The 72,089-nt window shown below is 39.0% G+C and overlaps 6 protein-coding genes and 1 pseudogene across 7 annotated transcripts; 2 read left to right on the forward strand and 5 right to left on the reverse strand.

Moving 5' to 3' along the window:
* The first annotated feature begins 3,587 nt into the window (after positions 1-3,587).
* LOC122639075 lies at positions 3,588-4,343 on the forward strand. Its single transcript, XM_043831912.1, has one exon. It carries the CDS (start codon positions 3,588-3,590, stop codon positions 4,341-4,343), a length of 756 nt encoding a protein of 251 aa, XP_043687847.1.
* A 3,328-nt stretch (positions 4,344-7,671) lies between these two features.
* On the forward strand, positions 7,672-10,519 carry LOC122640103 (pentatricopeptide repeat-containing protein At4g39620, chloroplastic). 2 transcript variants are annotated; one of them, XM_043833232.1, is made up of 3 exons: positions 7,672-8,155; positions 9,174-10,317; positions 10,371-10,519. In XM_043833232.1, exons 1-2 carry the CDS (start codon positions 7,805-7,807, stop codon positions 10,287-10,289), a joined length of 1,467 nt encoding a protein of 488 aa, XP_043689167.1. In that variant the 5' UTR covers positions 7,672-7,804; the 3' UTR covers positions 10,290-10,317; positions 10,371-10,519. The 2 variants fall into 2 exon arrangements, with proteins under 2 accessions (XP_043689167.1, XP_043689166.1); XM_043833231.1 differs by having other exon boundaries at positions 9,174-10,519.
* Positions 10,520-32,745: 22,226 nt separating this feature from the next.
* LOC122639400 lies at positions 32,746-33,424 on the reverse strand (annotated as a pseudogene).
* Positions 33,425-34,679: 1,255 nt separating this feature from the next.
* LOC122639401 (calcium-transporting ATPase 4, endoplasmic reticulum-type-like) lies at positions 34,680-35,579 on the reverse strand. The gene is made up of 2 exons (XM_043832251.1): positions 35,290-35,579; positions 34,680-34,828 (listed from the first exon to the last, which is right to left on the reverse strand). The coding sequence occupies exons 1-2, from the start codon at positions 35,520-35,522 to the stop codon at positions 34,708-34,710; spliced, it is 354 nt and encodes a 117-aa protein (XP_043688186.1). The 5' UTR covers positions 35,523-35,579; the 3' UTR covers positions 34,680-34,707.
* A 3,490-nt stretch (positions 35,580-39,069) lies between these two features.
* LOC122639076 (RING-H2 finger protein ATL57-like) lies at positions 39,070-39,753 on the reverse strand. Its single transcript, XM_043831913.1, has one exon. The coding sequence runs from the start codon at positions 39,751-39,753 to the stop codon at positions 39,070-39,072; it is 684 nt and encodes a 227-aa protein (XP_043687848.1).
* Positions 39,754-42,718: 2,965 nt separating this feature from the next.
* On the reverse strand, positions 42,719-43,336 carry LOC122639077 (21 kDa protein-like). The gene has a single exon (XM_043831914.1). It carries the CDS (start codon positions 43,334-43,336, stop codon positions 42,719-42,721), a length of 618 nt encoding a protein of 205 aa, XP_043687849.1.
* Positions 43,337-52,858: 9,522 nt separating this feature from the next.
* LOC122639079 lies at positions 52,859-53,188 on the reverse strand. The gene has a single exon (XM_043831915.1). The coding sequence runs from the start codon at positions 53,186-53,188 to the stop codon at positions 52,859-52,861; it is 330 nt and encodes a 109-aa protein (XP_043687850.1).
* Positions 53,189-72,089: the final 18,901 nt, after the last annotated feature.

Below are 72,089 nucleotides of genomic sequence, written 5' to 3' on the forward strand. Positions count from 1 at the left end.
CTGACCCAAACCACAAACCTTCACCCTCCACTAAGCCCTCCACGAAGTCCCAACCACAAACCAAAAGAAGGAAACAACGAGATTCTAGAGGTGAAACCCCTGTAGCAGAGGAGACAATGAAGACTGATGAGCATTTTTTAATGTTTGGCCCCTTGGCGGCTGGGGGATATTAGCCCCAAGAGGGATTATGAAATGCTTCAGCTGGAATTGTCAGGGGGTAGGGAGACCCTTGACAATCCAAGCTCTTGTTCACCTCTCTCAACATATTAGGCCGGAGTTGATCTTTCTTATGGAAGTAAGGTGTAATCGGTCTAAGTTAGAAAAGATTTGTAGGAAACTTAAAGCTCATATTTTTTGTTTCATTCCCCCTCAAGGAATTGCTGGGGGCCTGGCTCTTTTGGGTAACCATTTCCTGCAGGTTCAGGTGCTCTATGCAGATAAGCGCATTGTACATGTGGAAATTTCAGGCATCCATTCAGGGTCCTTCTTCACAGGGGTCTATGGTGATCCAGTTACGGCTAGAAGGGCAGCGGTTTGGACCAAATTGACTGAAATTGGTGCTAATAGATCTGTTCCTTGGCTTTACGCATGAGATTTTAATTCCCATTTGTCGTGACACGAGAAGTCTGGAGGTAATATGCAGCAATCCAGAGATGTGCAGTCGTTCAGGGATATGCTCAATTTGTGTAATTTACTGGACTTGGGAAGTCTTGGGCCAAGATTCACATGGAGTAACAATAGAAGGCCGAACCAATATTCGTATCAAACTTGATAGGGCTTTCTTTAACCTAGCCTGGAGGACCAGTCATGCTGATGCTGCGGTGTTTGTTAAGTCTGCTCTTGGTTCAGATCATAGCCCATTGCTCATTGATTCAGATGGTGGCCTCTCCTATGGGGTACGGCCATTTTGTTTTGAAGCCACATGGCTTCGGCACCCGGAGTGCCAGAATGTGGCGACCAAGGCATGGTCCATATCAGGAGGAGGGACACCTACTACTATGCTCCAACAAAGGATTAGCAATTGTCAGCCTGTATTTACACACTGGAATCATACTGTATTTGGTAATGTCCAGAAGAAAATTTAAAGTTATATGAAAGAGCTGGAACAATTGCAGGATAGGTGCTGTAATGAGGCCAATTATAAAAGAGAGCAAGAGGTGGAGGCACTGCTGGAGGAAGAGCTGTTAAGACAAGAAATTCTATGGCACAAAAAATCTTGGGTAGCTTGGCTACAAGAGGGAGATAGGAACTCGACCTTTTTTCATGCTACGACTATCCAACGCAGACAGGTGAATAGGATCCTTCACCTTCGTCTATCCTCAGGTGAATGGTCACAGAATGACAAGGAAGTCCTATCTGAGATTGAACATCACTACCAACAGACATTTCAAGCCCAAACCGTCGATCACGATGCTCTCAATGATGTTCTCAGCTCTGTGCAAGCCTTGATTAGTGATGAAGCAAATGAAGGATTGTGTGCTGTTCCAACCAGTGAGGAAATTAAACAATCCCTATTCGCCATGGGACCTCTTAAGGCCCCAGGTCCTGATGGCCTACCGGCGCTGTTCTTTCAAAAGTTCTAGGACATTGTGCACTGCGAGGTGATTGATTTTGTACAAGATTTCTTTAAAAGAGGCTTATTGGTGGAAGGGATGAATGATTCATACATTTGCCTGATTCCTAAAGTGAATGGCCCTGAAATGATAGACCAATATAGGCCAATTAGCCTCTGCTCTGTTACTATGAAGATCATCACTCGCCTTATGGCTATTCGATTGCAAGGTTATTTGGACACTGTGATCTCTCCTTACCAATCGGCCTTTGTGCCAAATAGATCCATCTCAGATAATGTCTATGTCGCACATGAACTATATCATTACATTCGGTAAAGGAAAAAGGGGAAGACAAAATTAATGGCCATCAAGCTGGATATGCGGAAAGCATATGACAGACTCGATTGGGTGTTTGTGGAAAGGATGCTTCAAGCTCTAGGTTTTTCGACGAAGTGGATATCCCTGGTTATGGTATGCATTAAGTCGGTGAAGTACAAGATACTTGTTTATGGGGTGCCTCGGATTGATATCACTCCACAGAGAGGGATCAGACAGGGGGATCCCCTGTCTCCAGCTATCTTCATTCTCTGAGTGTAAGCTCTTAGTTGTAAACTACAGGCAGCAAGCAATAGTGGTCTTATTACTGGTATCAAGGTTCGTGGTCGAAGCTCACCCATTTCTCACCTCCTTTTTGTAGACAACTGCTTATTGTTCTCTAAAGCTAAGTTGCAGGAGCTGTTTGAGTTAAAATGCTGCCTTGATTCATATTGCCAGGCTAGTGGCCAGTCCCTTAATCATGCCAAATCCATTATTACCTTTAGCCCCAACACCCCTCCTAAATTTAGGAGATGGTTTTCCCGGATTCTTAAGATCAAATATGGGAGTAGTCCCAAGAAATATTTGGGTCTACCGGTTGAGCTTAGGGGCTCTAAGGTTCAGGTGTTTAAGGAGATACAAGAGAAGACAGATAAGAGGTTACAAGGCTGGAAGAATTTGTTGCTGTCTTGGGCTGGCAAAGAAACCCTGATCAAATCCGTAGCCTCCTCCATGAATTCTTATGTCTGTTCACACTTCCTCCTCCCATCAGCTCACCACAAGCAGTTACAAAGAAGCATTGGTGATTTTTTCTGGGGAGCGCAGGAAAATAAGCATAAAATTAGATGGATTTCATGGACAAGGTTGTGCCAATCCAAAGAAAGGGGTGGGCTTGGATTCAGGGATTCCAAAATTCAAAATCAGGCACTGCTTGCAAAGGTGGCTTGGCATCTGTGGAGCTGTCCTCATACCAACTGGAGTCAATTCATGAAGAGCATATATTACCCTTCCTCGAATTTCCTGCAGGCTACTCTGGGAGCCAATCCTTCATGGGCATGGCACAGTATTCTAGCTGGCCGAGAAGCTTTAGTGCATGGCTTATGCTGGGTGGTGGGGGATGGGAAAGATATAGACATTTGGGAAGATAACTGGTTGGTGAGCACCAAGGGGTTCAAGATTACTCAGCCTAAACCTGATCAGTGCTAACTAAAGTGGGTCTCAGAACTGATTAATGAGGACAATGGGACTTGGAAGATGGATCTGTTGCAACTGTACTTCTCTCCTCTCTTGATCAAAGAAATTCTCAAAGTCCAGCTCCCTCTAATGCCACGAAAGGACAAGCTTATTTGGGGAACCTCTAAGAATGGAGTTTTCTCTACAAAGTCGGCCTATCATGTGCTTAACAATCTAAGTAAGGAAAAATCTGCTGCAAGAGCATCTACTTCCCACTCTACCTAGCTGTCTGTTCCACAAGGTATTTAGAAGACTATTTGGAACATTCACTCCCTGCCAAAGATTAAGCTATTTCTATGGAAAGCCTGCGCTGGAGGATTACCAACTAGGGCTGGATTATGGCGTCGCCAAGTTCTGATAGATCCGGCGTGTAATAGATGAGGGGCTCCACAAGAAACAGTTGAGCACATCCTCATACAGTGTCCCTATCCCCAAGCAGTTTGGTTCTCATCGCCTCTTTCGGTTAATTTCAGTACTGCTCCCACAATGAGTCTCGTCGAGTGGATTATGAAGTGGAAGTTGTTGTTACAGACAAACAAGAAAGAAATGAGGTCAGTGGTTTGTCTAAGCTCCTTTATCTGCTGGCACATTTGGCTAGCGCGCAACAATTGGTTTTTTAGCCAAGATCAGCCTTCCCCAATCGACACGACCAGTCTTGCAGTTAGAGCCTTCAACGAATTTTGGAATGCAACAGGGGTTCCCTCCACAATCAGTCTGCCGGCATTATCTATGCAGTCGTGCCCTCGCTGGTGCCCCCTTGGTGAAGGCAGAGTTAAACTGAAAACTGATGCTTCGTTGGGCTCTGAAGGTCACCGCAGTGGAATTGGTTTCATAATTCGATCCTTGGAGGGCCAATGCTTGCTCGCAGCTTCTGCCCCAATAATGTTTTCCTCCATTATTCAAGGAGAGGCCCTAGCCATTCGCTCTGTTCTGCTTCACGCCATTGGAGAGAGTTTTGACAACATCATAGTAGAAACTGACAATCAAGCGCTGACCCACTGTCTTCAGCGAACTACCAAGCACCCTCCAACAGAAATTGTGCCTATATTGGAGGATATACAGCACCTGAGCACTTACTTTCTGCATGTCTCATTTCAGTTTATTCCTAGGAGTATCAACCATGTTGCTGATACACTAGCCCGGAAGGCCTTATCACTTGAGGAGGTGATGTTATGGCCTATTTCCACTCCATGGATTGTTCAACTTTGTAATTTGGACTCCATGAGTTCCTCTTCTCAATAGATTTCCATTTACCAAAAAAAAAAAAAAAAAAAAAACTCTTGTCATGGGGTGAAACTCAACATGTGACCAGTTGGGCACTGTCTGGATTGTCTATTGTTTAAAATTTTTTTACTCCAATTGATTTGCCATGTGGTAGATATTCAAAGTCATACAAAGATCCTTTCTCACGTGAGACCGTACAAAAAGCAAGTCTTGAAATCCGTACCTTTCAATTGAAGTTCCCCCCCCTCTTTTTTAAGGCAAACAATTGACAAAGAAACTTAACAAACATGGAAGGTGAATCACCAACTCTTGCAAAACATACAAGCGAGAAGCTCCCTTAGCAAACATATGGGCTTCTCTATTAAAAGAGTGAGGAGCACAAGCTACAATAACGATAAAATATCATCACAACAATCCTAGCTGCCTAATCTAAGGTCCGAGGACCATCATTAATAGCATTTACACTAGTCAAACAATCATAAAAGAAATGTCACCCTAGACTTTGCCCTAGAGAGAAAGTTCTCCGTCCGGGAGTGTGGCCTATGCCAACACTTCCATGAGTCTGTCTCTCTCCTCCCCATTCGAAAAGACACTTTTGCCCCCTTATTTTGAGAAGGAGAGAGATAGACGCATGGGAGTGCTGGCGTAGGCCACACTACCGGACAGAAAACTACTTCCCTTAAACTCAAAGCCAATAGAAGGACATCACGAACCGTCTTTGCCTCCATGCCACATGGTTATGTCACTAACTCCAAACATTCTACAAATCATGAGATTTAACTGCCACAATTTCACCCTGTACGGATCATGAGATTTAGAAGCATTACTACTCGTATTAAGAGCACTATAGTATGCTAATTTACTAAAAATTTAACAAAATTAGCTAGCACCCAGATCCAACTGTCTTTCTACAATGTGGTAAAGGGAGGAATTTGAAAAATAGCCTTGGTTTTAGGAAATAAAAAAGAGATTTAATCAGAGAGACATTCCATTGATGAGAAAGTTGGAGAATTAGATAGCTTACCTTTGAAACGCTAGGGTTAAGAGGAACTCACAATTTTGCCCCCCAAAAAGTTGGTACCCAGAAATGAAAGTTTTAAGGTAATCACCAATTCTTTTCGTTAAACCCCTTAGCAAGATGGATATTCCTTTCAAAAGACTTTTCCGAGATCAAGACCCCAATGTTCTATCAGCAAGAAAAGAACTAATAAAGGAATTTTTGTAATCATTATTCCACATGGTTATGTCACTAACTTCAAACTATTCCATATTTGGTTATTAAATGTCACATTGCTTTGCAACTAAATCCTTGGAATTTAAAAAGTAAAATCAAAATTATATCTAAAAAGTACCATTACTAAAAATGATAAGAAATTTATGTACTTTATGCAATCATAATGGATAATGATTACAAAGAATTCTTTTTTAGCATTGAAAAATTTCACTTTTCTTTTTTTCAAATTCTCTTGCAACCAAATGGGAGCCATAATGCATCTACATTGTGTCAAATTCTCCAAAATTGTCTAGGTAGAAGAGCCAAATTAAAGCTAATCAAGCCCTTTTGCTTTGATACAACTGATCCCAATTAAACTAGAAAAAACCTTTACCTACTTATAAAATTCAAACCAATCCAAGTTTATATATATATGGATAAAAAATTAAAAACAAGTAAAAATTCAGTTAATAAATAAAAAAATAAGAACCAAAATTATGTGAAAAAATTGGAACCAAAATTATGAATTATCTAAAATACATAGGCCAAAAAAAAAAAGAGGTTTGAACATATGATTAATTTTTGGGTTTTTTACAATTACCACCTCATAAACTTTGATATTTACTATTACTCCCCTAAAAACTTTCAAACAACTATTACCTTCCCCTATTACATACTAATAACTAACTGACCCCGTCGTTACATACCCGTAACGGAGAGGGTTAATCGTGAGAGTGTGCCGTTGTCACGAATTTTCTAAGATCAAAATGCCCTTTTGGGGTGGCAATTGTAAAAAAAACCCCCACCCCATCACCATCCCATTTACTTCTCCTTCTTCTTCTTCCTCCTCTGCAACCCCAACCGCTCCAATCTCTCTCTAGCTCTCTAGCTCTCTTTCCAAGACCTCCTTCTCTATACCCAAAATACGAAAGAGAGGTTTCTGCATTAATCTATTGAGCAGCAACCGATTAGAGAAGAAATGACTCCATGCCTGTTCTTTACCTTGAACCTTCTCGTCCATTCACCGGAACAAAATTTTAGCAATCCAAAACATAATCCAGTCCACCGGAAATGCTTAAAAAGGTATCCAATACGAGGAATGGAGAAGCTCAAGAGAAAAAAAATCACCAAACTTACAATCGAAGAACAAAAGGTTTCCTCCTTTTTTTTAACCTCCCTTTCCAAACCAAAAATCACCGGACAACAGACACCACTGACGGGCCAGGAAATTTTTAAATGAAAAGAAAATGCAGAGAAATAAATTAGGGAAACGCAATTCAAGGAGAAGTAAAGAGTAAAGAATTGATCATACCTTAAAGCTAAAAGAGACAAGGAAAGTAACAGAGTGAATCTGGAGAGCAAAAGAAGTGGAATTTCAGGCTTGCATTGGAAGAAAAGCTCTCGGATACTCAACCATCAATGGAGCAGAGCAATTAAGGTATTTGTTTTCTTTCTATATTTTCCCTCGCTTTTCACTTTTCCTATTTAGTTCTCTCTTCAGTAGTCGTCTTCTTCAGTTGCAGAGAGAGCAAGAAAGAGAGAATGGAGGGAAAGTGAGAATGATGGAAGCAGGGGAGAAGAGAGTGTAGGAGTGAAAGAGGTGGAGATGGTGGGCGTTGGGTGGGTTAAAAACTATACGTGTTAGGTGACATTTTAAAAAGTAAAGACGCTGGGAAAAGCAGAAACCTCTCTTTCGTTTTTTGGGTATAGAGAAGGAGGTCTTAGAAAGAGAGAAAGAGAGAGATTGGGGCAGTTGGGGTTGCAGAAGAAGAAGAAGAAGAAGAAGAAGAAGAAGAAGAGTGAGAAGGGACTGTGATGGGGTGGGGTTTTTTTTTTTATAATTACCACTCCAAAAGAGCATTTTGGTCCCAGAAAACTTGTGACATCGGCACATTCTCACGATTAACCCTTTCCGTTACGGGTATGTAACGGTAGGGACCAATTAGTTATTAGTATGCAACAGGGGAGGATAATAGTTGGTTGAAAGTTTATAGGAGGATAATAATAGATATCAAAGTTATTGGGGTGGTAATTGTAAAAAACCCTTAATTTTTTCGTGAAATCTTTCCTTTTTCAATTTTTCCCTTCTCCCTTGCCCGTTCTAAGAAACTTCTCTCTCTCTCTACCGGACACAGAAGTCGCCCTCCAAATTCATGCCCTCACGTCCGTCTAAATCCCATTTTTTAGTATGGAATTCCATAAAGCAATTGCATTATCCAAAATTCATAACTCAATTCGTCTGTGAATTCAGCGGAAGCCTTTAAAAATGCCTCTGACTTTGTCGACCCAATTTCTGCAACTCTACGCTAAAACATCATTTTCTTCCAAGCCCTCCACTTCCGAACTTAAGCCAAAGCAGAGATGTGTTACATTGAGATTTTCGCAGAAACCCTTTGACCGAATTGAATGCGTTTCAACCCGGCCGAAGAAAAAAACTGCTTCGAAGAACGACAAGTCTGAAGAAAACGAACTCGTTCGTACTCTTCTGAGGAATTTTAACGACGAGAAGCCGTTGGTCTCGACGCTGAATAAGTATGTGAAGCTCATTAGAACTGAGCATTGTTTCCTTCTCTTTGAGGAGCTCGGAAAGAAAGATAGATGGCTTCAATGTATTGAGGTTGGTTTTCTTCGTCGCCCAACTTCTTCTTTTATGTAAACTTAGGTTTATTTCAGTTCTTTAGACACGTATTTGTCTGGTGGGTTTCTTCCAATGTCTGTGTGGAAAGCTAGTGGTTGGTTCTTATTTAAGAATCCCATCCTATCGTCACTGAAAATTGAGACCATATATTTAAGACTTCATAAAAAATGGATTTGCATCTTAGTAGAAAGTTGTAATTTTCATTTTCCCCTTTTTTCTCTTCTGCTGGTTCGTTGTCAGTGGATATATACACTAATAGAAATATGCTTCACAAATTATAGTCCATTATTGTGGTAGGATTGTAGCAATAATCTTTTAATACTTTAGTAAAACGGTTTAGTTCTTCAATCATGAGGGGAGGATCGGAAATTGATTCCAGTTGTGGCCCATGTCTTCTTTTAGTTCAATATATCAAATGATGGGTATAAAGCTACCTAATGCGTCAGAAGTTCAGGATACATTAATTTATGCTGTCCACAATTTCAAATGAAGTAATTTTCTCCATGCTTATCCTGGGAAAAAAGGAGGGGGGGAGGGGGAGAGAAAAAAAACCTTCTTCTCTATGTATGTCGTGCAGAACCTTTAAAGATCTTTTGAATCCCATAGCCTGTCTGAACAAAATCCAAGCTGTAAAATTTTGGCCAAGTTTGTCTAACTCAGCTAGTTCATCCATGCCTTGTATGTTATGAATATGGTTTGCCTAAGATAGACTGAGCAAAGTCCTATTAAACTTCACATAGGGTGAGTTGAAACTTTATCATGTTGGTTCCATAGTCAGTTCCTTCTTTCTATTATAGCATTTTGCTGATTTGCGCATTTTAATCGTGATCTGATTCATCCACAATGTGGTTCTGAGTCCTAGCAATGATTTATCAATGACATAACTACACAACCAACCCTGCCAACCTGATTAATTAACATTGGAACAAACATTGGTTTTGATCATCATTTTAACGGTAACTTGGCTGATTCTTTGTTTCATATCCGCTGGATTTAGGTTTTCAGATGGATGCAGAAACAACGTTGGTACATTGCAGATAATGGTGTTTATTCAAAATTAATATCTGTAATGGGAAAAAAGGGGCAGACACGAATGGCAATGTGGCTGTTCTCTGAGATGCGTAATAGCGGGTGCCGACCAGATACTTCAGTGTACAATGCACTCATCACGGCTCATCTGCATTCTCGAGATAAATCCAAGGCTTTAGACAAAGCCCTTGGGTACTTTGAGAAAATGAAGGTCATTGAACGATGCAAACCCAGTATTGTGACATACAACATTCTCTTGAGAGCTTTTGCTCAGGCACGAAATGTGGATCAGGTCAATGCTTTGTTCAAAGATCTTGAGGTGAGCATTATCTCACCTGACATCTATACCTATAATGGTGTGATGGATGCATATGGGAAGAATGGGATGATTAGAGAAATGGAATCTGTGCTTTCTCGCATGAGGAGCAATCAGTGTAAGCCTAATATCATCACATTCAATTTGCTGATTGATGCGTATGGTAAACGTCAAGCTTTTGACAAGATGGAGCAAGTTTTCAAGAGCTTATTGCGCTCCAAGGAGAAGCCGACACTGCCTACATTCAATTCAATGATTTTGAACTATGGGAAGGCCAGGCTTAGAGAGAAGGCAGAGAATGTTTTCACGAAGTTGACAGAAATGGGATATACCCCAAGCTACATCACATATGAGAGTCTTATTACAACTTTTGGGCTTTGTGACTGTGTTTCAAGGGCCAGAGAAATTTTTGACGAGATGATAGAATCTGGGAAGGAGATGCAGGTGTCGACTCTGAATGCTATGCTTGGTGTATACTGCATGAATGGCCTACCTGCTGAAGCGGATCTGCTTTTTGAGTATGCATGTGATAATGGGTTGCTTCCAGATGCATCAACGTACAAACTTCTTTATAATGCCTACACTAAAGCCAACATGAAGGAGCTTCTTCAGAAGTTGCTTAAGCATATGGACAAAGATGGTATTGTCCCCAACAAGAAGTTCTTTTTGGAGGCTTTAAGTGCATTTGGAACTTCACAGGGTAGACTTGAGTCCAATGATAGCTCAGCTGGTTCAAGCACTCTGCAGATTGGTAGTGCAAAAGCATAGGTTGTAGTTGTGGCCGGTTGGTTTATTTGTATGTTACCATATTGTTATTCAACTTGAGATTCTGACATGGTTGTGGGTCAGATTGGATGCTGCTTGGAGTCGCACAACAGTGAGAGAGTCAATTCAACCTATGCCCTCCTTATCTTCTCAGTGCAGCATTCACCATTCGCTTGATTACTTAAATTGTTCCATCTAGGTGAGTTTACAATTAATACTTTTAAACGCTTGTTCATTTTAACCCAAGGTGTGGCAAGTCCCTCACTAGATATGTTATTGTTTCTGCTGCTGATTATTGCTTTACTCATTTAACCATGTGGTTAGGTTAAGTTGATATTTACTCATGTTTGACTTGGTTATAAAACTGAGACACAAGTATAGGCATTCAAAACATTATTCCATTTGATTAACTTGCAGATGAGCTGGTGAAGTAAGAATCTGATAGGGATCTCATGTATGTAGGACCATATCCTGTTAACTTGTATTATATAATCCAAATACTTGAAACCTGTCTTCCGTTGGGGGTTGGTTAGCTTTCCTTTTCTCAATGAAATGTCATGGCTTCTTATGAAAAAAAAAAGGCTAAGTTTTGTAGCCATTGTATGATTCAGAGATGAGATGTGATCTTTGTATCCATTGTATGATTCAACCTATTAAATCAAAATGGCTGAGTTTTCACTCTTGCTATATTTAATAATACTAGCTTTGGTAGATTCCCTACAAACTAGCATCTAGCATTTCTGTTCAGTATATTGCAATGCATATGAAGTCGAGGATTAAAAGTTCATACACCCTTGAGGGCTGTTTTATGCGCATTCCCAAAGAGACAAAATGACAATCCCTGATAGGTACAAAGGGGTTAATTCTGATGGGAAGAGCTTAAGAAGCCCATTTACCAGTGCAAACTGTCGAGAATTGTTATACTAGCACATTCTCTGTATTTTTTCTTTATTGTTTAAGAGTTGTTAACTTGTTATTCCTTTATTTAAATGATGGCAGATTAGAAAAATCTAATAGTGATTGAGATGTGTGGGAACAGCTATTACATAGGCATATAGCAAGGATTCAATTCAATCAAGGCACCTTTTAGTCTTCAAACACGGTTGTCACTGCCTTATCTTTGATAGAGGAACTAATGGCTAAAATATAAAATATCATCATCATAGTTGTCAAGGGATCTCCTGGGTGCCTTATCTGTCCAAGCACCCAGACCTGCCTTACTCCAAAAATGGGAAAATAAACAAGGGGTTTTTTTTTTTTTGGGGGGGGGGGGGGGAGGTGTGTGTAGTAGAAGGAAGGGAAAGAAGGGGAAAAGAAGGAAAAGAATACGAAAACATATCTTGGAACAAGAATCAGCACACACAGTGGGGGTACATTTTCCTTAAATAAGGCGCCTTAGTTTTGCATAGTTGTCACCTAGGTGCCTAGCAACTGCATGGCTTGCCTTGGTGCCACGACAGCTATGATCATTATGTATAAGGGTTTATGGTTGATCAAACAAATTTTGTTTCGAGACACCAAAATAATGTAAGGTATATTGCAAAAGGTGAACTGGACTTTTATGCTATATCTGTACTATTATCAATTCTGCTTTTCACCCGCACAAATCAATGCACTGTACTCAACATAAACACAGCTCAAAAATGATCGAAACTTAAATGTAACATTATATTATTCATAGGTTTTCAGTTATCTTCTGTTATGTTCCCCAGAGTATCTAAATTTGATATCAATTTTCTACCATATTATTTAGTTTTAGTAGAAAATTATTTCAATGCAGAAATTTTACTTCACTTTTCAATTAATTACTAAATGTACCTATTTTCTGTTATGCTATTAGCATTTTCTGCTTAAAGTACTGTACAGTACTTTTCATCATATTATATCCAACTAGATAGTCCCTTTTGGTAAGGATTGATACAGATAGTCGCACCACAGCCAAGAACGCAAGCACTGTACTGTAATAAAATATTTCTTATGGTGCTGTTCTTTCAATACCCAGTCATATAGATTCCAAGCAGAGGTTTCTGCTTGGAGGCCACTCTACTATGGTCTGACCCTGGGTTTATTTTGTCATGTTAATGTCATATATTGGATGGGGTTTACTATGTAAAGATAAGACTCAAATTTCAATTTTAGCCTTGATATTTAGTCTCAATCAAATTTAAAATATTTTTGGTGATCTTGCAAAAGGGAGAGGGTTGGGTATGCTGCCGACTTTCGGGAAGCTAGCGGCATGCACCAATCACAGGGCTGGATACAGGAGGGTAAGAGAGTCTTTTCCAAAGGGGGAGGAGAGGAGGTGACACATGCTGGGGCACCCTGGCGGTGTGCCCAGCCTTTTCCCCTTGAATTTTTTTTTTTTTTAAAATCTTAAAAATCTGCTAACTATTTATGTGGTTTTATTTTTCATGCCAGCCAAGATTTTGATATTATCAAATTGTAATTTGAAATCATGCATGGAAGAGGTTTTCACAGAACGCAGTAGCTCACTCTACAGTGTCTATAGCTTCCCCATGCAAGATGGAAGAGGTTTTCACAGGTCAGAATCAGACCTGTTGCTTAGGTGGCACCATAACTCCGTAGGGGTTTAACCTACTCCCGCTTCTCGCATCATCACCATAGCTGATGATAGCTCCCAAAAGGGTTACATGAAACAAGAGGATGCTTTAGGGAACATCAGGCACCTGAAAGGTTTCTGTTAAGAAGTACCGCATGGGTATACTTGGAATATCTTTGCTTGTTAGGGTGTTTTATGCGTAATGTGTGTGTTAGATTAGTAGTGAGGCCATACTTGTAATTCTGTTACAGTATCAGTCATAAATACACTCTACTACTACTACGACTACTACTACTACTGAGTGTTGGTTAATTCATTTTCTCCAATCAGTAGCATTGTTCTTTGCTATCTTTCTCTTCTCGGTTCTTTCTTCTTTTCTTCTGCTTCTGATTATTATCGTTGGTTGTTCTAGATCTGGCACTGTCACATGGAATCAGAGCTTTTAGCAGCAGTAGTTTCGATCCTTCTTCTTGGTTTGAGAGTCCCATACTCCCATTAGGGTTTTCTTTTGTTGTGGTTTGCAGCAACCTATGCTGTTTTAGTTTCTGCGAAGCCTTAGTTGATAGAATATGAAAAACTAGGGTTTCTTATGATGATGAAGACTCATTTTTACATGGAGCATACTTGATCTACCTTGCGGTTACTGTCTACATCAAGTTTTTTATTCAAAACATGCTTGCAGCTCCCCTGTTTTTGACTCCTCTTACTGCAACATAGGTTTGGATATATCTCCATATCTAACTGTTAGTTGCTTGAAATATTTAGGGTTTATCTCTATCTATAAGTCTCCTCCATTGACCCAAGTTTGGTTTTGATCAGACAATTGTTTTGGTTTCTTCTTTATAGTTACTAAATTCTGGAATTTTAAGTTTCTATTTTTCATCATATATTGAAGCCACCCATCCAGCCGTTGGATTGCCCCAATTTTTGGGCTCTGGTTCTTCTATACCCACCCTATACTCGACCCAATTTTGGGCTTGATTTGATGTATTGATTGGCTAGTATTTTGTTTCTCCTATTTCTGGTTGAATCTATTACCTGCGGTTTTGCTTATTGGAGTTTTTTGTCACCTGCGGTTAGATCTGTGACTTCTTAGTTCCTACACAAATTACTGGTTGATTCTATTAACTTATTGCTGCTGTTTGCTTACTTTTTACCTATTGTGCTGTTGTTTTGTACTCAATGGGTTATTTCAAATCTTCTGTGGACTCTGTGAATGTTATTCACTGCTATTAAGCTTAATGGTGCTTCCAACTATTTTTAATGGGCACAGGCTGGAAAGGTATATATCAGTGCAAAAGGAAAATTGAAATACTTAATGTTAGAACCCCCTTCTACTAACTCTAAAGATTATGAGGAGCGGATGTGTGAGAATAATACACTGCTTGTGTGATTGTGGGATCATAGTTGTTAAGGCGTCGTTTATGTGCCACCTAGGCCTCCAGGCAGATTTCTTGGGGTCTAGGCAGCTGTCGTCTTAGTGGTATCGAACGCCTTGGCTCTTATTTATGCCAAATATCATTTAAGTAAATGTAAAAAGTTTTTACATTTACTTAAGAAGCAACAACAACAACAAACTCAACCTTATCTCAACTTAATGGGATCGGCTACATGGATCCAAACAAAACACGGTAAGGGACTGAGTTCTAATAAACAAAGGGGAAAGAAAGATTGGAAAAGAGGGATGGGGAAAGAGAAGAGAAATGAAAAATTGAAAATTCCAAAAGGATAAAAAGTCAAACCCCCAGTTCAAGAACAAAAACTGGATATTCGGCGGCTGGTGAAATTTTCAACTTTCTAATGTTAGGGTTTTTTTTAAATGTAAAAATTCCGTAAATCTTATAGGAAAGTTCTTTATAGGACTGTTGTTCGTCTGACGGATGTATGGGACAGAATGTTGGGCAGTTAAGAAGTTTCATATTGAGAAGCTTTGTGTAGCAGAGATGAGGATGTTAAGATGGATGTGTGGAAAAACAAGGAACGACAAAGTACGGAATGAACATATAAGAGCGGACTTGGGAGTTGCCCCGATTAATGACAAGTTCCGAGAGAGTCGTTTAAGGTGGTATGAGCATATCTAAAATTCCTTTCTTGCCATACATGCTGAATAGTAGAACAAAAAGCCAGCTTACCAATTATTTGAATGGGGTCATCTCCTCTTGGTGTACAACAAGAGGATTTAACAGTCATTGTGTTGTATACTTGTATTTCCCTAACCTAATGTGTGTTTTGATTGTTTTAATTGTATATTTACATTTCCAGTAGCTAAATTATATGTAGTCAATGTTTATAATAGGGCTAGTGTACAACAGGCAGCAGCATTCAATTTACACTAGCAAACCGAGGTCCAAACCACAAGTATTATTTTAAGTGCTTTCTTTGTGAAACTAATTCATGGAATAGGTGTAACATGGTAAACATAGGCAACACAAAAAAAAGGGGAGGGCGGTTTCAAAAAACCATTTTCTAGGCTCAAATCCTAGGTTTCGATTTTTGCCTAGAAAAATCCCATGTTTCGGTTTTGGCCAGGGTCGAAACCTGAAACCTCGAACCTTGGTCATAACTGAGCCTAGGTGTTTCAAGGATTACACCTAACCTTGCAACTCACTTAAGAGTTCTTTAAGTTTTTGGCAAGCTCAATTACAATGCCTCTTAATTGGCGGATACTTAAATCAAAAGCTTCACACAAATGAAACAGACAAAACCTCTCTAAAGGAAAATATACAATTTGAAGAACAACAACTTGAATTTATCCATTGAAGCTCAGAGTAGAAGATTTTTTACTTTCCTAAGATAACAAGTTTCCTTGGCCTCTTGAGAATCCCCTAGGGTCTGCTAATGTATGGAACACGTTTGAGATGTGTAGAACATCTCTATTTATAGCCCATTGTCCAACAACTCTAAATCTGTCCCTTTTTTTCCCCGTTTTTTGACTGTTGGGCGCTTGGCGGTCAATGTCGAAATACTCGCAGCCGAGAGATGTGTAGAACATCTCTATTTATAGCCCATTGTCCAACAACTCTAAATCTGTCTGTTTTTTCCCCCGTTTTTTGACTGTTGCGTGCTTCGCGGTGGACCTCGGTATTTGAAGGTTGACCTTGAGTTCCTGAAGCCCACCCCTGGTTAGTAATTAGGCCATAACTCTCTTTTGAGCTCATATTGACCTGATTCTTGAACCATCTGAAAGATGACTCGGAGAGCTTCAATTTTCATGTTTTGAGCTTTTGGAACAATTACAAATGTACGACCTCTTAAATTTTCCTTGAAGTTACTGGTTGTGCAGGAACAGGTTTCTGAACATCTTTTGTCACTTTAGATTTTGGGGCCAAATTTCCTGGTTTGGATTTTTCATTTAAGTGATTCCAATTTTCATTTGAATCTAACTTGAACACCATCAACTTTCATGTTGATAACTTTGGGAGGATTTGATAAAGTTTGGTCTGATTTTTGGCTTCCTTCTGGCATGCTTCCAAGTCTTGAATTCTTTGACCATTGGATTGCATAGGACTAGAGAAGTTCTAATTCATTGCTTCAAGTTTCCATCTCTATGGCATGATATCCTAAGGATTCTCCTTTGCTTGATCAATTTATGCATGCTTGATTTGCTCTTAGCTTTTTTCTTCACCTTGTGAGATGCTTTATGAACTGTAATTGTCTTCTGGTGTGCTGCATAGGTTTCTTAGATCTTCATCAGAACATTAGCACCTGCTAAAATGAGCTGAATTTCAGACCTATCTGATTATTCGGATTGAAATCATATTGTTTTCTTTCTCTGAACTACAATCTCTCTAGTTCTCTGTTTCTTTGTTCTGGAAATTCCTGCTCTAGTCTCTTTCCAGCTCTAGTCAGATACTGGTATTGTGTTATTGACTTCAGTTACCTGGAAAAAGAACATGGGCTAGATAATAAAACATATCAAGAAACCTCTTGCCTCTATGATGACATGCTAATTTGCTAATAATACTGCATCAATAGAAACTAGCAATTAAAGAAAAAGAATCTGAAATTTAACACTACATAGAAATTAAAGACTGATACTGCTATATAAAGGAAGCGAATATTCCTGCTGTTGTTCCACATATTGCCCATGCCATGATATTAATTTGTTTAATGTAATGTATGCATTGCATAATTCGGACTTCCTTGCTAGGCAATTCTCTAAGCTTTTTTGTATCTTGTCCACAATGAGGCAATATGCTACATTGTGTTACAAGATCATGTGGCCTTCAATAAAAAAGGGATGGAGCATCGGTTCATTGTTATGAGAGTGTGGTGCTCGTCAGCTGCACCGTACTGGTTGGTCCACTTGTTTTCCTAGTTGCATCTCTCTCTCTCTCTCTCTTCCCCCCTTCCTGAAATGCGTGTATTTCTCTACTGGGTGTTCTTCCTCAATTCTATCCTTCGACACTCTTCGGATTTTGAACTTCCCTTTTCTTGATATTAGTGAGGTATATTGCAAATGCAGTACTTCACGGACTTTAATTCGCTGCTGTACTCATCGTGCGGCGCTGCTGGTGCCATGTGTGCACAGCGGGCCCCACATGACACACATGGCACATGCAGTGCCGCATGATGAGTACAGCAGCGGATAAAAATCCACTACTTCACACATGTTCCTGCAGTATTTATTGGAATTTCTTTCAGCCTTTTCTCATATTGATGTTTTCTGTTATTCTCAGAGTTGATATAAATGAAAGCTACTGCTCCATTGGTGTTAACATTGAGAATCATTCTCTAATGAGCTATAGATTGCTATTGTTCTGATCAAAAGAGGAGATTGCTTTTATCAGATTATGTCGTATCATCCAGTGTATTTGGAGTTAAATCCCCCAGTGGGTATGTTTAGTTGTTTTAGAGAGCAGTAATATCTTATGACTTTAAATTGTCATTGTACTCAATTTTGTGAGAGTGTGAACTATTATAATGTTGCTTGAGTACATCTTTACACATCCAATGTGCTTAAAATAATAATAAAGACAAATGAATATTCGGTTTGCGCATAGGTTCGTGCTTCATATATCATTCATTCATATATGGATAATCATTTCATCACCCATTTGTGACGTACCCAACCAATTCAATGAACAGAAAAGTACACTAGGATATTTTTGTAATTGAACTCTGTGTATTTAAATAAATACCCCTGATTACCTTTTTCCGCCATTTGGAATAAGAGAAACAACTATATCTTTGCCTTTTCTCGTTCCTGAATCAAGCAGATGATCAGCAAAGCAAAATATTCTCTTGTTGGACTGAATTTATTTTTTACCTACCCTTACTGTTATGCATGATGAGTGATGCATAGGATAAATAGCCAGTTACAAGGGAGGGAAACAGTTTGGCTTACTCCCTTGCCAGGAGAGCTCGGTCTGTGATGTGTAGGACTGTTTGGCCAATTTCCACTACATGGTTTCTTCAAACATGTGATTCGGAAACCATGTGTATTACATGTCCCTCTCAATAAAGGTTCCTATCAATAAAGCTTTGTTTACCCAAAAAAAAGGTGTGGTGGGAAGAGAGCCCTTGCTATTAGGGGTTCTTAGTTTATAGGTCGTTATTGGAGTTGTGGAGTCTAAGGTATCATATTTGTATTGGATCAGTTACTCATCATATGTATTTATTGAATAAAATCTCAATGAATGGAGAACTCAACCCTATCTACAAAATGTTTTCCTCTTGAAGGATCAGAAAACCTGGTCACTCTGGCCATTGAAGGCGGTTCGTTCCCCTCAAAGTGGACCATTGCTTTTTTTTTTTCCGCTTCCTTTCTTAGAATTCTAAGAAATTTATATATCTGAGGTAAAAAAAACAAGGTGTCCATTGGGGAGGGGGTGTTTATATTCTCCAGATGCTTTTATTCATTTTTTGCTGTACTGTCTATTTTTAGTTTTTCCATTTCATATAATTCGTTCACTGTGTCTAAAAGAAGGGTCCTATTTAATCTCTAGTTTTATTGAATTCTTTTTCTCTGTTTAGTTCCGAAAGCTGGTCCTATTTAATCTCTAGTTTGATTGAATTCTGAAAGCTGTTCCATTTACAGTGAAGACAGTTAAAATGGAGAAGATGAAGGTATGTATGTTGATGTGTCCAAGCAGACAGATGAAGTTTCCCATGTATGAGCAGCAGCAGATGCAGTTGGAAAGACATCTAACACAAGTTCTGGAACAATCTTCCAAGGCATAACCGATGGTCTTAGGAGGGAGCTTGACTTGGACCATTATGATGAAGACGATGATGTTGGAATTAGCTAATGAGGGTAATCTTTTGCATTAGACATGTAAAATGTACATGTACGACAATAACGTCACTTACAAGAATGGTATATAGAGGAGAGGGAGTTTTTTTTTGGTAAGAACAAATTCATTCAGCATCAAAAAAGGAAACAGGAACATAAGGATTCTCCCTTAGAAGAACAGAGTTAAGCCATGGGTCATTACAGGGCAAGTCAATTACAATAGAAGAAGAAAGGGTCCTGTATGAGGATGGGAGTTGATGACTGCTCAACTTACAACCTCATTTTCTTAGTATTTTTCTCTTCTTCCCTTGCCCTCTTCCCTTGCCCTGTTCTCTGCTGTGCGTCTAATCACAGCAGTTTGAGCTTGGTATCAAAGCTCCTTTACTGTTTAGATATTTGGGTAAAGCTCTCAATGCTTTTTTTTTTTTTTGGTTTGATAAAAAAGGCTTTCACAACTCCTCTATAGGTAAGGAACCTGACAGAGAAGAGGGGTTTCTATATACACAGAGCATGCAAGGGTTGCAATTTTGGACCATTGGAAGTGACAATATATCGCAGATTGAAACCATTCAACATGACTTGCATAATCTTGAATTTTAACAGTTCCGGTACGTATACCAAATGATACAATGCGAGTGAAAGTTATTAGATTCACGGAAATATAAAACAACATATAAGTTATTATGCTTGCAGATCCATCATTTGAGTCTTCAACAATTATTCCAATAATTACATATTCAATTTGACCTATGGATGAATATGCAATGATATGTATCATGCTATGGATTGATTTGATATCACCTTACAATTTGACATATTTGGTCAAATACTTAGCGACACCTATGTTCTTTTCATTATGGTATTTTTTTGAATAAGTTCTTTGGTGAAACCCTAGATGTTGTTATATTGATGATAGTGATGATCTTTTTTCTATTTTTATTGATGATATTGATATTGATTTGTAGAGGAAACGTTGATTCCAAAGTTTCTATTTCTTCAATTTTGAGCTGTACATACATACATACATGATGTACATACGCATTTCATATAATTATATACTGCTTTATTTCAAATCAGCAGCACATAGCATTCATGTAGATCATTGTTGTCATGGCGTCATACTGGAGAAGTGGGTATATTGACCGATATGGATGATGTAAGAATATCGACCGATATGGCCTTTATGTTGTTGCCATGGCGCTGCCATCGCGCCATACCACGACATGGCCATATCGGGCAATGGTTGTTTAATATTATAAACGTAATTTTTAACAATAATTTTTTAACCATATTTTATTTTGATGTTTTCTTTAACTAAAAAAAAAAAAAACATCAACGAAATCACTAATACACCACTGACTAATACACAATCACATATTCACATCATCAAATTTTTTTAATTTAGATGGGTTGTTTATTAGCTTTATTCACCCAATATAAATTGTGTTCTTGTAATTGTTTTTTTGTTTTGTTACTTTTGTAGTCACTTTCATATGAATCATATTTCAACTCTCATGATTTTTCAACTTTATTATCAACAAGACTATTGCTATCAATTATTTGATAATCCATGATTTCATATATACTAATGGATATTACATTTTCATGAATCAAACCATAGTAGACTAGTACACTTTCATGTTAATTTTGATGTTATAGGGTATATATTATAGCATACTAAATGACATTAAAAATAGAAAAAAATAAAAATAAAACATGGTCGATATGATTGCCATAGCATCGCCATGGCGGCGAATGTCGATATATCCACATGACCCTCCACCGACTTGATTGCCGTGACGACAGACAACTATGGCTCGATCAATGGTTCAAAAATAACCTTCAAAAATTATGATATGGGTTGGGGGGGGGACGGAACAGGATCGTCTCTAGGGAGGCGTGCACCCAGGATGCTGCCGGGGGCATCCAGTGGCTGAGTTGTGCCGCACGCATCTTGGTGCACACCTAGGGATGTGTGTGGCACAGCTCAACAGTTGGTAGTGCCTTGGGCATCTTGGGCTCCCTAGAGACGAGCGCTAAATTCGCGGGTGGGGTGGAGGGGGACTAACTAGCGAACCCCAACCCATCATTAGAACACCATATATAACGTCTAAATTAAGAATGAAACGTACAATCCCATCAGAAATCTTTTACCTTGATCAATACGTATCAAGTAGTGGCGATTAGAACCGCATTGTCACAGGCAACTAATTTAGGATTCACACATCTTCTAGTCGAGTTTGATTGTAAAGAGATCATTTATTTGCTTCACAGCGTTAGCGGTTCCCACCATTAGGGGCGCCGGCAATAACCAATGACATTAGGCATCAATGTGCTTCTCTTGCATCAATTTCATTCTCTTATATTCCACAGGCTCTGAATGGTATTGCAAATGCCTTGACAAGGAAGATCCTATCTATCATGTGTTTGACAAATTGGCCAAATTTTATTCCTTGGCTTTAGAGACTATGTGTATCTAAAGCTAATGGTTATACACATGGTTATCAATTTCAGTAAGTCTATTTTTCACTGAAAAAAAGAAAAAGGTATCAAAAGTAGTGGTGCATATAGTGCTAATATATATAGATATATTTTATCAATGTCTAATAATGATAAGGGGCGTTATTCTCTATACCACAACGCAGCCTGCGTCTAGGCACATGGGGGTGGGCACAATGATCACCTTACCCCTTGCACAGTCTGCCCATGTGTCTGGGCATAGGCTGCGCTGCGGCACAGAAAACATTCTCCTCAATAATAATAAAAAAAAGATTCCCATATCATTACCAAGATAGGCTAAACATGTAAAAAAAATAATAATTAATTTTTGCTGTTACACTTATTAATGCTCCAAGACTTGCTCGGGCAGCCAAGAAAATGAAATAATTCACTTCCCCTACTATAGAATTTATGGGCGGTCAGAATCCGCCACCAAAGGTGCAACTTCTGTGGACCACTTATTCATCAGGCCAAGTGCAATGCTTGTGAATTTCTTTCCTGTCACCGCCAGATTATATGCATCCAACGTCAGAGGGCCATTAGGTAGGTTGCCCAACAGGTTTGCACACTTTTCCTCGTTTGTAAATACGGTGCTCAACAACGTCTTCATCTCTTTAATCTGGAACTCCAAAGACGGCTTTGAGAATCCCCTTAGGTTGTCCATTACCCACTGCGAGCGTTGCGTGTCAAGAATGGCCAGATCGAAGCTGCTCGCGCAGATCCTTAGAACCTCTGCCATTCGGGATTTGGATGGGATTTGGTGAACCTTAATGTAATCGGCAGCGTCACGAGTAGTATTGAAGCTGTATTGAACGGCAACGCGAGTGAGCTTTGATATGCTTCCTTCCACCTCACTGGTGTGGGCAGTAAGGGTTTCGTAGCAGAGATCCGGGTACAAAGTTGCCTTGCATTTGTCACGGATAAAACTACTGTCTATGTGGTTTTTCGCGGCCGCCGAGATCGCCGGTAGAACAAAAAGGAGTAAGGAGGCTATGGAGATTGTAATTGCTGTGCCGGCCATTTTCAGTGACTCTTGAGGTAGGTTGGGGAAGCTTTGGAGATTTTCCTGAATCTGAAGCTGATCAGATGAGTTTGTTTGGACATATGAGAGGGATTTATTTATATAAATTTTTTTTAATTTGGAGGGAAAATATAGGGACCCCCCCTCAATAATGGCCTGTTTTCACGTACAACCCCTAATCTTTAAAACCTTTTTTGAGTCAGTAAACTCACAGTTGTTTTCTAATTAACAGAAAATGTAAAATTACTAAAATACCTTCTATACTATAATACAACCTGATTTAGAGAAATGTCAAATAACTTATTCAAGAGATAGTATAGGTCTGCAAAACATGATCCAGATCTGACGGCTGGATCTCAAGTTATAGGGCATTCCTACTCTAAATAGGAAATTAGGAAACAACTCAAAAAATTCAGAATCAATGCATGCCTTCAAGGTTTAGCACAACAATCTATTAACAGTCTATCTTGATGATTGAACAGAACACTAAAATTAAGTTCAGCATATATCTCAAAGTTATAAAACAGAAACTGAGAAGGCATGAGTTGAATTTACCCCTAAAGGGTATTTTCATCTTCAGACTTTTAATTTGGGCACTCTGATCCTTAAAAAAATGGTTGGATGAGTATTGACGTTTAAAATTAAACGGCAGTTAGTTTGATGGACTAATTTACATGCTTTCAATAGATGAGGGCATGTACATGAAAACAGGCCATAGTTTAGGAGGGTGTCCCTATATTTTCTCTTTTTTTTTTTGGGTAATAGAGGGATTTACTTAATAGACTCATCTCTTGGTTTGCCTTTCAGGTAGGAAAGAAGGATATCAAATTGACAAAAATGCTCTTATCCTTTCGAATTTAGGGGGTGAAACTGGTTATTTCTGCTTCTCTGTTGTTCTTAAATGACTTGAATAATGACTTTTTTTGTATTGTTTTTTGTCCCATGGATTCAGCCATTCAGGGGAGGTGAATAAGTCAAATATATATTTGTTCTGAAAGAATTGAATATAATATGTTGGCTTTGTAGGTGATCATTGTGATTCAGGGGAGGTGAACAATTTTTTTTGCTTCCAATTTGTGATTAGCAGACACTATCGTCTAAAACTCCCAACATTTCTACATTTCAGAGAGGTGATGTTAGAAGACAAATTTGGCTGTGCAGGGTTGGGGTGGGTAAATTTAGAAATATCATTAATTTGGAGTAGAACTAATCCAACAAGCTATCCCAAATGTCCCATTCGAAAAAATAGGTATCTTAAAAGTCTTTTTAACAAAGAATGGGCACCTCAGGTGTATTGTACCCCTCCCCCCAAAAAAAAATAAAGAAACAAAGAAAAAGTGTTGTGGGAAGAGAGCCCTTGCTATTAGGGGGTCTTAGTTTAGGGATTATTATCCTCTTCAATTCCTACAGCTCGACAGTGCGGCAGTGCTAGGTGAAGATGCCGACACATGGTAGCTCGGACATCTAGCGGTTCGAGTTTAACATAGTCAATGAGCTTGGACCATTGGATGTCTGAGCTGCCACATGTCGACATCTCCACCTAACACTGCCACACTGCTGAGCTTTAAGGAATTGGAGAGGATAATTTTAGGTTATAGGTAGTTATTGGAGTTGTGGAGTCTAAGGTGTCATATTTGTATGGGATCAGTTATTCATCATATGTATCTATTGAATAAGATCTCAATGAATGGAGAACGTACTGAGCCCTGGAGAACGTACTGAACCCTATCGATCAACAGAATGTTTTCCTCTTGAAGGATCAGGAAACCTGGTCATTCTGACCATCGAAGGCGGTTAGTTTCCCTCAAAGTGGACCATTGCTTTGGTTTTCGCTTCCTTTCTTAGAATTCTAAGAAATTTATATATCAGAGGCCAAAAAAAAAAAAAGGTGTCCATTGGGGAAGGGTTGATTACATTCTTCAGATGCTTTTACTCATTTTAAGACAGTTAAAATGAAGAAGATGAAGATATGGATGTTGATGTGTGTTAGAGACTTGAATCTCATCTTCAAAAGCTATCATTTAAAGAGAGGGTGTCCAAGTACCTATTAACCTACTCACCCACATCCCCTTTCATATCCGATGTAGGACTATTCTTTTTGCCTTATGTGTGGACACCCCAACAGATGTGTTCAAGTAGACAGATGAAGTTTCCCATGTATTAGCAACAGTAGATGCAGTTGGAAAGACATCTAACACAAGTTCTGGGACAATCTTCCAAGACATAACTGATGGTCTCAAGAGGGAGCTTCACATGGACCATTATGATGAAGACGATGATGTTGGAATTAGCTAATGAGGGTAATCTTTCACATTAGACATGTAAAATGTACATGTGGGACAATAACATATTGTAAGTTTTCTGTTTTTATAAGAATGGTATATAGAGAAGAGGATTGTTTTTTTTTTGGTAACAGCAGATTCATTCATCATCAAAAAAGGAAATAGGAACATAAGAATAATCCCTTAGCAGAACAGAGTTAAGGCAGGGGTCATTGCAGGGGAAGTCAATTACAATAGAAGAAGAAAGGGCCCTGCATGAGGAGAGGGAGTTGATGACTGCTCAACTGGCTACCTCCTTTTCTTAGTATTATTCTCTTCTTCTTTCTCCATTTGTCCCTGGTTCTCATCTTCCCTTGCCTTATTCTTTGCTGTGCAGCTAATCACAGCAGTTTGAGCTTGGTATCAAAGCTTCTTTATTAATTAGAGATTTGAGTTTTTTGGCTTTCACAACTCCTGTAAGGAACCTGACAGAGTAAAGGGGTTTCTATATACCCAGAGCATGCAAGGGTTACAATTTTTGGACCATTGAAAGTGACAATATAGGGCAGTTTATAACCATCCAACATGAACTGCATAATCTTGAATTTTATCAGTCCTGCTACGTATACCAAATGATACAATTCGAGCAAAAATTATTAGATTCACGGAGATATAAAACAACATATAAGTTATCATGCTTGCATATCCATCATTTGAGTCTCCAATAATTATTCTAATAATTATATATTCAATTTGACCTATGGACAAATATGCAAGGATATGTTTCATGTTATGGACCGATTTGATATCACCTTTCAATTCGACATATTTGGTTAAATATTTAGCGACCTATGTTCTTTTCATTACGGTATATTCCGAACAAGTTCTTAGGTGACAAGCATAAAGTTTATCTTATTGATGATATTGATATTTATGATAGCGACGATATTGATGACGATCTTTGTTTTTTCATTGATGAAATCGATATTGGTTTCGAGAGAAAATGGGGATTCCAAAGTTTCTATTTTGTCAATATTGAGCTATACATATATACATGGTGTACATAATATATTTGTTATTTCTTGCAATACATATTTCATAAAATTATATATTGATTTATTCCAAATCAGCAGCACTTAACATTCATGTGCTCAGATCCAATGGTCCAAAAGATAACCCTCAAAAAGATTATTATATGGGGGGACAGACCAGCGAACCCCAAGCCATCATTAGAACACCATAATGTTTAAATTAAGAATGAAGGCTGTGCTTGGCGCGTTGGTCAAGTGCTCACTTGTTGAACACTTGGTTATGGGATCAAGTCCTGGAAACAACCTCTCTGGAAATAGGGGTAAGGCTGCGTAGATTTGACCTTCTCCAGACCCTGCTAAACGCGAGAGCCTTGGACGTTGGGTACGACCTTTAATGTCTAAATTAAAAATGAAACGTATGTGGCCATCGAAAATCTTTTACCTTGATTTTTTTTGCTAAGATATCAGGACTATTTTTCTTCAACAGAGACCAGAGAGCGTCCTGGTTGTAGTCTTCTTGAAGCCTCTAATATTCCAAAAGAGAATTGAATCTTCATAGAATAACGGTAGATTTTTTAAGCCAAGCGATCAGACCGCTTGAGGCCGGTCTGATCTCCACTTTGATTTTTTTTTTTTCCGTTGTTGTATGACTGGAGCTTGCATCCCATCCTTCTTTGCTACTAGAGCTGCTTGATCAATGGCAGAGTCAATGGCAGATATATCCACTCATGTACTATCGTTGTACCAGCCCGAAGGGTTGTAGGAGCTATTGGGTCCACTGTTGTCCCACCATAATTTTCACTAACATTTAGCACCACCCAATCAACTGACCCTCCGGTCCACCTTGAAGCTGCCTCATAGAAGACCCACCCACATCACATTGGATTGAATGTGAATCATGACCCATTGAACCAGCCATACCCGAACCATGACCCAGGGCCTGAGGAGACCCACTCACGTACAAGTTTGAGGTATTCCGTCTTAGAGGCATCCTCGTTTGAGGATTCTGATGAGGCATCTTGTAACGAACCTAGATCTGGGAAGGAAAGAAATTAAGTTGAAGAAGGAGAAGGGAAAGGGAAAAATACCACTTCGAGGGTGGTGACCTCTTAGAACAGAAATAAGAGAAGAGATTTTGATTAATTCTTGGATACCTCTACATGACCTTCATTCCTCCATTTATAACAACCATTTATCCTCTAATTACCTAACTGCCCCTAGCAAACTAACCCAATACAAATTACCCATCTACCCCTAAATGATTAACCCAACATAGTAATCCATCTATCTATGACTATCTATGATCATAACATTGCCAACCCCTTCAGAGAACCTTGTCCTCAAGGTTCAGCTGCAGATAACTGGCGCACCGCAAGCATGCCTCCCTAACACCAAACCAACCATAACCAAGAAGAGCAGCCCAAACAAAGCTGGATCGACACCGAAAAAGCGTGCCATCGTCAGCCAATCTGAGCATGCAGGAGTCCAGGCCCAACTCACAAGTCTCCCAACTACTGTACAGCTGAGCCAATTAAAGGAATTCCAAGGTTTTGGAGCTCCAAGTTGCAGCGGTCTGGTTTTGCGGATCCAAGGTGCAGTGGACTTGTTGAGCTACAGACAAGACTCTCGCAGCAAAGGAACCGGTATTCCTGCTCCGACAGAAGCCCGAATGAGGTGGTGGCTCCGGTGGTGGCCGAAGTAGCCGGTTCTTGAGGTCTCGGTCGCCAGGATCCCACGATCTACGCACAAGAGCAAGATCTCGCTGGCCTCCAAGATCTTGATCACCAAGGCTCCATGACTGAACCAGAACGGGGGGAAAAACAGAGGTGATGGAACACCAACTTGTCCCTGTTGTTCCGCGATCGATCACCAGTGTGGTAGCTGCGCTCTGTCGTCGACAAACGCATGCCACCTTCGCCCTGGCTTCCATTTTTCCTCGATCGAACACCATACTGGCCCTAATCGGTGGAGTGGTTGCAGCTTCAAGGACTCCGTAATAAAATACCGCAAGTAAACCAAGGATGGAAAAAATCTCATCAAGCTTCAACGAAGAAGAGGAATTTGATATGTCTGACCTTGAATGTGTTGAGAGCTTACGCCTTCTCCACCAGAGTATGCTTAGGACTAGAATTGTAATCAACAAAATGAACCTTGTTGAAGGTAAGAACAGAGCAACCATTGGGAAACCTGAACTCTGATTTGCAGATTGGGTACCATATGTGACCACCAACGATGACCTGACCATCATCTTAATGTATTCCAATAGATCGCTACTGGTCGTGTGGCTTGAGTTTATGAAACCCAATTGATTTTCAAGCAGATAACACAAAATAGCCCCAAACTTCTCCCAAATTTCAGGTAGCTGGCCTCCAAGTGGGTTCCCACTCAACACTTCCCTCAGGTTTGGCACCTCTGCTAAAAATAGCGGAATTCCAAGGATACCAAAATGGTTGTAGCCCTAGTCCAAGAACTCCAGTTCCTGCAAACCCACTATGCTCTCTAGGATTTCTCCATCAAAGCTATTCGAACCCAACCCGAGCTGCACTAGCTTTGTCCTCTTCCTGATTGATTTTGAGATATTCCCTTCTGACCCATGGAAACGATTTCTGCAGATTGTAATCGGATCAAGCTCAAGTAAACCACCAATTGCATTTGGGATTTCTCCAGAAACACTTATCCCACTGATAAAGATCAGTCCAAATGCAAGTGCCAAATCTTCAAAACAAAATAAGTCAGCGCTTCCAGAGAATGGCAACAACACCCTAACTATTTTTCTCACTGAAAAATCGTCTAACAGTTGGAGGTCTTGCTCGATTACGAGCGCAATTTTATCAAACACCGAATGGGCAGAAACTCGTACCAGAAACCCTCTACAATCAATCTCTGAATGCCATGATTGGAGCCTCCTTTCCAGCGCCGTGAAACAATGAGGCAGAGCTGCACCAGTGGAGATGTTCAGATTGCCGTTGTGTATGACGGACGACACAATGGCAGGAAGGAGCTCTGTTCCGGTTGGATTCTGACCGACAAAGGAAGGGATGAGCACTGCTGCCACGATCGTTGAAGCAACCAGATTCTGCTCCATGGCTACACCGTTGAAGGTCTGGTCTCCATGATCGACGTCGACATCAATCCCAGATTCCAACTCCAACTTCCACAATGCCAATTGGAACACGACCAAAGTGGTCGATGGTGGCCATGGCGTGATTTGATTGCCCTCTTTGTCCGGATCCGATTCCGTTCGTCGAGGTGCGCGAAACAGAGCACGAATAGGGGACATTGGTTTCACTGGGGATTCTTTTGTAATGATCTCCGACGACTCGTTCGTATCAGCTGGCGGAGAGGGTGGATGTCGACCTGGATCAAAGGGTTGTGTGGCATCAGCAGGCAACATCGGATCTGTTAGGTGGATCTGTTCAGTCGGGGTAGCCTTCGTCGATGTCCTCGCGCCAACTGGCTGAGAGAATGGGTATCCTCCAGGAAAGAAAAACGTCGGGCCTTTAGGTGGGAAACAGATTCCAGTCTCGATGCCAGCCAAATTGGGTGGTGGCGCTGCAACATTGAAACCTGACATTTTGTCTTGCTTCGTTGAGGCGATGTAGTCGTTCAGCGGCGAAGGGTGCTGTGGCGCAACGAAAGTTGAAGCGATCGGATACTGGTCATCATTCACGATGTCGGAATCTCGATCTGAAGCCACGATCGTTGAAACCATTGGGGTTTGGCTCAGGGCAGTGGGAATCGAAGTCGTTGAGTCGTCAAGCTCATCGTCGTCGGACTCCCTGGGAATCACAGCATCTCCCACAGTGCCAAGATCCAAATAGTATATACGTTCGAGCTCGTTGGCGATTGCAGTTTCAAGAAAATTGAGGAACGGCGATGTCGGATCGTGTTGTTCCCAGTAAAGAAAAGAACGGACCAAACTGTTGTAATGAGAGAAGAGACCCATGGGGATTAAGGGAATGAAAGAGGAAGGGCAAAGAAATGGTAATGGAATGGTAGGGGGAGGTTCAATGAAAGCACCAATGTAACGAACCTAGATCTGGGAAGGAAAGAAATTAAGTTGAAGAAGGAGAAGGGAAAGGGAAAAATACCACTTCGAGGGTGGTGACCTCTTAGAACAGAAATAAGAGAAGAGATTTTGATTAATTCTTGGATACCTCTACATGACCTTCATTCCTCCATTTATAACAACCATTTATCCTCTAATTACCTAACTGCCCCTAGCAAACTAACCCAATACAAATTACCCATCTACCTCTAAATGATTAACCCAACATAGTAATCCATCTATCTATGACTATCTATGATCATAACACATCTGCAATCTTCCATCTTTATTGGACTCCATCAAATTAGGAACAGAATCAGAGTCTGTAAGATAGAAGTATCCTGATTAAGCAAGTCCTCTTTAGGAAAATTATGTGTCGATTTCTCCCCGCCTTCCATAACAGACTCACCCACAAATTCTCTCACAACACCATCACTGTAGACCTGAGTTCCGGCACCATGACCAGCGACGACACCAAAGCATGTCTGGGATCCATTGAAGAGACATTCCCACTAATCGAACCCGCAATCCTCTTATCTTCAGACCTTGGAGAGGTTGGAGAACGATTACCATCCACCCTGGTAGCAACATGGTTCACACCAAAAGCTTGTGCTTGATTTCGTTCACATTTTTTTATTTTTTTTTTGTCTCTCCTTCTAATCTCCCCTTGCATCCGTTTCTCGAATAGCCAACACAAAGACGGAATACGCACTACACCATGTCATCCTCATAAAAAATTGGTTGTTTAAATCAAAACATATCCGAGAAACCCAACTGTTGCCTTTCCACCAAGATCTCATCAAGTCTTGACTCCAAAATCTCCATTTCCACCAGCACCCTAGTATAATGCCCTATAGAAGCCATCTAGAGCCACAGGAGTACCCAATGCTTTCGCTAGAGACAGTAGGATATCTGGATGCCAATATTCATATGGGAGATCTGACAATCTCACGCAAACCAATTTGCGATCAATGTGATTTCCGTTAACATTGAAATGTGGACTCCAACATTTGAACGTAAATGTCTAGCTTCCCACCCTAATGGGATTCCAGAGTGAATCTAAAATTAATAAAACCCTTCCCAATGGGAATAGCGTCGATCTCACCCTCCAACTTCTATAGATTCTTGATCGACTTTCTCAAATTGGCAAAAGACACCAGGCGAAGATTCAGCCTTCCAATCAAAGCATATCGAAACCTATGAATTTGATATTCATAAGCATTTTGGGGGATTTTGACACAGGTGATACCCCATTCGAGAGTTGGATTTGGGAGGGCTGCTACATCAAGGATATCGCCACTACAAGAAATTGGTGCAACGGCGGCACTTTGGGTTGAGCTATTGCGGCATTTTTTTACAAATGTTGTCATATATGAAGATATACCGATATTTTATTAAAAATGCCGTCATATAGAAAGGTATAACGACGTATAGGGACAAATGTCGTCATATATGAATATATAACGGCGTTTGTGCACAATTGCCGTTAAACAAATTAGTTTCGTGCCACTGTAGCTTACCGTTTAATGATGATTTAATATTTTTATTAACGGCATTTTCAAAGAAATGCCGTTGTATGTGGCAACACAACAGCGTTTATATGTGAACGCTGTAGAAAATAATAGATTTCCAAAACAAAAAAACCCAAAATTGTTTTCACTTCCCCGCGCTTTTCATCTCTCTCTCAAAAACCTTTTCGTTTCCCCCGCTCTTTCCATCTTTCTCTCAAAGTTTTTTCAAAAAGCTTTTCAAACTCCAGAGTAGCGCTCTTTTTCCTCTCTCTCAGCCGTCAAATCTCTATGAAATCTCTTTCAAGCGACAAAGCAACGGTGAATCAACGACTGTTGCTAGTTGGATTGGTGATTTCGGAGATTCTCATCAGTCATACCAATTCTCGCAAGTGCCACAAGGTTCGATCCCATTCAACCCTTCTCTTCTTTTTTCTTACATGCTTTGATTTGTCGGAAAGGATTAGTTCTTACATACCTGTTGATCAGCTCCTCTTTTGTTTAGGGTTTCTATAGTTAAGTTTTCTTGTTTTAATTTTTTTTTTTTTTTAATCTTAAAATTCCTTTCTCTCTCGTTCTCTCTGTTTTTGCTTCGATTCATTTTGTGTTTAACTATGGATTTGCGTATGTAGTTTATATATGTATGAACATGTGTTTATATTGATGATGTGATGGTGAAAAGTGAAAATAGTAGAATTTGAGCTAATTTGGATTTTTTTTTTAATCAAACAAAGGTAGGGAAAAAGAAAATAAAATAGGTTTTACTTTCATCTTTGTTCTATTTGTTTTTAAGTGTGTTTAGGATGATAGATTTTTTATATCTTTTTCAGTTCTGAATTCTGATCATTATTAGAAATTACCTAGCTCTAATTCCTACTTGCTGTGGATGTCTTGTTTTTTATCTTCTTCTTCCCTTTTTGGGGTTAGAAACTCTTGTTAGAGTTTCAGAGTGAAACCATTAAAACCTCAACAATGTAACATCCTACTGTATAGTTGGTGAAACTAAAGCAGCCTCAAGAGCAGCCTCTCTTTGTTTTCTTGCCTGCAACTCCATTTTAATATCATCTGGATCAAGACTCCAGAACTCCACATCATCATATACTGCTCCAGAAACTTCACTAGACCTACTAGAGAAACGACCCTTTCTCCCAGGCTAACTGCCATCAGTCTTGCTATCAGAATACTTGCGGCTAGCACCATTACCAGTTGGCACTCTAGCACCTCTAGAATATGCCATTTCTTGAGCAGCTTGCAGCTCTTTTGATTGTCTTGCATTCTGCAAGGAAAGCTTGGTGACTTCTACCCCTAATATTAGGCCCTTAGGCCCTAAAAGATGAAAGATAGGTATAACTTACAAAGAGTGTCACAGAGTGACAGAGAGAGTTAAAAAAAGAAATCCCCTTGTAGCTCTACACTCATTGAGAACCTAAACAAACACCACTGAAAACACAAACAAACCATTATTGCAGTCTCAAGCTTCTCAGAGAGCCATGGGATATGGAAGGAGATTCAGTATTGAAATATGTCTGCAGAAACCATGATAGGTTGCTGATTTAGATAGAATGAATTCCATGGGTTCATGAAAGCTATCAGCACCGATTAGAGTTTCCTCAGTTTCAAAACTGTTATTGCCCACATTAATGTACTGGATGATCTCATTAAGGGACTGCAATCTGTTGTTCAACTCTCCCATTTGAGCTCTCAAAACTGAATTCTCAGCTTCAATGGCCAAGTAGTGCTGAGTGGTGAAGTTCATACTTGTGAGGATCTGGTTATTCTCCTTCCTGAGCTGAGCCATTTGGACCATCAGTTCATCCAAATGCTTCTGTTTCTACATCCTAAATCTTCTCGGTGATTCACGGTTTGATAGCATTCTCTTCTTTTTCCTTTGATCCATTACAAGCTAAAGGTCTTCTTCTAAACCAGATTTTGGAAGCAGAGTTGACCCCGAAGAAGTTCTAGAAGAGGAAGCCATGGTATATTTGCAGTAGAAATTTTTTAATAAACCAAGTAGAGGGATTTGACTTAGGCCTTAAATACAACAAAAACATAGGACCTAAATATTAAAAAGGGAAAATTTCACAGACACCCCTTTCAAGTAGAGCGATTTGACTAGACCTTAAATACAACGAAGACACAGGACCCAAATATTAAAAAGGGAAAATTTCACGGACACCCCTTAAAAGTATCTAATATCTCATAAACTTATCATACTGGATCAAAATATCACAGACACCCCCTATTTTTATGAATTTATTTCAATTTAATCCACTTCGTTAGTCTCTGTTGTTAAGTGTCTGTTAATTTTTTTTAAATGGCGAAATTACCTTTATCACAATGAATCCCTATAATACCCTTAATGATGAATTAATGATGTTAGAAATTAGAAAAAGGCAATTTTGCCCTTGTTTTTATTCAAATTTTTTTTTTTTTTTTCATTTTTTCTCTCTTTCTTCTTCACCTTCTGCTGTTTCTTCCGCTGTCGCCACCACCACCACCGCCAACCCCTCCAGAGCCAGACTCCAACTGTTATAAATCTGAACAAAAAGGAGAGGACTGAAAGATGGCCTGAGTCGAACGAAATCGTCCTGTCCTTAAGACAGTATATTTGCACCCTCCTAATCCTGCAAAGGGTTGCAGCAAACTCGCCTCCCAAGATAAATCGGCGGATGTTCATCGCTTGCGAGACAAGAACACTGTGAAGTTATCGAGATTTTTTTTGATATTTGGACTGAGAGAATTCGTGGCCCATTTATAGGCCCACAAGGCCTGTTCGGATGGGTCACACCCATTGGCTCATATGGCTTGACCTGACAGGTCATGACTATTGGGCTGGGCTCCCTTGGCTGTTCGTGTGGGCTGCAACTCTTGGGGTCAATGTTAAACCAAGGGTTGCACTCCCTCTTTGATCAGCCACCGATCCAACGGTCGGATCGATCCTAAGCACCCTTTGATCAGACACCGTCGATCCTGAAAAGATTAAGGCGACATACTGCGACGATGCGCACGTGTAAAGTGCAAAGTGCGCCATCAAAGTGCCACATTGCGCCTCACGCATACACGCTCGGACGGTTACCGCCCTCGCTCGCAAGTGCACCGTACAATCTCTTCTAGCATTACATGTGATAATAATAACTACTTACTACTAACACATATAAACCCAATGAGTTTTCCTTCCGATGTGGGACTAAAAGTCCACATCAATATTTTGAAAAATTCCAACACCAACTGCCGCGTTTAAAATCAGGATCAGGAAGATCACAATAGGCTCGACGAACGCCGTAATTTCCATCTCGGCCCCGTCATCCCCATCGTACCAAGCGAGGACGAAGGAAATAACGGCAGCGGCGAGTAGAATCCGCACAAGGGTGTCGTTGAACTGTTCGAGAATTCTTCAATCTCAGTATAACGTGAATACTGAAGCGAATTGACAAACGTTCCAGAGATCTAGAGCGACGATGAGAGCTAAGTGGAAGAAGAAGCGCATGAGGAGAATCAAGAGAAAGCGCCGAAAGATGAGGCAGAGATCTAAGTAAAACTGAGCAGAGTAGCGTGGATGCAAAGATGGCTCGTCATAGCTATTGCCCCCTTTCTTTTATCACCTTCATGTTTTAAAGGAAGGGGAATGGGCTAGTAGAAGGCTGAGTCGTCTTAGTTTCTAGTCTCTCTTTTCACTGTTTTGCAGTCTTAGTTCTAGATTAAACTTACAAGCTACTACTTTTAGTGCCCGATTATAGACTTGTATTGGATAATTCCTCTATTTAGTAACCTGTTTCTGATGATTTGGATCTTTCATTTTCTTTAATGGAAGTTCTATTTTGAGACAAAAAAAAAAAAAAACTGTTCGAGAATGAGAGACCAGATGGAAGGACCCCATGCTCCTCCAACTCATTCAAGCCGTAGGTCTGACGCTGCTCCGCGACCCTAGCCGAAGTCAATCCAACATCCTTGTCGACCTTGTACTCCTTCAGGCACTGGTCGACGTCTTTGGCCCACGCCGGGAAGATCTCCTTGTCAGGGGATCTCGATCCACTATCATCACGTTTCCCATAATCTTCCCCTCCTTTCCCCATCGAGATTCAGTAAAAAAGGAACTCGAGAAGAACAAGACTTAAATAGTTTATAAATCTACGAAAAAAACACAGAATCTACGGATCTGCAACTACAAAGATGAAACCCTAGCCAATAATATCCAGCTTAATCTAGATGAATCTTGGCAGACGAAAACATAGAAGTTTTCTGGGCAGTTGAGCTTGGGGTTAGGAAAGGCAACATCGACACCTGTTCCTGCTCCGGCGCCGACGACTTCGCCAGTGTTCTCTCCAAAAACAACTAAGAACAACCAAGGAGATAGTTGGAGTGTGAGACGCTCGTTTTGCTCCTATTAAGAGGAAAACCTCACCGGTTGTACACTTAAACCAGGTAAATGTTTCAGACTTTTTTCTCCTTGCCGTTGGTAATGGTCGCCGTAGCCGGAGCAGGTGATGGTCGCAAGATTAAATGACAGTTTTGTCCTTTTATTTAAAGTGAAATTTACATATACCACCCCTGAGGTTTGACGAAAGGATAATTTCACCCTAGTTTTGGAAACGTACCCCCATGAGGTTTGCAAACGGAAACAAATAAGCCTATTCCGTCAGTTCATGATTAACACTATTAAAAATTAGACTTGAACTAACGGAATTGTCCTTATAAGAAAAAAAAAATACACCTGCAACTCATCTTCCCCAATCGAAGATGAGTCCCCACACTTTCACTCTCCTAGTCTCCATTCTCTACTCTCCACTCCCAACCATTCTCTACTATCCTCGCCGTCTGGATCTTTCAATTTACATTATTCAAAACCAAAAGGGCAAAAGCATACAAACAGAAACAGGGCTTACTCTTCCCTAGTCTTCTCTGTATTTTTTCTTCTTTTTTCAGATTTCATGAATTGCAGTGCTCATTAGATTTCTCTTTACGTTTTCCTTTCCTTTCTTGAAAAAACTGTGGATTCCCTTGAATCGATGCTGAAGCAGACTTAAAAATCTGCTTCTTCGTTTTCCTTTTCTGTACTTAATCCGTATAATTTTCTCGTTTGATTTCTCTTCTCCCCCACCCCCCACCTCAGAGCCTTCTCAGGCTGAAAGAAGAAGATCCAAGAATTTGCGTAAAAACCCAAAAGCTTAACCCCACTCGCAGCGATCGATGCCTTGACAACCGTTCCAAAGCTTGTTTAGTCTTTGGGCTTCGCTACATCCACACGCTCGTCCTCTTTAGATTACAAAGCAGAAACCGTCGGTTGGTATTTGTAACGAACCCAATAATAGAAAAGGGAAAAATACCACTTCGAGGGTGGTGTCCTCCTAGAACAGAGATAAGAGAAGAGATTTTGATTAATCCTAGAACAGAGATAAGAGAAAAGGGAAAAATCTATGAGCATGCATGAGTCTAGACCCAACTCAGTCCTACGCCATTTGCTAATAAAACTAATTCAAGGCTTGAAGACTGAAAGCTCCAATGTGACCATCTTGAGAGAGCCCAAGCTCTAATCTTGTATTCCTGGTTCGCCATTGTTTTCAAGAGTTTGTGGCGAGGGTTTTCTTTTAAGCCAGGGTAAATGACCTTAACTAACAGAACTAACGGGTGTAAGCCATGTGGGGTGACAAACATGCTCGCATAAAAATTGAGTAGTGTGCTCGAATAGGCCTTGATACAAGCAGGTGGTGTGTCTTGGAGTGTGTGTATCTCAAGGTGGAAAAGGGCTGAGTGCTAATAATAAATGGGCGTATTATTATCCGTTAAGGTGGGATTGGCTGTAATTGAAACATTGGGGAACACATGGGAAGATTGTGGGGGGAAATAATGGTGAATATAGTGAAGGTGTAATGTGGAAGATAATGGGTGGAGGAAGGAAGAGGGTTGTGGGATGATATGTACTGGGTGTGAAGTTAATGGTAGAGGGTGAGCTGTCCCCAAGTCCTTGCACTCGACCAGAGTGTGGGGTATCCACTTTCTTTCCCGAGATTGTATCAAACCCAAACCTTCATAACAGAGCACCGCAACGCCTCTGGCCAACGGTAACGTAGCTAGACTCGACATCATTTTTCTCTCAGAAAAATCGTCGAATAGTTGTAGGTCTTGCTTGACTACGATCGCCATGGCCAGTGTGTGACAGAAATCGGCAAGGATAGAGGAATCTCCCTTCGAAATGACGCGATGGTCGACTGACACTTGAGGAACTGCTCGCAGCACCTCTGGCAACTAGAAGTATATGCACAGAGGTGGTGGCGGTTCCGGTGGTGGCCTAGGGATCCAGATCATTTCTCTCCCTTTCGCGCCTTGATCTCTGTCGGTAAGCACAAACGGGTAGGAATACCCGCTTGGATCAAAGGGTTGAAGGGCCTGCTTGATACAGATTGTGCAAATTGCCACATCTGCCGAGAAGTCTAGGGGCAGCCTGAAGGATTGTGATGCCATCAAACACCATCGATACAAACGCAAATTCCCCTTTGTCTCAGGGATCAAAAGTTGGAGAGATGATTTCGATTGGGTGAACGATCGATTCCCACCTGTTAATCCTCCATGATCACCATCGTTCATGTACACAAACACAGCCCCATTGGACGATTTGCTATAAACCATTCTAAAATTTCCCGAGTCGCCCAGAATCGCAAGATGTGGACTGGTGGATGAACGTAAGATCTGTTGTGTGGTACTGCAAGAGACTCCTAGAGCGGCCGGCGGTGGCCATGGTGGAGTGAACGGAAAACCCAAGAAGTCTGCACCATTCGCATCCAAGGGTGCTCCAAGAAGCGGAGAAGGAATGAACAGAGAGCATAGTGCGACGTAGCCAACCACCTTCTGCTGCAACGATGCCTGCACTCTGATTCCGGTAACGACTCTGACAACAATCCATTTAGTTTGAATCTTGCAACGAGCGATGCAACAATCTCTAAAGCAACGGCCTCTGGTTCAATTGGATGTTGATCGACGAAGGCAGGAATGAGCGCTGATGCAACAATCTCCGAAGCAACGATCTCTAATGCAATTGGATTCGCAACACTGGAATCGTCTTCTTGCTCCACAAATTCAGAATCTGCCATGGTGCTGGAATTTTCTTCATTGATTGATTCACGTACCAGACGTTGAAGTTCCTTTGACTGTTCATTGATCGCCGCAAAACTAAGTCGCAGATCTTCTATGTGATTTTGCATTTTGAAGTAGTTCCTCTTGCAATCAAGCAACAAGGCACGAATGTCCTTCAATTCCTGAGCAAGGGTGAACGATGGGATGAGGTGGAGTTCGTCGGCCATGGTTGATTGCCGATTTCTCTCAGTGAAAGCACCAGTGTAATGAACCCAATAACAGAAAATGGAAAAATACCACTTCGAGGGTGGTGAGCTCCTAGAACAGAGAAAAGAGAAGAGATTTTGATTAATTCTTGGATACCTCTACATGACCTTCATTCCTCCATTTATAATCCTCTAATTACCCAACTGCCCTAGGAGACTAACCCAATACAAATTACCCATCTCCCTCTAAATGATTAACCCAACACAGTAATCCATCTATCTATAACTATTTATGATCATAACAGTATTTCGGTTTCACTCAATTTTCCGGCGATGCAGAGGTACCTTAGTCTTCGGAAAATGGCAAACTTGTTCCTGTACGTCGAGGTATGCATAGCTCTGCTACTCTGGAAGAAGAGGAGGACCTATTCGCCCTTGTCCGCTGCTGCCCATCACTCTCTATGCCGTGAGGAGGAAGAAGAAGAGGAAGGAGCAGCTGGGTAGAGCGACAGATGGGACAGGAGCCATCTATACATTGGGGATGAAAGAAGTGGCCGCAGAAGGGAATCATCTTGACAATTTCTTTCTCTTCGAGGTCGGTGAGGCAAATTGGGCAATCGACGAGCTCCTTGACGTTGCCGTCGTAAGCAAACAAGGGAAGAAATTGGATGGTTGAGAGGTCGATGCCAGAAGAGAAACCTCTTTCTCTGAGTGTCTGGTGCTGTCGGCGGCGGGGATCGTTAGGAGGGTTATCGTCGACAAGGCAGTGGATGTAAACAGAGAAGAACCCCACAAAGCAGAACGCGATGAGAAGTACCACCACTGATAAAGAAATAAAGGCGGACTCGATGCTCGGAATGGATTGCTCCAATGGCTTCCCTGTAATTGTTGCAGTGAGAGGAACCAAATCGTTATTTCCATTATTAATGGTGGGCGGTAGCCTCTGTTCGGAGGAAGGAGCTGGTGGTGCTGAAGCGATGCTTGAGGTATCTTCGATGTCATCGAGGAATCTACGACTGTGTGGTCTCATCGATGGAATGAACTCCAACTAAATTTTCTCTTTAGGAGATTAATGATTTCTCAAAACCGTTTGTTCTACTTCTCCAATTATCTGTTCGTTTACAAATTCGAGAAAGACAGAGGTCTGTGAGTTAATGACTCAGCAAAGTCATCAGCCAGAGAGGCCTAGAGCACAGTGGTAGGCGATGATGGAGAGAGGGAGCTGTGCTTAGTTTGTGCGAGACTGGCAGAGAAGTGGGTGTTTTTGGGTTCTACTTACAAGGACAGTTTTGTCAGTTCAAATCATATTTTTAACAGTGTTAGTCATGAACTGACAGAATGGACTTATTTGTTACCGTTTACAAATCTCAAGGGGTATGCAGAATTTTCCAAAACTGAGGGATGAAAATATCCTTTCGTCAAACCTCAGGGGTGGTATATGTAAATTTTTCTTATTTAAATAACTAAGGGGTAACAAGGAAATTTAGAGAAGAAGATGAAATGATAATTTTGTCTTTTTATTTAAATAACTAAGGGGGAAAATGGATATTTCACCTTTGGGTATTACCTATGCTTAACGTTTGGGGTGTCTGTGATATTTTGACCAAGTATAGTAAGTTTATGAGATTTTGGATACTTTTAGGGGTGTCCGTGAAATGTTTCGATCATTTCATCTTCTTCCCTCTATGGCTGCGGCTCCGACGACGCTTCCTCCACGGCCGATATCATCTCTGTGAAACCTCACCCTGCTTCCTCTGCAACTCCGATGTTCTCCTTAGCGTACAAGTGGTTTCTCCCTCCCTCTTCTAAGTTCTACCTCTCTCCTCCTCCTCCTCCTTCTGTTTCTCTCTTTCATCAAGAAAGCAGGAGATAGAGAGTGATTCTAGAAAAAGGGTCTGAGATGTAGGGTTCGGAGCTCATCTTGATCTGCTGCTGAATCTCTAGCTTCGAAGAAGCATCTGATTTGAAAACTAAGAAGAAGAAACCATGAGACAGAGAGTGATTCCAGAAAAAGGGTCTGAGATTTAGGGTTGGATTCTCTCTCAAAATTTTATTTTTTTTGGAGAGGAGCGGTTTTGTATTTGCGAAGAAGAAATATCTATGTTTTTAAGACGAGAAACCACCAAACAGCTATAATTGCCGAAGCGGGTGGAGAAGTTGAACAGACGATCGCCGAGAACAAGGAGGAACCCAAGATCGTTGAGCTCTATTACGCTCGCTCTATCTGGGTTCTGAAGTTGGTTCTCGACTTTTTTGCGAGATTTCAACTTTGATCTGGTTTCAACCTTCTCAGTTTGCAGAGGAGAGAGACAGAGAGATAGAGGAGAATAGAGAGGCAGATTAATCTTTGATTAAGTGTGTATTGATTCACAGAACTTTGTGTTTTCTCTTCAATTGGGTGTTCATGATTTACAGAACTCTCCTTTCCTCTTTGCTCTTCATTTTTCTCCACCGATTTTTGGTAAGTCATTTAAGATTATTCTGTGCTTTTGGTTCGTTTTACAGTAACATGGAAAACAACTTCCTCTTTATTCAATCTGTGTCCCTGGATGTGTACACTTTTCTGGTCGTCGTCATCATAATATGAACCCTAACTCCGTTTACATATCCATCGTTTTGTTATCTATTTAAAATTTCAAATGCATTTGTGAAAATGGAGAAGTGGGGGAAATGGGTTTCACAAGTAAGGGTAATTTCACCATTTAAGTGGAAAATGGAGAAGTGGGGAATATGGGTTTCACAGGTGAGGGTAATTTTGCCATTGAAAAAGAGTTACCAGATACTTAATTGCAGAGACTAACGAGTGGACTAAATTGAAATAAATTCATAAAAATAGGGAGGTGTTTGTGACATTTTGACCAAGTATGGTAAGTTTCTGAGATATTGGATAATTTTAGGGGGTGTTGATGAAATTTTCCCAAAAAAAAAACAAAACCAGTAAAAAAACACAACATAGAAGGATTGAACTAAGTGGGTCCTGCGTCTGAGTGTGGAATTTATCATAAACCCTGAGAAAAGGATTTCACTGAGGATTGGAGACATCAATATGTTAAGCATTAAGATAAAAGAGAGAAAGAGAATTTGTTCTTGAGGGGAAGAAGTCAAATTAAGAATCAAACCGTGAATTTGTTCTTGAGGGGGGACGGAACAGGATTGTCTCTAGGGAGGCATGCACCCAAGATGCCGCCGGAACACCATATATAACGTCTAAATTAAGAATGAAACGTTCAATCCCATCGAAAATCTTTTACCTTGATCAATACGTATCAAGTAGTGGCGATCAGAACCGCATTGTCACAGGCTACTAATTTAGGATTCACACATCTTCTAGTCGATTTTAATTGTAAAGAGATCATTTATTTGCTTCATAGCGTTAGTGGTTCCCACCATTAGGGCCGTCGGCAATAACCAATGACATTAGGCTTCAATTTGCTTCTCTTGCATCAATTTCGTTCTCTTGTATTCCACTGGCTCTGAATGGTATTGCAAATGCCTTGGCAAGGAAGATCCTACCTATCATGTGTTTGACAAATTGGCCAAATTTTATTCATTGGCTTAAGAGACTATGTGTGTCTAAAGCTAATGGTTACACACATGGTTATCAATTTTAGTAAATCTATTTTTCACTAAAAAAAAAAAAAAAAAGGGTATCCAAAGTAGTAGTGCATATAGTGCTAATATATATAGATATATTTTATCAATGTCTAATAATGGAAAGGGGCATTGTTCTCTATACCGCAACGCAGCCTGCGTCTAGGCACAATGACCACCTTGCCCCCTGCACAGTTTGCCCATGTGCCTGGGCATAGGCTGCATTGCGGCACAAAGAACATTCTCCCTAATAAAAATAAAAAAAAGATTCTAATATCATTACCAAGACAGGGTAAGCATTTTAAAAAAATAATAATTAATTTTTGCTGTTACACTTATTTATGCTCTAAGGGTTGCTGAGGCAGCCAGGAAAATGAAATAATTCATTTCCCCTACTATAGAATTTATGGGCGGTCAGAATCTGCCACCAAAGGTGCAACTTCTGTGGACCACTTATTCATCAAGCCAAGTGCAATGCTTGTGAATTTCTTTCCTGTCACCGCCAGATTATATGCATCCAACGTCAGAGGGCCATTAGGTAGGTTGCCCAACAGGTTTGCACACTTTTCCTCGTTTGTAAATGCGGTGCTCAACCACGTCTTCATTTCTTTAATCTGCAACTCCAAAGACTCCTTGGAGAATCCCTTCAGGTTGTCCATTTCCGACTGCGAGCGTTGCGTGTCAAGAATGGCCACATCGAAGCTGCTCGCGCAGATCCTTAGAACCACTGCCATTCGTGATTTGGATGGGATTTGGTGAACCTTAATGTAATCGTTAGCGTTACGAGTAGTATTGAAGCTGTATTGAACGGCAACGCGAGTGAGCTTTGAAATGCTTCCTTCCACCTCACTGGTGTGGGCAGTAAGGGTTTCGTAGCAGAGATCAGGGTACAAAGTTGCGTTGCATTTGTCACGGATAAAACTACTGTCTCTGTGATTTTTCGCTGCCGCCGAGATCGCCGGTAGAACAAAAAGGAGGAGTACTACGGAGGCTATGGAGATTGTAATTGCTGTGCCGGCCATTTTCAGGGACTCTTGAGGTAGGTTGGGGAAGCTTTGGAGATTTCCCTGAATCTGAAGCTGATCAGATGGGTTTGTTTGGACATATGAGAGGGATTTATTTATATAATTTTTTTTTTTAATTTGGAGGGAAAATATAGGGACACCCCCTCAATAATGGCCTGTTTTCACGTACAACCCCTAATCTTTAAAACCTTTTTTGAGTCGGTAAACTCCCAGTTGTTATCTAATTAACAGAAAACAAAAAGTTACTTGTTCAAGAGGTAGTATAGGTTTGCAAAACATGATCCAGATCTGACGGCTGGATCTCAAGTTATGGGGCATTCCTATTCTAAATAGGAAATTAAGGAACAACTCAAAAAATTCGGAATCGATGCAGGCCTTCAGGGTTTAGAATAACAATCAATTAACAGTCTATCTTGATGATTGAACAGAACACTAAAATTAAGTTCAGTATACATTGGACAATAACACATTGTAAGTTTTCTATTTTTATAAGAACGATATATAGACGCGAGGGATATTTTTGTTTTTGTTTTTTTCGAAAGAGCAGATTCATTCATCATCAAAAAAGGAAACAACAAGATAAGGAAAATCCCTTAGCAGAACAGAGTTAAGGCAGGGGTCATTGCAGGGGAAGTCAATTACAATAGAAGAAGAAAGGGTCCTGCATGAGGAGAGGGAGTTGATAACTGCTCAACTGACTACCTCCTTTTCTTAGTATTATTCCCTTCTTCTTTCTCCATTTGTCGCTGGTTCTCATCTTCCTTTGCTTTATTATCTGTTGTGCATCGAATCACAGCTGTTTGAGCTTGATATCAAACCTTCTTTATTATTTAGAGATTTGAGTAAAGCTTTCACAGCTCTCTTTTTTTATTTATTTATTATTTTTTTATAAAAAGGCTTTCACAACTCCTGGAAGGAACCTGACAGAGAAAAGGGGTTTATATATACCCAGAGGATGCAAGGGTTGCCATTTTTGGACCATTGGAAGTGACAATATAGGGCAGTTTATAATCATCCAACATGAACAGCATAAGCTTGAATTTTATCAGTCTTGGTACGTATACCAAATGATACAATTCGAGCAAAAGTTATTAGATTCACGGAGATATAAAACAACATATAAGTTATCATACTTGCATATCCATCATTTGAGTCTCCAATAATTATTTTAATAATTACATATTCAATTTGACCTATGGACAAATATGCAAGGATATGTTTCATGTTATGGTCCGATTTGATATCACCTTTCAATTCGACATATTTGGTTATATATTTAGCGTCCTATGTTCTTTTCATTACGGAATATTCCGAACAAGTTCTTAGGTGACAAGCATAAAGTTTATCTTATTGATGATATTGATATTGATGATAATGACAATATTGATGTTGATGATAGTGACGATATTGATGATGATCTTTATTTTTTTGTTGATGAAATCAATATTGGTTTCGAGAGGAAATGGGGATTCCAAAGTTTCTATTTCGTCAATATTGAGCTATACATATATACATGGTGTACATAATATATTTGTTATTTCTTGCAATATGTATTTCATAAAATTATATATTGATTTATTCCAAATTAGCAGCACATAACATTCATGTGCTCAGATCCAATGGTTCAAAAGATAACCCTCAAAAAGATTATTATATGGGGGGACAGACCAGCAAACCCCAAGCCATCATTAGAACACCATAATGTCTAAATTAAGAATGAAGGTCGTGCTTGGCGCGTTGGTCAAGTGCTCCCTTGTTGAACGCTTGGTTATGGCTTAAAGTCCTGGAAACAACCTCTCTGGAAACAAGGGTAAGACTGCGTAGATTTGACCTTCTCCAGACCTTGCTAAACGCGAGAGCCTTGTACACTAGGTACGACCTTTAATGTCTAAATTACAAATGAAACGTATGTGGCCATTAAAAACCTTTTACCTTGATTTTTTTTTTGCTAAGATATCAGGACTATTTTTCTTCAACAGAGACCAAAGAGCGTCCTAGCTGCGATCTTCTTGAAGCCTCTAATAATCCAAAAGAGAATCTTCATAGAATAATGGTAGATTTTTTAAGCCAAGCGATCAGACCACTTGAGGCAGGTCTGATCTCCACTTTGATTTTTTTTTTTTCCCGTTGTTGTATGACTGGAGCTTGCATCCCATCCTTCTCTGCCACTAGAGCTGCTTGATCAATGGCAGATATATCCACTCATGCACTATCATTGTACCGGCCCGAAGGGTTGTAGGAGCTATTGGGTCCACTGTGTAAGGGTATTTATGTAATATCCTTTCATATGTTCTAATATAATCCTACTTGTATTAATACTCAGGCTGTGAGGGGTAATTTAGTAATTAGCCCATCCGACCTAAACCCTAGTTTTCTTATAAATACTAAATTTGAGGCAGAACCAGTATTCCAAACTAGATACTTTGCAGGCCAGTAATGCTTTGAGCAACCTTGTGCTTAAACCCTAACCCTAACAATCTTAATGCATTAGGTATTTTCTCTCGATCGATTTTAGAGATCGATTTTGCAATTTTGATTTTATTGGCGTTTATCACTCACGACAAGGTGACCTATGCGATCGGCTTTGGATTTCTGGTTCTACAATTCTGGTTTTGATCGATTTTAACGCAGGCATATCATTCACGAAGCTTTCGTGTCAGGTGTTAATTGCAAAGTGGAAACCGCGGTTGATTCCTTGAATCGAAATTACGTTTGCGCCTTTCAAACTTTGGTTATCGTGCTTCTGTGTCTATAAAAGAGAACATCCAAATTTTGTTTATTCGTAAACAAGCCCTTTTGTCTTTTGTGTCAGAGATATTCGTTTGACAAAAGACTCTTGATTGCAAAGAAGACCAAAGTGAGAGAAAGCAATTTATTAGCTTTTGTCAGGCTGATTTGATAGATTAAAAAAAAAAAAAAAAAGCCATTAACTTGTCAGAGAATGACGTTTGCTTTTGGATTCTTTGCTTTTGATTCAATTTCAAAAGCCGAAGTGGTTTCCAGAAAGCTTTCTTCAAAGAGCATCGATTGGTTTTCTTTTTATTTTATTTTATTTGAGTAAAGGATAAAAGCAGCTTTTGGCAGAAATTTATTTTTGGGTTCGGCTATTAGTTGCGAGCAGCCAACATCTGCGCTAGTAGCTTGCATTAACGTGTATGTTACAAGTGTCGATACTGCTGCACCATCGCTATCTTTCCTCCGTTGTCTGAATTCAAGGTTCTCCATCTCAAGTGTGATTGTTACCTGAAGTATTTATTTTTATTTAAATTTTTTACTTGGGCATACAAATAAATCACTTAACAATGGAGAAACATGCTGTTCCAATTGAGATGATTAAATTGGAAAGCTTTAGTGGCTCTGAGTTCAGTTCTTGAAAAAGGAGGACTCAGTTTGGACTGAAGTACCTCAATATTTTCAACACTATAGTAAATACTTTTTCTGATTGTACGGACCTAATTGAAGCCCAATGAATAAGTGATGAGGATTTTTGCAAAGACTACCTATTGAACTGCCTGTCAGATAGGCTGGTAGAGACCTATAGTAAATATGAGTATGCAAAAGAGATTTGGAAAAACCTATAAGCCTAATTCAAAAAGGAGGAGGACCTATTAAAAACTCACTTGATTGACAAGTTTATGAACTTCAAGTTTCAAGAAGATAAGGAGATACTTCCACAAGTAACAGACTTTGAGAACCTGAGAACAAAATTTAACCAAAAAAACATCTCTGTTGTTGATGCATTCTTAGTGGGTGCAATTATCTTTAAGTTACCCTCTACCTGGCATTCTTTTAAAACTGAGATGCATAGAAAGAAAACACAAGTGGGGCTTGATGATCTCAAACGGTTCATTAGAATCAAAGATGAGAATAGAGCCAGGAATAATTTGGAGATGGTGAAACAACAATAGGCATCTGTCAATTTGGTTTAACAACCCAAGAAATATTCTAGGCAGTCCAAGCCACCTAAGAAAGAACCCCAACAGTTGGAGGCCAAAAAGACTAATTTTAAAAAGAGGGGCAAGTGTCGCAACTGTGGAAAGTGGGGTTACTATGCATCTGAGTGTAGGGGTCCTAAAAAAGGAAACACTAACACACCACAAAAGGAAGTTTACATGTTGGTGGACAAGACTGAGCCTACTAACTTTGTTGCCATGGTTGGCAAGGGTAAGGGGTTGGCCAGTACATCTTCAGATTGGTGGTTAGACTCTGGAGCGACCTGTCATGTTTGCAATAGCAAGAACCTACTCACTGATGTTGTTCAAGTAGCAGAGACTGTCACTGTTGCAAATGGAGACGTCGTGGAAGTGCTTCAACAAGGGACAGTGAACCTGGTTCTTTCATCAGGTAAAATACTTACTTTGAAAAATGTTAAAGTTTTTCCTGGTTTTGAAAAGAATTTAATTTCAATTGCAATCTTGCTTGATACTGGCATGTCTATTACTTTTAGTAGTGGTAGAGTAACATTGTCTGTTAACTCTTTTTATTTTGGATGTGCTTATAATTTGAATGGTATGTTTAGATTGAGTTTAGCTAACGAGACAATAAACCAGGTTAATCATACTTCACTTGATCCCAAAATACTACACTGTAGGTTAGGACATGTGAACTATAGAAAAATGCTCAAACTAGCTAAAACTCATAATTTACCATTAGACACTTCAATTAGATTTAACAGATGTGAAGTGTGTGCTCAAACCAAAATAACTAGAAAACCTTTCAAACTGATTTCTAGGAGCACTCAACTTCTTGAACTTATACATTCTGACATTTGTGATTTTAAAAGCTACACAACTAGAGGAGGTCGAAAGTATTTGATAACTTTTATAGACGATTTTTCTAGATATTGTCATTTATACCTGTTAAAATCTAAAGATGAAGCATTTGAAAAATTTAAAAATTTTTAAGAATATGGTAGAAAATCAGTTGAACTTGAAAATTAAAAGATTTAGAAGTGATAGGGGAGGAGAATATAAATTGACAGAGTTCAAGGAATTCTGTGCCTATGCAGGCATAATCCTTGAAACTATTGCTCCTTACTCACCTTAATCAAATGACATAGCTGAAAGAAAGAACAGGATGTTAACAGAGATGTTAAACTCCATGTTATTGACAGCTGGTATGCCCTCTTGCTATTGGGGAGAAGCAGTGTTGACTGCAAATCACATTCTAAATAGACTATCACATTCAAAACTAACTTCTACATCTTATGAACTATGGCATAACCATCCATGTAGATATGACACTCTTAGGTTTGGGGTTGTATAGCTTATGTTAGGATACATGACCCTAGGAGACCTAAGGTGGGGACTAGAACAAACACTTGCGTCTATCTAGATTGTGTAGAAGACAGTGCTGCAGACCGATTTTTGGATCTATCAACCAATCTGGTGATAGAATCTAGGGATGCCATATTCTTTGAAGATAAATTCCTCAAAGATAAAGGCCTGACCTTGCCTGGTTTGACAGAAATAGTTACAGAATCACCCATGGATACTGAACCAATTGTTTCTGACACTACTCCCACAATGCTCCCTGAATCAGAACCTAGGAGAGTATCTACTAGAGATAGAGTACCCAAGAATTTTGGTGAGAATTTTGTGACTTACCATTTAGAGGTTGATCCATCCACCTATAAGGAAGCGATGAGATCTAGGGACTCACTGTTATGGAAAGAAGCCATTGATGAGGAAATGAGCTCTTTAATGCAGAATGAGACCTGACACCTTGTTGATCTGCCTAGAGGGGCCAAGACAATAGGGTGTAAGTGGGTACTGAAGGAGAAACTTAATCCGGATGGGTCTATAACCAGGTATAAAGCACGATTAGTAGCTAAGGGCTATAAACAGGTGAGAGGGATAGATTATTTTGACATGTACTCCCCGGTCTGCCATTTGGCAATGATAAGGATTCTCTTGCCATAGCATCTATTGAGCACTATGTTGTACATAAAATGGATGTAAAAATGGCTTTCCTTAATGGAGACCTAACAGAAGAAATCTACATGAACCAACTTGAAGGGTTTGTCATGGAAGGTTCTGAAAAAAGAGTTTTTAAATTAAATAAATCTCTCTATGGTCTTAAAAACACCTAAATTATGGCATGAGAAGTTTGACAAGACAGTAAAGAGTTTTGATTTTCAAACCAGCAACTCGGATAAGTGCCTTTATTTTTTATCTGAGTCAAACATGGTCGCGATTATTTGTTTGTATGTAGACGACATGTTGATTTTAGGTTCTGATCTCTCTGTAGTGAGTGACATTAAAGAAACATTGTCCAAAGAATTCGACATGAAAGATCTTGGTGTGGTAGACACCATTCTTGGGATGAGAGTAAGCTTCAGTGAGCAAGGGATCATCCTTAGTCAGTCTCATTACATTGAGAAGCTACTTTCTAGTTGGGGATACAGTGATTGTAAACCGATTGAGACACCCTATGACTATAACAAACGATTGAAACCTAACATAGGTGACACTGTGAATCAGTTAGATTATTCTAAACTGATTGGTAGTCTTATGTATGCAATGAGTTGCACTAGGTCAGACATAGCCTTTACGGTAGGCATGCTGAGTTGTTTCACTAGTAATCCTAAAAAAGAGCATTGGGATGCCCTATCGAGGCTGATGAGATACCTTAAGGGTACTCAAGGTTATGCTCTATGTTATACTGGACATCATTTAACTTTGGAAGGATATTCTTATGCATCTTGGTGCTCAGATTTGGGAGACAGCAGATCCACCAGTGGTTATGTATTTACACTAGGAGGAGCAGTTGTAGCATGAAAATCCAAGAGACAGACTAGTATTGCTCTGTCATCTATGGAATCAAAATTTTATGCTCTAGCTTCTGCGGGAGATGAAGCAGAGTGGATAAAGGAACTGATCATGGATATTCTAATGAGGAGTTTTAAGTTAAACTCTATATCTATATTCTGTGATAATCAAGCAACAAAGACGATTGCGAATGACTCACTCTTTAATGGTAAGAGGAGACACATCAGGCTGAAATATGCCATGCTGAATTATAGAACAGAACAAGGGATTATCACTTTGATTGATGTGAGATCGAAGGATAATACAGCAGATGCCCTTACAAAGGGATTGAACAAAGATTGAACATTCAAAACTACGGGGGAGATGGGGTTAATGACCATTTAGGCAGGTCTTAATCTAACCCAGTATTATTTTGAATTATTCGAATCTCATGTAGCCTTGGTAAGCATTCGAGACAGTTTACATATTTCAAATAATTTAGTTAGGTTACTAAGTATGGGGGTTTGTGAAATCATTCCAAACTTGATGGTGTAGCAAACTTTCATGTGAAGTCTCCTTACTTTGTTATTTCAGAAAGGAATATGAAAAATGTCTGATATGTTTCAATGATATTGTGCTAGTCTTTATGTTATACCTGCACCTCGGGAGTATAATTAATTATTAATTCTTCCCCGTGACGTGTAGTTATCACTGCCACGTATGCCGGTGAGTTATTCTCACTGGTGGTCAAACCCAACTATAAAATTATTGATCATAGTATGAGTTTGCCTGTGGAAACTAGTCGAGATCACGGAGGTTGCACCTTGACATGTCAGGGGTAAGTAGTTGACCAAATTTGTTGTGTGCTTACTGCCCTCTCAAAGCCCTCGAAGTGTGGTCCAAAGGCCCTGACCTCTTATGGTGGGAACCACCTTCCTACTTGCATCGGAGGCAAGGTTACTGGCTGCCTCCGACCTTGCATCCAATGCTGCTGACAAGGACCTTTGTGGGTGAGACCCTATGGCTAAGGTACTATTGGTGTCCTGCCATGTTTGATCCTACCCAAATAGACCCTAGGTTACACTTATGAGGCCTTATCCAAATAGGCAAATAAAGGTGATTTTCTATATGAGAGAGATGGGTAGTACTATTCCTTATTCTCTTTTTCTTTCCTAACCTAATGGTGAAAGGAGAGGAGAGCTTTGAAGAGAGGAGGCAACAAGGAGGAGAAGAAGGAGAAGGAGGGGAAGAAGAAGAAGGAAACGGCTGCTGGGTTTGGAGCTTTAAAGAGGGCACATCTTGTGTATCTCGACTGTAAGCCAAGTGCCCCTTTTCCCCCTTTTTCTCTCTTTCCCCCTTGCTCGTTTGAGCTTGGGTGGTTCTTTGGTTGCAGCCCCAAGATGGGGATTTCTTTTTGGAAACCCAAAGGATTAGCTCGAGCCATGTGTAAGGGTAATTTCACCATTTAAGTGGAAAATGGAGAAGTGGGGAATATGGGTTTCACAGGTGAGGGTAATTTTGCCATTGAAAAAGAGTTACCAGATACTTAACTGCAGAGACTAACGAGTGGACTAAATTGAAATAAATTCATAAAAATAGGGAGGTGTCTGTGACATTTTGACCAAGTATGGTAAGTTTCTGAGATATTGGATAATTTTAGGGGGTGTTCATGAAATTTTCCCAAAAAAAAACAAAACCAGTAAAAAAACACAACATAGAAGGATTGAACTAAGTGGGTCCTGCGTCTGAGTGTGGAATTTATCATAAACCCTGAGAAAAGGATTTCACTGAGGATTGGAGACATCAATATGTTAAGCATTAAGATAAAAGAGAGAAAGAGAATTTGTTCTTGAGGGGAAGAAGTCAAATTAAGAATCAAACTGTGAATTTGTTCTTGAGGGGGGACGGAACAGGATTGTCTCTAGGGAGGCATGCACCCAAGATGCCGCCGGAACACCATATATAACGTCTAAATTAAGAATGAAACGTTCAATCCCATCGAAAATCTTTTACCTTGATCAATACGTATCAAGTAGTGGCGATCAGAACCGCATTGTCACAGGCTACTAATTTAGGATTCACACATCTTCTAGTCGATTTTAATTGTAAAGAGATCATTTATTTGCTTCATAGCGTTAGTGGTTCCCACCATTAGGGCCGCCGGCAATAACCAATGACATTAGGCTTCAATTTGCTTCTCTTGCATCAATTTCGTTCTCTTGTATTCCACTGGCTCTGAATGGTATTGCAAATGCCTTGGCAAGGAAGATCCTATCTATCATGTGTTTGACAAATTGGCCAAATTTTATTCATTGGCTTAAGAGACTATGTGTGTCTAAAGCTAATGGTTACACACATGGTTATCAATTTTAGTAAATCTATTTTTCACTAAAAAAAAAAAAAAAAGGGTATCCAAAGTAGTAGTGCATATAGTGCTAATATATATAGATATATTTTATCAATGTCTAATAATGGAAAGGGGCATTGTTCTCTATACCGCAACGCAGCCTGCGTCTAGGCACATGGGGGTGGGCACAATGACCACCTTGCCCCCTGCACAGTTTGCCCATGTGCCTGGGCATAGGCTGCATTGCGGCACAAAGAACATTCTCCCTAATAAAAATAAAAAAAAGATTCTAATATCATTACCAAGACAGGGTAAGCATTTAAAAAAAATAATAATTAATTTTTGCTGTTACACTTATTTATGCTCTAAGGGTTGCTGAGGCAGCCAGGAAAATGAAATAATTCATTTCCCCTACTATAGAATTTATGGGCGGTCAGAATCTGCCACCAAAGGTGCAACTTCTGTGGACCACTTATTCATCAAGCCAAGTGCAATGCTTGTGAATTTCTTTCCTGTCACCGCCAGATTATATGCATCCAACGTCAGAGGGCCATTAGGTAGGTTGCCCAACAGGTTTGCACACTTTTCCTCGTTTGTAAATGCGGTGCTCAACCACGTCTTCATTTCTTTAATCTGCAACTCCAAAGACTCCTTGGAGAATCCCTTCAGGTTGTCCATTTCCGACTGCGAGCGTTGCGTGTCAAGAATGGCCACATCGAAGCTGCTCGCGCAGATCCTTAGAACCACTGCCATTCGTGATTTGGATGGGATTTGGTGAACCTTAATGTAATCGTTAGCGTTACGAGTAGTATTGAAGCTGTATTGAACGGCAACGCGAGTGAGCTTTGAAATGCTTCCTTCCACCTCACTGGTGTGGGCAGTAAGGGTTTCGTAGCAGAGATCAGGGTACAAAGTTGCGTTGCATTTGTCACGGATAAAACTACTGTCTCTGTGATTTTTCGCTGCCGCCGAGATCGCCGGTAGAACAAAAAGGAATACTACGGAGGCTATGGAGATTGTAATTGCTGTGCCGGCCATTTTCAGGGACTCTTGAGGTAGGTTGGGGAAGCTTTGGAGATTTCCCTGAATCTGAAGCTGATCAGATGGGTTTGTTTGGACATATGAGAGGGATTTATTTATATAATTTTTTTTTTTAATTTGGAGGGAAAATATAGGGACACCCCCTCAATAATGGCCTGTTTTCACGTACAACCCCTAATCTTTAAAACCTTTTTTGAGTCGGTAAACTCCCAGTTGTTATCTAATTAACAGAAAACAAAAAGTTACTTATTCAAGAGGTAGTATAGGTTTGCAAAACATGATCCAGATCTGACGGCTGGATCTCAAGTTATGGGGCATTCCTATTCTAAATAGGAAATTAAGGAACAACTCAAAAAATTCGGAATCGATGCAGGCCTTCAGGGTTTAGAATAACAATCAATTAACAGTCTATCTTGATGATTGAACAGAACACTAAAATTAAGTTCAGTATACATTGGACAATAACACATTGTAAGTTTTCTATTTTTATAAGAACGATATATAGACGGGAGGGATATTTTTGTTTTTGTTTTTTTGGAAAGAGCAGATTCATTCATCATCAAAAAAGGAAACAACAAGATAAGGAAAATCCCTTAGCAGAACAGAGTTAAGGCAGGGGTCATTGCAGGGGAAGTCAATTACAATAGAAGAAGAAAGGGTCCTGCATGAGGAGAGGGAGTTGATAACTGCTCAACTGACTACCTCCTTTTCTTAGTATTATTCCCTTCTTCTTTCTCCATTTGTCGCTGGTTCTCATCTTCCTTTGCTTTATTCTCTGTTGTGCATCGAATCACAGCTGTTTGAGCTTGATATCAAACCTTCTTTATTATTTAGAGATTTGAGTAAAGCTTTCACAGCTCTCTTTTTTTTTTTTATTTATTATTTTTTTATAAAAAGGCTTTCATAACTCCTGTAAGGAACCTGACAGAGAAAAGGGGTTTCTATATACCCAGAGCATGCAAGGGTTGCAGTTTATAACCATCCAACATGACCAGCATAAGCTTGAATTTTATCAGCAAAAGTTATTAGATTCACGGAGAAATAAAACAACATATAAGTTATCATACTTGCATATCCATCATTTGACTCTCCAATAATTATTTTAATAATTACATATTCAATTTGACCTATGGACAAATATGCAAGGATATGTTTCATGTTATGGTCCAATTTGATATCACCTTTCAATTCGACATATTTGGTTAAATATTTAGCGACCTATGTTCTTTTCATTACGGAATATTCCGAACAAGTTCTTAGGTGACAAGCATAAAGTTTATCTTATTGATGATATTGATATTGATGATAGTGACGATATTGATGATGATCTTTATTTTTTCATTGATGAAATCAATATTGGTTTCAAGAGGAAATAGGGATTTCAAAGTTTCTATTTCGTCAATAATGAGCTATACATATATACATGGTGTACATAATATATTTGTTATTTCTTGCAATATGTATTTCATAAAATTATATATTGATTTATTCCAAATTAGCTGCACATAACATTCATGTGCTCAGATCCAATGGTTCAACAGATAACCCTCAAAAAGATTATTATATGGGGGGACAGACCAGCAAACCCCAAGCCATCATTAGAACACCATAATGTCTAAATTAAGAATGAAGGTCGTGCTTGGCGTGTTGGTCAAGTGCTCACTTGTTGAACGCTTGGTTATGGCTTCAAGTCCTGGAAACAACCTCTCTGGAAACAAGGGTAAGACTGCGTAGATTTGAGCTTCTGCAGACCTTGCTATACGCGAGAGCCTTGTACACTAGGTACGACCTTTAATGTCTAAATTACAAATGAAACGTATGTGGCCATTGAAAATCTTTTACCTTGATTTTTTTTTGCTAAGATATCAGGACTATTTTTCTTCAACAGAGACCAAAGAGCGTCCTGGCTGCGGTCTTCTTGAAGCCTCTAATATTCCAAAAGAGAATCTTCATAGAATAATGGTAGATTTTTTAAGCCAAGCAATCAGACAGCTTGAGGCTGGTCTGATCTCCACTTTGATTTTTTTTTTTCCGTTGTTGTATGACTAGAGCTTGCATCCCATCCTTCTCTGCCACTAGAGCTGCTTGATCAATGGCAAAGTCAATGGCAGATATATCCACTCATGCACTATCGTTGTACCAGCCCGAAGGGTTGTAGGAGCTATTGGGTCCACTGTGTAAGGGTATTTATATAATATCCTTTCATATGTTCTAATATAATCCTACTTGTATTAATACTCAGGCTGTGAGGGACAATCTAGTAATTAGCCCATCTGACCTAAACCCTAGTTTTCTTATAAATACTAGCTGGAGGCAGCAGTTTGGGTATTCCAAACTAGATACTCAGGGTGTAATGCTTTAAGCAACCTTGTGCTTAAACCCTAACTCTAACAATCTTAAAGCATTAGGTATTTTCTCTGGATCGATTTTGGAGATCAATTTTGCAATTCTGATTTTATTGGCGTTTATCATTCACGGCAAGGTGACCTATGCGATTGGCTTTGGATTTCTGGTTCTACAATTCTAGTTTTGATCTATTTTGACGTAGGTATATCATTCACGAAGCTTTCGTGTCAGGTGTTAATTGCAAAGTGAAAACCGCGGTTGATTCCTTGAATCGAAATTACGTTTGCACCTTTCAAACTTTGGTTATCATGCTTCTGTGTCTGTGAAAGAGAACATCCAAATTTTGTTTATTCGTAAGCAAGCCCTTTTGTCTTTTGTGTCAGAGATATTCGTTTGACAAATGACTCTTGATTGCAAAGAAGACCAAAGTGAGAGAAAGCAATTTATTAGCTTTTGTCAGGCTGATTTGATAGATTAAAAAAAAAAAAAAAAACTATTAACTTGTCAGAGAAGGACGTTTGCTTTTGGATTCTTTGCTTTTGATTCAATTTCAAAAGCCGAAGTGGTTTCCAGAAAGCTTTCTTCAAAGAGCATCGATTGGTTTTTTTTTTATATTTTTTTATTTGAGAAAAGGATAAAAGCAGCTTTTGGTAGAAATTTATTTTTGGGTTCGGCCATTAGCTGGGAGCAGCCAACATCTGCGCTAGCAGCCTGCATTAATGTGTACGTTACAAGTGTTGACACCACTGCACCGTCGCTATCTTTCCTCCGTTGTCTGAATTCAAGGTTCTCCATCTCAGGTGTGATTGTTCCTTAAAGTATTTATTTTTATTTAAATTTTTTACTTGGACATACAAACAAATCACTTAACAATGGAGAAACATGCTGTTCCAATTGAGATGATCAAATTGGAAACCTTTAGTGGCTCTGAGTTCAGTTCTTGGAAAAGGAGGACTCAGTTTGGACTGAAGTACCTCAATATTTTTTACACTGTAGTAAATACTTTTTTTGATTGTACGGACCTAGCTGAAGCCCAATGGATAAGTGATGAGAATTTTTGCAAAGACTACTTATTGAACTGCCTATCAGATAGGTTGGCAGAGACCTATAGTAAATATGAGTCTGCAAAAGAGATTTGGGAAAACCTAGAAGCCCAATTCAAAAAGGAGGAGGACCTATCAAAAACTCACTTGGTTGACAAATTTATGGACTTCAAGTTTCAGGAAGATAAGGAGATACTTCCACAAGTAACAGACTTTGAGAATTTGAGAACAAAATTGAACCAAGAAAACATCCCTGTTGTTGATGCATTCTTAGTGGGTGCAATTATCTTTAAGTTACCCTCTACCTGACATTTCTTTAAAACTGAGATGCATAGAAAGAAAACACAAGTGGGGCTGGATGATCTCAAACGGTTCATTAGAATCGAAGATGAGAACAGAGCCAGGAATAACTTGGAGATGGTGAAACAACAATATGCATCTGTCAATTTGGTTTTACAACCCAAGAAATATCCTAGGTAGTCCAAACCACCTAAGAAAGAACCCCAACTATTGAAGGCCAAAAAGACTAATTTTAAAAAGAGGGGCAAGTGCCGCAACTGTGGAAAGTGGGGTCACTATGCATCTGAGTGTAGGGGTCCTAAAAAAGGGAACACTAACACACCACAGAAGGAAGTTCACATGTTGGTGGACAAGACTGAGCCTACTAACTTTGTTGCTTTGGTTGGCAAGGATAAGGGGTTGGCCAGTACATCTTCAGATTGGTGGTTAGACTCTGGAGCGACTTGTCATGTTTGCAATAGCAAGAACCTGCTCACTGATGTTGTTCAAGTAGCAGAGACTGTCACTGTTGCAAATGGAGACGTCGTGGAAGTGCTTCAACAAGGGACAGCGAACCTGGTTCTTTTATCATATAAAATACTTACTTTGAAAAATATTAAAGTTTTTCTTGGTTTTGAAAAGAATTTAATTTCAATTGCAATCTTGCTTGATGCTGGCATGTCTATTACTTTTAGTAGTGGTAGAGTAACATTGTCTGTTAACTTTTTTTATTTTGGATGTGCTTATAATTTGAATGATATGTTTAAATTGAGTTTAGCTAATGAGATAATAAACGAGGTTAACCATACTTCACTTGATCCAAAAATACTACACTGCAGGTTAGGACATGTGAACTATAGGAAAATATCCAAACTATCTAAAACTCATAATTTATCATTAGACACTTCAATTAGATTTAACAGACGTGAAGTGTGTGCTCAAACCAAAATAACTAGAAAACCTTTCAGACCGGTTTCTAGGAGCACTCAACCTCTTGAACTTATACATTCTGACATTTGTGACTTTAAAAGCTACACAACTAGAGGAGGTCGGAAGTATTTGATAACTTTTATAGATGATTTTTCTAGATATTGTCATTTATACCTGTTAAAATCTAAAGATGAAGCATTTGAAAATTTTAAAATTTTTAAGAATAGGGTAGAAAATCAGTTGAACTTGAAAATTAAAAGATTTATAAGTGATAGGGGAAGAGAATATAAATTGACAGAGTTCAAAGAATTCTGTGCCTCTGCAGGCATAATCCTTGAAACTATTGCTCCTTACTCACCTCAATCAAATGGCATAGCTGAAAGAGAGAACAAGACGTTAACAGAGATGTTAAACTCCATGTTATTGACAGCTGATATGCCCTCTTGCTATTGGGGAGAAGCAATGTTGACTGTAAATCACATTCTAAGTAGACTACCATATTCAAAACTGACTTCTACACCTTATGAACTATGACATAACCATCACTGTAGATATGACACTCTTAAGGTTTGGGGCTGTTTAGCTTATGTTAGGATATATGACCCTAAGAGACCTAAGGTAGGGACTAGAACAAACACTTGCGTGTATCTAGGTTGTGTAGAAGACAGTGCTGCAGATCGGTTTTTAGATCTATCAGCCAATGTGATGATAGAATCTAGGGATGCCATATTCTTTAAAGATAAATTCCTCAAAAATAAAGGCCTGACCTTGCCTGGTTTGACAGAAATAGTTACAGAATCACCCATGGATACTGAATCAATTGTTTCTGATACTACTCCCACAATGCTCCCTGAATCAGAACCTAGGAGAGTATCTACTAGAGATAGAGTACCCAAGAATTTTGGTGAGGATTTTGTGACCTATCATTTAGAGGTTGATCCATCCACCTATAAGGAAGCGATGAGATACTACAAGAAATTAGTGCAACGACGGCACTTTGGGTTGAGCTATTACGGCATTTTCTACAAATGTCGTCATATATAAAGATATACCGATATTTTGTTAAAAATGCCGTGATATATAAAGGTATAACGGCGTTTAGGTATAAATGTCGTCATATATGAATATATAACGACGTTTGTACACAATCGCCGTTAGACAAATTAGTTTTTGTGGCGTTTCCCTAACAATCGCCACTGTAGCTTACTATTTAATAACGATTTAATATTTTTATTAATGGCGTTTTCAATAAAATGCCGTTGTATGTCACAATACAATGACATTTATAAATAAAAGCCGTATAAAATAATAGGTTTCCAAAAAAAAAAACCCCAATTCGTTTTCACTTCCCTGCGCTTAATTTTCATCTCTCTCTCAAAAACCTTTTTGTTTCCCCCGCTCTTTCCATCTCTCTCTCAAAGTTCTCTCAAAAGTATTTTCAAACTACAGAGCAGCGGTGAGTCGATCAGTTCTCTCAAATCTTTTTCCTCTCTCAACCATCAAACCTCTCTGAAATCTCTTTCAAACGACAGAGAAACGGTGAATTGGCAATTGTTGCTAGTTGAGCTGGTGAATTCGACAGTAACCTGGTGTTTCACTAGGTACGTAATAGATTGGAGGCATTCTATTAGTAAAAGATTTTGGAGATTCTCATCAGTCATACCAATTCTCGCAAGTCCCACAAGGTTCGATCCCATTCAACCCTTCTCTGCTTTTTTCTTACATGTTTTGATTTCTCATAAAGTATTAGTTCTTGTGTTTGATCTGTTGTTAGTATTTCAAGTTTTTTGTCCAATATTCTTTTGTTTAGGGTTTCTGTAGTTGAGTTCTGTTGTTTTAAATTTATTTTTTTTAATCTTAAACTCTCCTTTCTCTCTCGCTCTCTTTGTTTCTGCTTCGATTCATTCTGTGTTTATCTATGGATTTGCTTATTTAGTTTATATATGTATGAACATGTGTTTATACTGGATCATAAAACCATATATGATCATAGTTTATATATGGATTCATTTTAGACCCTGAATCCATAGCCAATCTGTTGACCTTAACTACAAGCCACCGTTTGGTAACATATTATACCTCTTTACAAACCATTGTTTTGGAATAAGAGTCGATAATGTAATATTTTATTTGGGGCGTAGTTTTTTTTTTTTTTACATTTAAAGTTGATATGTTTGATAACATTTTATAATATTAAGATAACTAATAATAAGAATAATTTTTTTAAAATTTACGTATACCGCTAGTCCTAGAATCATGTATATTTTTTGGGGATTTTCCGAATCGACACCCACACCGCTTGCTATGAGGTGATCTCTTGTTATTGATAATATGTTATTACAGGACCTAGAAGAATTCCTGATGTTTGTTGGAGACCCAAAGGCTATGTTGGGTTGCTTGTGTCTAGGGACAGGATTTATTTAGGGACTAAGATTTTCCTTGTCACCCACCTATATTTTAAGGTGTGCAAAACTTGATGGTTCAAAAGTTTTGTCCGACCAACAACCAAGGCTACGCCATCGTTCCTTTCATTGCCTTAATCTGTATTTGTAGATGAGAGAGAGAGAGAGAGAGAGAGAGAGAGAGAGAGAGAGAGAGACCCTTCCCTTGGCAATATGCTGGTAGACAACCAAACATGATAAGGAGAATTGACGATTTTCTTTATTTCACTTTACTTTTCCCAACAGATGGAGCCTTCGTATTCCTTAAATTTCACTTGTTGGGAAGCTAAACATAGCCAGAGGATTGGAGGCTAAAGAGTAAAAACCAAGGAATTTGGCATGCAGGTTCTTTGAGACCAGGTTCCTTACCTGTGGATCTGATTAGTAGGTTACTTAAGTTTTCTTTAGGGCTAGAAGTATGTTCAAAATGGGCTAAAAGGGTTCCCTTTGAAAGAAAGTATTAGAAAGGTCAAGGGTTGGTTTCTTAAGGGGTTTTAATGGAACCCTGAGTTCCAAAATCTTGATTATGTGTCGCTATTGGCCCACCCAAGCACTAAACAGATCTGAATTTAAAGGTAGTGGCAATTGCATAATTAGTTGGAAGTTCCAAGTTCTTGAACAAGAAGAAGACATAATCTTGGTATAATGGTAAATAAATCTGTGGAGGAGGGACATTGATGCAGTTAAATGTAGGATATAGGAATTTATTTCTTTGGGTAATTTTGTAATTTCATTTATTATTTTATTAATGTTGATAGAATCATAGAGATAGTGTTTGAATAAATTTTGCTTCCAGTTTTAGAAACCATTTAGGATTTCTTTTCTTTATTTTCCTTATATATGTAACCAGTTATGGAGACATAAAATTGATTGGAATTTGAATCAAGTTTTATGGCTTAATGTGCTGCTGAGAGCTACTATCATGCTATTCATGTTAGCCGATTGCTTCTCTTCCCCTTTCTTCTCACGTTACATCATTACAGGTGTTTCATCCTCCTTTCCCTTATCCTTCTTCATTATTCCTCCTCTTCTATTCTATGTTTACTTATTCTTCGTTACTGTTCTTTCTCCTTGTATTTGCTTCATTGATGTTTTGAATTATATGCAAAACTAAAATTTTAATTAGTTTTATAAATACATGAAGGGGAGGAGTGATGTAGGAAAGTCACGCACTAAAGTTTTCATACCAATTTGATGCTTGACAACCACTGGACATCCCACATCGCATATAGAACTATGGCCCTACAAAGAATCAGCTTTTTAATCCATTGAGAGTAAAAACAATCCTAAAATAACCAGACTAGCAATTAGATGGGCAAATTTAGGAGAAGGAAAAGTAACTGTTTGGGTGGGAAAAGGATTAAAACTAAAGTAAAAAGTACAGTTTGCAGTAAAACTAGGGGGTTAGGTTTTGGTATGATGGTTGTTGGCTAGGGCTTAAGGAAAGTTTGAGTTAATGGACAATTTTATTTTGCACTGTAATCCATTACAAGTAACTGAAGATAGAAAGTATGAGGAGAACACCCATATATGCATACAATAAAGGGAATTGAAATGGACTAATTAGGATTGTAATGGCAGCTTACAAGGTGTAATGGTGAGACCTAAAGACAATATCTAAAAACACACAAAATTAGATCAAAACAGTCCTAGTTGAATTACAAAGTTTGGTGATGGTGAGACCTAAAGGGTTTAAAATTTTCTGATATTAAGAAAAGATTCAGTTTGAATTACCTCCAAGTTTAAACTTCAATTCTCCTGCTTCAATGGCTTTTACATCTGGCAGTCCATTAGTAACAGCAAATTTCCCTCCATAAGATTCGGTTACAATGAATAGAGGACTCTGTTGGAGGATCTCATTCTTATAGAAAAGCTCCTTCAATGGTTGTGTTGAGACTTGAGAGAGAGAAAGAGATAGAGAGAGGCAAAGGTAAAACAAGAGATGAACAAAGCTCCAGACATCAGTTTTGGTTGTATCTACAATTCAAATTTCATCAATTCAAATTCAGCTTGTTTCTCAGCCAAATTTCGTCTATCCTCTTGTACAACCAACACATTTGATGGGCATATATGTAAAAAAAAAAAAAAATAGTGTTCATGCATATAGAAGCATGAAATAGTGATGCCAGAATGGTGTCTTTTATGGAGTTTTATTTTCCTTTTTCTAATTGCTATAATTATCATAGGTTTTAGGCCTGAGTTGTTCTGTTATTCTACATTTCGATAGTTTCCAAAGCTGCTTCTGATTTGATTTCTTGTGTTGATAGTCAATTTATGATTGATTTTAGGCCTTCTCTTTTTATAGGTTATTAAGAAAGTTAGGGTACCATCATATGGCAAGGTGCTTATTGTGCTTAACTTCTCTTTATTTGTTTTAAGTTTGCACTTGACAAGCACATATACTTACTATAATTGTGATTTTGTTCCAATGCATGTTTAGGTGATGGCTGAGCAACAGAGTTCTGGGGACCTTAATGCATCATTGTCATCGTCATCTACAAGTACAACATTCGGTTTCTAGTTTTGAATACTTAATAATTAGGCTGATTGCATTAATTGGACAGCACATTAGTCACTAATACTGTCACATTTTTTAATTGTAGGTCGTAAGAGAGGGTGCACAAGAGGCCTTTCTATCAATGCAAGGACTAGCTCTACTAAGAAAGATTTGGAATTAGACAAGCATGACATTGTAGTTGGCACTAATGCATGAGGCATCCACATACTCGGACTACTTGCTAGGATCCCAACCCTACTACCATTAAACTATCCCTGACTGGAGAAAGGTTCTGAATCATCATAAAGAAGATGCGTGGAAGAAAATTGAGGTATGGTGATATCCCTTCTTATTTTCACTATAAGATTGACCTAATTTCATAGGTAAGTATTGATTTTTTATTTGGGTTTAGACTTGTACTAATTGAATTTGTTTAATAGAAAAAATTTAATGTTTGAAAGATGCCCAACGTGTTATTTTCATGAGAATGAGCCACTCACGGCGGGATTTCAAGGCGCTTCAAAAAAGAGACAGAGAGAAAATATCCTAATTTTTATAATGCTCCCCGCCCCATCGATCCCGTAGACATTCCAACTGATCAATGGGCGTACCTCATAGGGAAGTGGACATCTCGAGGACGGCAGTAATATATATTTTTTTAAACAATGAATTGACCTAATTTTATTTTACTTAATTAAGTATGACACATATTTTAATGATGGGTTTGATATATGATAGGCAAAATCTATAGCTAACAAAAATAGGAGAGAGAACCAACAAGTGTCTCATACAACGGCCGGAAGGGTTTCGCACGTAGCACACGAGATGGTAATTTTCTTATGCACATCTCATGAACATTTGGTAATATCATAAATGGATGTGATTATATTTGATCTAACTATCATATCTCGCTTGTTCAGCGAGTTGAACACCCCGATGGTGCAGATCCTACTAGAGTGTAGGTATTTAAGAAAACCCACCAAAGGAGAGATGGCAAGTTACATAAATCGGTGACAAGAGATATCATAGTAAGTATTTGTCAAGATTAATAATGTTTATAAATTTTATGCATATTCTTGGGTATCTATTGGAATGTCCGTTGTTAACCTGTTATACATTGGTTTGTAGGATAAGTTTGACGAGAAATTGGAAGAATTGCCCCGTAAATGAGAGAGATGAGTGTTGTCCAAAATGATCTTTTCGTGGAAGCATTTGGCGTTGATCCTCCAGCCGAGTGCGGTGCAGGCCTAGGCGTAAAGCCGAGTACTCTTGGCCTTACACAAAGAAATATTGAGGAAAGACGGGAGAAATAAGAAAGACAAAGAGAATTTGCAATGATGAAGGAAGAAATTGTTGATTTGAAACATGTTGTAGCTGATCTATCCCAAATACTTCGGGGTAGAGGTAGTTCGGAAAGTTCAATTCACTTATGTAAGTTATAAAATTATAAAATTTTGTTGGTCTTTTATTTTTATTTTTATTTGAAGTACTATATATATTGATTTTGCTCACCCATTCATTTGAACAGCTGATAATTGAGGCCATTGCATAAGTTGGCTTATTTTTTGACCGTCTATCTGTACAGGTAAGCTTTCAGTACTGTCAAGATTTGAGTTTCATTTGAACTGTTGAATGGATAAGTTTTGAGTTTGATTTGGGTTCTTTTGATAGTCTTCTTCTCTAATTTTTATTTATTTATAGTGACTAATGATGATGTTGCTGGCTGCTACTAATTCTTCTACAGAGATACTTCTCTTTTTATTCTTTTTCCTTTGTAACGATGAATTGATGATACTACATGGCTGTTGCATTGCTGCTACTTGCTTGCAACTCAAGTGAAAATGAAAAATCCCAATTTGACCTTATTGGATTTGTTCATCAACTTGAACCTTGGAGATCTTTCATGCATGAAGGGTGTAACCTTATATGGATTCTCCTATATATACCTGGTTTTTCTATATAAATATCCTTTCATGTGTGAGATATTAATGTTGTAGTACTGGAACTGATACTTTGATGCAATTAAGTTTTCTGGGTTTTTGACATTAAGTTATGTTGGAGATCGATAGATATGATTGAGAGAGCTTCAGATCGAGTATATATGTATAATACATACACTATTAGAGAGTCACAGACCAAGAAGCCAGCAACCATTACATCTTCTTGAGTTGAGTCTGATCGAGTTGATGAGTGAGTGAGTGAGTGAGTGAGTGAGTGAATGAGAGAGATGATAAGATTCCAATACAGTAGTAGTAGAGCAAGTAGCAGCAATGCAGCTAGAATTCCGAGGATTCAAATTTTGGACAGCTTTTAGACACCCCTTCTAGGCAGGGCAGCAAGGATTAAAACTCTACTATGGGTAGGCAAACATGCCTTGTACGAAGAGTGCTTGGGGCTGCAACAGTTCAAGGAGACACAGCAGTTGCAGAGCTGTCCATGAAGCAACTTATTAAGTTAGGACCTGAAAATGATGATCTTCAGGTACAGTTAGCAAACATATACGCAAATGCTGGCCGGTGGGATGACGTTGAAAGGTTACGAGGAAGAGAATATGCCAGGGGACCTCAAAAAAGCCCTGGGATAAGCTTGATTCAGGTTGTGCAATAGCAGTAAGCTAAGGTCCATTATCTGCACACCCATAGATAGAGTTCATGAGACCTTTGACTTCGACCCATCTCCTTATTCCTATTACTCTATTTTTTTTTTTTTTTTGGGTACTAATTCCTATTACTCTTTCATGAGTTCAAAATATTTCAAGAATTCCGAAACAGTCAAGGACTGAGTCATTGCCCATTCGTCAGGTAAGTTCCCCACAACTTTCAAGCTGTCTTCTGGCTTCCAATCAACTCAGCTGATTCGTTCAGGCAATCTGTCAGATGCGTACCTAACTATATTTTGATCTGAGCAGCAGGAGTGTGTTAGTGGTTACCACATACTTGTTCCAGCTAAGATTAAATGATATTTAGAAGCTATTTATCAAAAGCGGGAATTTCCTAGATTTACTAGATTAAAAAAAAAATTACAAAATCGGTAGTAGTAAATTATGTTTTACATTCATAAGTTACTTGATTTAAAAAAATTTACCAAACCCTCACATGAGTAAAAAAAGTTAAATGAATAACCCAAAATGCCCCAACATCCTTCTCTCTCCTCCTCCTCCTTCTCCCGACGGAACCAACATCTGTGTTAGATTTGTTTTTTTGGACCTTCGGTTCATTTTTCTCTTCGTATTTCAGTATTTGTGTGCATGTGTATGTAAATGCATTTATTTCCTTGATTTTCATTGAATCTAAAATCGCTAGGCATTTGGGTATTCTCAGCATTTTCTGATTGAAGCAGGATTCTTGTCTCTATGTAAGCAATTCCAGGGTTTCAATAGGAAGTAATGCTACTTTTTAATGCTTACTTCTCCCTGAGACAAGCTTTAATTCAAGAAGGAACGATTAGAATGGGCAGCAAGGGGGTGTGCTCAGTGTAGGGCGCAAGGGGGTGTATGCTCGGTGTAGGGCAGAAGGGGGTATGTGCTTGGTTATTCACAATACACAACCTGATGCATTTAAGAATTTTTCTTTTCCATTTCAGTAAGGGTGCATCCCTCATTCCATCATATTTACACTTGCATAACCCTTGTATTGACACTTGCATTTAAGCATTTTCATGGCATTTCTTGTATTTAATTTTGCAACTTTCTTCTTCAACCCACCCACAGTATTTTGTGATCTTATTAGTTATAGTAGATATATACAGGTTTTCCTTGATGAAGTAGGCCAAGAAGGGAAGTAATAATATCCAAGTACTACTGCCCTTGGGTGGTATACATATGATGGTAAAACATTGGCTATCTTATAAGGTTGTCGGCACCTTATGCTTTGCTAATTTTGATAATGGCTTCCATATTTAATGCTCTGAATTTGCTTCTATGGAAACAACCCTTCTAAATCTTCTTCAGGTTTTTCTCATAGCAAGCTTTAGTTTACACTTCTTGCAAAAAAAGCTACTTCTGTTAGACCTGCCATATGCAAGCAAAAGTTTGTTGGATGGAAAGAAAAAAAGAAAATCCCTATGACTTCTGAGCTCATACCTTGTTTTGGCTGCTGTTCCTACTTTCATATATTTTATTTTAATCTTATTCTAGTCATTAAAAATGTCATTCAATTGTAATTTATGTTGCCTGTGATTGCTATGTTTTAGAGTTTGGTTTTAGACCTCAGTTCATATGTATTCTTCTCCATTCACTTCAGATCTCTTCTACCATTTCTTGTTAACCCATCCTGCTGCTTAACTCCATTGAAATCATAGGGCTGCTCGACCTTGAAATCAGCCCAACTTACCCCTGGTTATTGAGATACTAACAGTCCCCTATTACGCCCGAACCGAAAGGTTATCAAGCGGGTACTTAGTAAACTCGAAGAGCCTTTTCAATATCTATTAAAGAAAAATCACGAATATGGTTTAAAGATTTTCTTATAATTGTTATGTTAAGCACCAATTAGTGTTGGTAAGTAAAGCTTAAAAATGTCTCCTATATCAGTATAGACTTCAAAAAGCAATCCAGTAGCTGAAATATGTTGGAAGGAATGTTCTTCTAACAAAATAATTAAAATTACTCAATTGCAGTCAATTAAGCCATATCTCCATCTTATAGTATAATTAACATTATTCAATCACTTTAGGAGCAAACCACAAGGAAAGAAACAAACTGTGGTTTGAAATAGACAAGTCGAGGTAGTAATTAATTAGCCGCTTAAGAACATCTAGGAAAGTTGCACAATTCAAGGCCGAGTGTGGGCTTGAGTGTAAAGATCTGTCAAGAGGTTTTATTTATACAAGCCGTGAAGGATGGTTAATTGGATTGTTTATCTGTCCCCATAATTTTTTGTTTACTTTGTTATTGGCACTTGTGCATACCTCTTGTCACCTTCAGTCTTACTAATTAGTTTATATTGCTATTTGATGGTTTTGTGTAGGATGGAGATGGTGTTCAGGTCTTGGAATTTCACTTTTGGGCTTGGTTTCCTCACTGGGAGTATAACTTTGGTGGCTTCAGAGATCCATGAATTGATATTATTTTCTTTGCTAATTGGGTTATGAATTTTGTATAGAAGGGGGTCTCTTTGTGTTTTTTTGCAGTATCGGAACCTTGGTACTATGGATTTTGTGTAGGAGGGGATCTTTTGTCTTTTTGCAATATCTGAACCTTAAAACTATGGATTTTGTGTAGGAGGGGATCTCCTCTTTTTGCAGTATCGGAACCTTAGTACTTTAGACACTGTTTTTATTTTATGTTTAATGGATAATTTACATAGTTCAATTTATCTTGTCATTAGTAAAACCATTATTTTGTGGGATTAATGTCTTCTATATGAAACAAGTGATCGAAAAGATTAATATGAATGAATGTGTATTATATATGAAATAGGTGGCAGGATGAATCTATTATATTTGAAACAGGTTAATGGATTAGATATAGAAGCTATTTTTGTAAAAAAAAAAAAATCATATTAGCGGCATTTTTATAAACGTCGGCAAAAACAAAAAGCGAGGACCCCAAACATCGGCGTTTATTGACAAATGCCGCAATATTAAAAAGTTGTTGTCTATGACGGCACTTTTATAAACGTCGCTTTAGTATACTTATCCCGACATTTACTATAAACATCGCAACAATTAGAAATTCAGTGCCTACCGCGGCACTTCCAAAAACGTCGTTGTAGGAAATCTTCCACGGCGTTTATTAGAAAACGCCGCGATAAAGGCACCTACACAGTCATTCCCAAAAAATGCCGTTGTACAAAAATGGCAGTACCTTCACCGACATTTCTGCGGCACAAAGTATAAACGCCGTCGTATTATATGGCGGCGCTTTTTGGATCTATAGCGGCGCTTAAAAACGCCGTCGTAGAACCAATTTCTTGTAGTGAGATCTAGGGACTCATTGTTATGGAAAGAAGCCATTAATGAGGAAATAAACTCTTTAATGCAGAATGAGACCTGGCACCTTGTTGATCTACCTAGAGGGGCCAAGACAATAGGGTGTAAGTGGGTACTGAAGAAGAAACTTAATCCGGATGGGTCTATAGCCAGGTATAAAGCACGATTAGTAGCAAAGGGCTATAAACAGGTGAGAGGGATAGATTATTTTGACATCTACTCCCCGGTCTGCCATTTGGCAATGATAAGGATTCTTCTTGCCATAGCATCTATTGAGTACTATGTTGTGCATAAAATGGATGTAAAAACGGCTTTCCTTAATGGAGACCTAACAAAAGAAATCTACATGAACCAACCTGAAGGGTTTGTCATGGAAAGTTCTGAAAAAAGAGTTTGTAAATTAAACAAATCTCTCTATGGTTTTAAACAAGCACCTAAATTGTGGTATGAGAAGTTTGACAAGACAGTAAAGAGCTTTGGTTTTCAAACAAGCAAATCGGATAAGTGCCTTTATTTTTTGTCTGAATCAAACAAGGTCGCGATTATTTACTTGTATGTAGACGACATATTGATTCTAGGTTCTGATATCTCTGTAGTGAGTGACATTAAAGAAACCTTGTCCAAAGAATTCGATATGAAAGATCTTGGTGTAGTAGACACCATTCTTGGGATGAGAGTAAGCTTCAGTGAGCAAGGGATCACCCTTAGTCAGTCTCATTACATTGAGAAGCTACTTTCTAGTTGGGGATACAGTGATTGTAAACCGATTGAGACACCCTATGACTATAACAAATGATTGAAACCTAACACAGGTGACACCGTGAATCAGTTAGATTATTCTAAACTGATTGGTAGTCTCATGTATGCAATGAGTTGCACTAGGCCAGACATAGCCTTTACGGTAGGCATGCTGAATCGTTTCATTAGTAATCCTGAAAAAGAGCATTGGGATGCCTTGTCGAGGCTGATGAGATACCTTAAGGGTACTCAAAGTTATGCTCTATGTTATATTGGATATCCTCCAACTTTAGAAGGATATTCTGATGCATCTTGGTGTTCAGATTTGGGAGACAGCAGATCCACTAGTGGTTATGTATTTACATTAGGAGGAGCAGCTGTAGCATGGAAATCCAAGAGATAGACTAGTATTGCTCTGTCATCTATGGAATCGAAACTTTATGCTCTAGCTTCTGCGGGAGATGAAGCAGAGTGGATAAAGGACTTGATCATGGATATTCCATTGAGGAGTTTTAAGTTAAACTCTATATCTATATTCTGTGATAATCAAGCAACAAAGACGATTGTGAATAACCCACTCTTTAATGGTAAGAGGAGACACATCAGGCTGAAACAGGCCATGCTGAATTATAGAATAGGATAAGGGATTATCACTTTGATTGATGTGAGATCGAAGGATAATACGGCAGATGCCCTTACAAAGGGATTGAACAAAGATCGAACATTTAAAACTACGAGGGAGATGGGGTTAAAGACCATTTAGTTAGGTCTTAACCTAACTCAGTATTATTTTGAATTATTCGAATCTCATCTAATCTTGGTAAGCATTCGGGACAATTTACATGTTTCAGATAACTTAGTTAGGTTACTAAGTATGGGGGTTTGTGAAATCATTCCAAACTTGATGGTGTAGCAAACTTTCATGTGAAGTCTCCTTACTTTGTTATTTCACAAAGGAATATGAAAAATGTCGGATATGTTTCAATGATATTGTGCTAGTTTCTATGTCATTCCAAATTTGATGACATGTCTTTCATAGTATGGTGTACCATTCTAAATTTGATGATACAACATAAATCTATGACTGATATGACGAACACAGTATTTCAAATGGAAACATGGTATGATCCTTATGATAGAGACTATATAGGATCGAGTTCTTGTAAAGAAACTTGATGATGATGCTTATTGTTTTTTGATTTACCTTCAGCCATATATGAAATGTATTAAGTTCTTATTGTTGAACTAGATACTATTCTGCAAATGATTGAATTCATATTATCTTATGAAAATCATATTTGATAAATTACAAAGATTGGCGAAGATGGAGGAGAACGGTTGAATCTGGATCTCGATGATAATAACTTACTTGATGAGTAAAGTTACATGGATTGCAAAGACTTTTTCTTTTGATTATTTCTTTTGGTTTAGCTACTTGCATGTGAAACTTCGGATTTATTGTTGGGTTTAGTTTTTTATTTAAAACCCTAGTTTTATTTCTTGAAGTTTACTTATTACTTATTTGATTTATTGGATTATTGATATTCAATTTATATTGATTCAATTATTGATTGAACAATGGTTCCTATACATGTGTAATGGATATATGTAGAACATAGGAGGAGATTGTAAGGGTATTTATGTAATATCCCTTCATATGTTCTAATATAATCCTACTTGTATTAATACTCAGGCTGTGAGGGGCAATCTAGTAATTAGCCCATCTGACCTAAACCCTAGTTTTCTTATAAATACTAACTGGAGGCAGCAATCTGGGTATTCCAAACTACATACTCAGGGTGTAATGCTTTAAGCAACCTTGTGCTTAAACCCTAACCCTAACACACTGTTGTCCCACCATAATTTTCACTAACATTTAGCACCACACCACAATCAACTGACCCTTCGGTCCACCTTGAAGCTGCCTCATAGAAGACCCACCCACATCACATTGGATTGAATGTGGATCATGACCCACTAAACTAGCCATACCCGAACCATGACCCAGGGCCTGAGGAGACCCACTCACATACAAATTTGAGGTATTGCATCTTAGAGGCATCCTCCTTTGAGGATTCTGATGAGGCATATGCAATCTTCCATCTTTATTGGACTCCACCAAATTAGGAATAGAATCAGAGTCTATAAGATAGAAGTATCCTGATTAAGCAAGTCCTCTTTAGGAAAATTATGTGTCGATTTCTCCTTGCCTTCCATAACAAACTCACCCACAAATTCTCCCACAACACCATCACTGCAGACTTGAGTTCCGGCACCATGACGAGCAACGACACTAAAGCATGTCTAGGATCCATTGAAGAGACATTCCCACTAATCGAACCCGCAATCCTCTTGCCTTCAGACCTTGGAGAGGTTGGAGAATGATTACCATCCACCCTAGTAGCAAC

The sequence above is a fragment of the Telopea speciosissima genome, chromosome 9 (genome assembly GCF_018873765.1).
Source record: "Telopea speciosissima isolate NSW1024214 ecotype Mountain lineage chromosome 9, Tspe_v1, whole genome shotgun sequence".
Lineage (NCBI taxonomy): Eukaryota > Viridiplantae > Streptophyta > Magnoliopsida > Proteales > Proteaceae > Telopea > Telopea speciosissima.

Bases quoted from the DNA above. Each gene is read 5' to 3' on its own strand.
- LOC122639075 (XM_043831912.1), top strand. From the start codon at position 3,588: ATGAGTCTCGTCGAGTGGATTATGAAGTGGAAGTTGTTGTTACAGACA.
- LOC122639077 (XM_043831914.1), bottom strand. From the start codon at position 43,336: ATGGCCGGCACAGCAATTACAATCTCCATAGCCTCCGTAGTACTCCTC.
- LOC122639401 (XM_043832251.1), bottom strand. From the start codon at position 35,522: ATGGGGAAAGGAGGGGAAGATTATGGGAAACGTGATGATAGTGGATCG. The intron at 34,829-35,289 runs TTTTTTTTTTTT...ATTCTCGAACAG, and splicing joins GGTCTCTCATTCTCGAACAG to TTCAACGACACCCTTGTGCG.
- LOC122639076 (XM_043831913.1), bottom strand. From the start codon at position 39,753: ATGAGACCACACAGTCGTAGATTCCTCGATGACATCGAAGATACCTCA.
- LOC122640103 (XM_043833231.1), top strand. From the start codon at position 7,805: ATGCCTCTGACTTTGTCGACCCAATTTCTGCAACTCTACGCTAAAACA. The intron at 8,156-9,173 runs GTTGGTTTTCTT...CGCTGGATTTAG, and splicing joins GATGGCTTCAATGTATTGAG to GTTTTCAGATGGATGCAGAA.
- LOC122639079 (XM_043831915.1), bottom strand. From the start codon at position 53,188: ATGGCAGTGGTTCTAAGGATCTGCGCGAGCAGCTTCGATGTGGCCATT.